A 72,089-nucleotide genomic window follows, 5' to 3' on the forward strand; every position below is an offset into this window, starting at 1 on the left:
AAATCAAAAGGTGTAGCTAAATGCAAGGCAACATCAGTATCCTGAGAGTCTATGTAGAAGGCTGAATATGAAGTGAGGCATTACAAGGTTAGGATTTTCAATATCATGTGAATAATTTGTATCAGAAGAGGGGAAAGAGGCAAAGCATGACTCAGGAGCAGGCTCCATGTACAGGAAAGCATGACCAAGAAGAGATGAGACCAAGTTCAGTACAATAATAGCAGCAAATATGTAACTGCAACAATGAAAGGACCACAATTTCATAAAATTTGTTATGCTGAGGTTAACGTGGTTGTCCACATCTGTATGAAAAACATAAAACATTTCACCCAAAAGCATTCATGCTGTTGTTGTTACGTTCTCCCTGACACTAGAGTTACAGGAATTCCTCTGTAATAACTCGAAGATCTCAGGAAACTGGGAATGGATGTGGAGGAAACTTGAAAGCATGACAGAGAAAATCAATCAGCACATGGACAAAGAATGCTCAATCTTCTGTAAGAAGTTCCTCGGGGGAATTGTTCTTCGGTTAACTAGAAGCATAATGTACCTATCATGTTTGTTTCCAAATTCATTTGTTTGGTCCTCAGCATTACAGTTGAGTGACTCTTCCTTCCTTTCTATAGAAACATGACACCTGTTTAGCTCTTCTCCCTCTATCATGAGTTTTAGGTACCAACACAGAAGGATGGCCTGTTACCAAAAGCTCGACTCCACCATATGCTATATGGAGTGTCACAGAATTCCTTACATATCTTTCTTTAATGAAACTTAGGAAAATTTGATGATAAACTTGGGTTAGGACTTGGAATAAAAAGAACAAGGTAGTTTAGAACGATAATAAAATATATTGACTATGTGCTGGGGAGTGGCAACATGTAGTGCTATAAGGCCAGGAGTAGCTTGGGGCAGGGTAAAGATGCACAGGGGATGGAGGATAGATTCCTCTTTCCTGCAGGCCACAAGAATCATGAAAACATTGAATCCACAGATAATAGAAGAGGGGAAGGGACATTTCAGGATGAAAATAACAACTGCATAAAAACTTGAAGTATAAAAAAAATAGAGGTCTTATTCCTGAATAGTTTAAGGTAGTTATATGTTTATGTGAATAGAGCTCTTTCCAAAACTGACCCTTAGACTAAAGAATTTGATGGCATGGCTAGCGACACATCAATATTTGCTTATCTCATGGGCCCAGTACAATGTCTTATATATAAGGTGTTCAGTAAATTTTTGTTGAAATGGCATCCATGTGGAAATAAAACAGTAAACTTGCTCAGCCCTACAAGAAATAATGTAAAATGCTACTAGTATTTTGACTTGGGCCAAAAAAATGTGAGTTAGTACATTAATTTCTATTGTCCCTCTTGTGACAATCAAAAGTACATTAAACCATTTGGTAACATATTAATGGACATTTAGTTTCAAAATAGTAATAGCCTCCATATAATGAGCACTAAAATGTGCCAAGCATTTATGGCATTAAATTTTCAATATACATTATCTCCTTTATTTTTCAGAAGAATCCTATAAAATAGGCACTATTTCTATAACAAGCCAAAGAATACAAAGCTGAGGTAAGTAATATTCATTATTTTACTGAGGAACCAATATTTCTACTCAAGCACTCATCAGGGCTTTCATTTCTTAACCAAAATTCTACACCAATTTAGGACACACTTCCATACTAGTCACATAGCTATCCCAGATACATTTTAATAAAATTCAGCAATTTATTCAAATCACATAGCTAGTAGTGGCAGAAATAAACACTGATTTTGACATAATATGTGGAGTATTACAACTATAAAATAACTTGCAAAAGGATTAACAACTAGAACAACGGCCCTCTCTTCATAAACTAGAAAACTGAACAAATACTTTCATTATTTTCAGACATTGTCAACAGGCAGCACAGGATTGAAGTCCATCTGATAAAGGAAACAGATGAGTCCCCATGATTACTCCAGCTTATCGCTTGGAGTCAGTTTCTAGGCCACAGTGTAGGGAGGGTGGCGATCTTAATGATGAAGGACTGAACGCTTTCTTCCTAAGATCATGACTTAGGCAAGAATGTCCTTTCTGACTACTTCCAGTCAACATTGCTCTGGAAGTTCTAGGCAGTGACATAAAGCAAGAAGACAAATATTAAAGGCATACAAACTGAAAGGAGAGAAGTAAAACTGTGTTTAATCATAGTGAACATGATGGTCTATGCAGAAAATTCTAAAGGAATCTAGAAAATACTGCTAGAATTAGTAATGATTTTAGAAGGTCACAGGTCAAATTCAATATACAATAATTAAGTAGCATTTCTATGTACTAGAACACCACCACTGGACACTGAATATTTTTAAAATGCCATTTACACTAGCATCCAAAATATGATATATCTGTGGATAAATTGAATAAAGCATATGTAGGAACTGTAAACTGAAAGCTACAAAACACTGCAAAAGGAAATATAAAAAGACCTAAAATAGAGATACACCATGTTTATGTATTAGACAATTTAATGCTGTTATAAGCAATTCTCCACATATCAATCTACATATTAAATGCAATTCCAATCAAAATTCTACAGAAGTTTTTTTGGGTAGAAATTGACAAGCAAACTGAAAAATTTATATAGAAATACAATGGACCTGAACAATTCAAATTCTTTTTAAAGGCGGAACAAAGTTGGTGGACTACCTGCTTTCAAGATGTATTATAAAGCTATAGTAATCAAGATTGTGTTAATGACATTTAGAAGAACTGCACAGAATAGAAGTTCTAGAAACTGACCTCACATATATGAAGAATTTATTTTTGACAAAGATGTCCATTAATTTAGTGGGAAAAGTATAGTCTACTCAACAATTTTTGCCATAATTATGAGATATTTTACAGAACAATATACACTGCAACCCTTACCTCTCCCCATACACAAACTTGGAATTGTCATATACCTAAATGTAAAAGTGAAAACTATAAACTTCTAGAAGAAAAAATTTGTGACCTGGGTTGGGCAGCAATTTCTTAAGAAGGCACAGACAAATGAACCATAAAAGGACAAAAACTATAAGGTTTGCTCTCCAAAAAGCATTGGTAAGAAAACAAAAAAGGCAAGCCACAGACTGGGAGAAAATACTCGAAAAGATCTCTCTCTTAAAGGATTTGTGTCTAGAATATTTAAAAGAGCCTTTATATTGCAGTAATAAAAAGACAGTCAAACCAGTTAAGAATGGGTAAAAGATTTGAACGAACATTGTAACAAGGAAGCTATATGAAATACCAATAAGCACATGAAAAGATACTCAACAACATTAGGTATTCTGAAATTGCAAATTAAAACCGTAATGAGATACCACTGCCACCCATTACTTAGCAACCACCCATAGATATTTACCCAAGAGAACTGAAAACCCATGTGTATTATAAAAAACCTTACATGTGAATATTCACAGCAGCTTTCATGGAAGCCAAAACCTTGTAACAATTCAAATATCACTATAGTGAAAAAAAGAAAATAAGTGGCTGCCAAAGACCAAGAGTAGGGCAAGAGATACACTACCAAGGGGCACACAGGAACTTTTTGGGATGATGGAAATGTTCTACATCTTCACTGTGCTGGTGGTTACATCACTGTATTACATTTGTCAAAACTCACTTATTTGTACATTTAAAATTGGTGAAATTGTATTGTATGTAAACTGGAATAGTCAGGTTGTTTTAAAGAAATCATATCCCCTTCCCCCCAAAAAACAAGATGTAAAATTAAACAACAAATGATTTGGAATCAAACCATCTGGGTTTCAATCCTGGCTTTGTGTAACCTTGGAGAAGTTGCACACACTCTCTGTGCTTTAGCTTTCTTTTCTGTACTAGGTAGATGAAGACATCTGCCTCATAGGGTTGTTGACATCTAACCATGCAAAGCACATAGAAGAGTGTCCAGCACAAAGTAAGTGCTCAGTGAACGCTTGCTGTTCTTAGCTATTGCTCTTGACTTTGCCCCGACTAATTGTGATATTGATGAGATCATTTAAATTCTACTTAATTTTTTTCAACTTTAAAATGGGTGTGATGACATCAATCCCATGGTCTTTCAAACTTTTTGATGTCCTAAAGTCTATAAAGACATGGGGAGGTTTTTCATTTTGCAGTATTGATTCAAGGAAGGTTCCTAAAAGAAGCAAATGCACCCTGAAAATGCGTGTGTGTGTCCAACAGAGGAATTTCATTTTTTCTTATTTGGCCAAAGTCTTAAGATGGTTTGCAGCCTTTTACCTTAAATGAACCAAGTTTGCTTTAAATAAACCGAGTTTTTCCATGGAGGTAGATTAAAAAATGATATTAATTTGATCAAAATCTATTGTTTTAACAGTTTGCCCTTAGCACACTCTTTTTTTAGTGCTTTGTTTTCATTTATGGTGAATCATCTAAAATTGTCTTTCAAAATTCATAAAAGACTCTCAGTTTGTTTGAGTGTAATTTACTAGAATTACAAATTTCCCTTGATGTATCAAACCCAGCAGCTTGTAGCTGATCAGAACTTTTGCCCTACATACATCACGTCCCCCTTCACTTAATGATGCTGCTCCTGACGATGTGATGCTCAACAAGCTGGAGGCTCAGGCATCAGGTAGTAAAGTCCGACAGATATTTGAAAGGTTTATTGTTTTTCCTATTCAGGGTGTCACGCTTATAGCAATTTATGGTGCAACAAATTAGAATCTAATAGTGAAATGCCTGAGTACCCAAGAGTTATAGTGACCAGTTACTGTATGGAATTGTCCTAGAAGGTCCATTATATTTGAAAATTTTATCAAAAGATCTTTCACTTCCTATAGGGAGAAAGGGACCTGCTTCAAGAGTTCAGCCGACTTGAAGTCCAGGCACACAAATCATACATTTTCTTGCCATAATAAAACACAATCTCTGCTTGCAAATCTCCTTGTCATATAATGAGTTGTAAGAAATACATCCTTGGTCATTGGTATGACCAAGGATGTATTTCCCAGATATGTTTGGTCTTCATCCCCAGTTCCTGAAAACACTGCAGAGCCTTAAAGGTGAAATGGGCATTTTGTCATGTTATTGAGAGAGTTTTGGACCCCCACCCAATGGCAGGGGCTGAAGGCTGAATCAGGCAATGGCTAATAATTTTGTCAATCATGACGATGCGATGAAGCCCCCACAAAAAAACCCAAAGAAGAGTTTATGCTCTGTCTCTGCTCTGCTCGGTTAGATCCTGCTTCTTGGTCAGAAACAGCTTCTATGCTTGGGGAACCAGAACACCTCTACGTGCCACTAAGCCAGGCCCCAAGCTCCACAAGGATAGAAGCTCCTTTATTTGGGACCTTGCCCTATGTCTCTCTTCATCTGGCTGTTAACTTGTATCCTTTACGGTATTAAACTGGTAAACATGTTATTCCTGAGATCTGTGAGCTGCTCTAGCAAATTAATGGAACCTAAGGGGGACTGTTGAAACCTCCAATCTGTAGCCAGTGGGTCAGAAGCACAGGGAACTGCCTGGGGTTTGAGACTGGCATGTGGAGTCGGGTGTGGAGGGCAGTCTTGTAGGGTGGAGCCCTGAACCTGAGGAATCTGGTGCTGTCTAGAGGCAGACGGCATTTAGTTGAGTTCTCGGACACCCTGATGGTGTTTGAGAATTGCTTGGCCTTAGTATGTGTGGGAAGGCCCCCTCCTACACACTCACACACATTGGAATCAGGTCCAAGAATCCAAAAGGAATTATACTGCTATTACTGCTATGTATTGTATTGTTATTGTTATACATATATGTAGGAAAAAAAGACACCATGGTATTTGGTGTCAAAGTGGGAATCACACTCCTAGAAAGATACTTCATTATTAATCTCAATTAATGAAATTTTCCAGCATATTCTTGGATGCTCTCTATGAAAATTCCTTATGATTGATTGCATGTTTAATAAACAATATACATTACAGCTGTCATGTTCTTGCTAAAACTTGATTTCTCCTCTGGTAACTGTGTGAGAGGAGAGGAGTGTGATTACACTTCTTGTCAGCATTTCCTTGAAAGGTGTTTTGCAAAGACAGCCAAGCTCTTCAGCCTAATTCATTCAAGGGCCTGCAGCCAATATGTGTTTGGTGTACTGCTGGATATACTTGCACACGTTCCCCAACTGAAGATGAAAACTCCACATGATTGCTCACTCTCACAACTCCAGGAAGCTGTCTGAGTGTGAAATCAAGGCTCTTTGATGACTGAGCTTGTATGTTTTATCTTCTCTAAGTTGTTGCCATCTTTCCTGTGATATGAGGGACTATCCTTCACCTTGAGGCAATGCTCTTTCATAGTGGAGTCATGCAGAAAAGTAGAGACTTTCTTTCCCTCCAAAGGCTTCCATTATTCATCTTATAAAAGGGAGAACATAGAGGTAGTTCAACCATGTTTGACTATGTGACAGTAAAACTGCAGTTCGAACTTAGTTTTCTCTTCTTCAAAAAGTAGAGAATTCATCTTAATTAGTAAATCATTCAGAAATTAATTGCTGAGTACCCATTGTGTACATCTGATTTTTCCAGAAACTAAAACTTCCAGCAATATTTCAGTCAAGAAGGGGATACGACTAAAGGCACTTGAAAGCAATTGTGTGTGTGTGTGTGTGTGTGTGTGTGTGTGTGTGTGTGTGCGCGTGTAATATGGTTTAAACTTATCTGATTGAACTAGCTGTAAAACAGTCTTTTTATGTACTCTCATCTGGTGAAACTCAGTCTCTCAGCTCCTCCTGCCCTCCTGCCCCTGGCTCTTTTAAGACTGAACTCTAACAAAGCAGGGACGACAAGGTCCTTGTGCTTGTTGCCCTTGTGCTTGTTGCCCGCTCTCTCCTCTGATATCTGGGCCGTTACAGCTAGTGTGGCTCACAGTTGGTCTTTCTTGCCTTGGTCAGGGATTGTTGGTTCTCCCTGGCTGAAGTGAACTCATCAGAGTTCCTATGGCTACATGCCCATAGAGTTCAGCTATAATAGCTGTACAGCTGCTGTACTGATTTTGGAGTCCAGCCTCTGCCTTTGCTGAGAGGTCACCTCTCTTTGCCTTCATGAATGACACATGAGGCCAACTAGCCCTCAATTAAATGTCCTGACCGTAAAAGGAATGAAGGTGGCTTGGAGAAGATAAACTTCACAGCCATGTTCTCATTTGGTGAAATGTGTATCATGCATCAGGCATTACACAACATCTCTGCCCATTGAACTATACATGAGATATATCTACAGTCCCAAACTGGCAACAGCATCTTAAAGCAAAGATCAGAGAAGACACTTAAATAAGATGAAAGTATAATTTCATGAACTACGTCTCCAAAGGGGATGAATTGAGAAACACATTTTTAAAGTAGAACAAGAGAGATGACCTTACGATGGTATAAACCTAATTTCAGGATTCCTGGCTGCAGTAACTATAATAATATGTCTCTGCTTCCCTACTACAAGGAAACCAAATCCTAAACCAAGCATATCCCTCTCCTTTCTCTCCTTCTTTCATCTGTTGCCTATTCTGGACTTAATCAAAATGGTACACTAGAAAAAAGTCAGTTAAGGTGATGTCAGCAAGATGGAGGCCTAGGAGGTCCTAATGCTTGTCTCTGCCACAAAAACAATAAAAACAGTAAGTAAACAACTACAAACTGATGAAACTAGTGCTGAGAAAGCTCTCGACTATAAGAAGCAGCAGTTAAAACATCACAGAGCTAAAATTCAAGGATGGTCACAGAGAAGAGCACAGGAAGCATTTAACTGTATCACCACATTCCCCAGTCCAGAGCAGCTCAAGAAGGTGCCAAGAAGGACTTCACTTCCCAGGGAAAAGGAGAGTAGGACAAGCAAGCCTTAACCGCTAAGGACATTTGCAGCTTTTGCTACTGAGGACCCCCAGTCTTCACCAGTGCTGAACCCTGTTGGCAGAGCTTCCCAGAGTCCTCACTACTGCATCTCCTCCACAATGATCTTGTTCCTAGGAGTCCCAGTTGCTTCTGTGCCACCACTTTCTGGGACCAGGATGCTGCAATATCATTGCCATTTATGGGTCCAGAGCTGCCACTGCTCTGTGTGCCACCCCTGGATCCCAAGTTGTGGACTTGATCTGCTATTACCAGGTCCCTGTTCTTCTGATCTACACCTCAGCCCCGGGTCTTAAACTGTGACATTGATTCCTCATCACTGGGGCTTCACTGCTACTATTCTGCACCCTGCATCTAGATCCTAAGTCAAACATTTGAGCCACCATCACTGGGGTCAGTCAGTACCCTGTCCCTGAGTTTCTAACCTGTGATTTTTGTCCCAATGTGGATTGAATTTCTGCTGTCCTGTAAATGTCTTCTGAGGCCAGAATTGGGACTTAGACCCACCTTCCCTAGGGAATGCTCTTACTGCATCCTGCCTGTGGGCCCAAGCAATTGCTGCACTGTGTTATCCCACGGCCTGTGCCAATGCCACCCCCGACCCTGAGGCCTGATTCACTGCACTGAGTCCCAGCGACCCAGGCCCTTGTTCAAGGGGAAACCTGCACAGGCTTTCATCTCAGACACCAGTGCCACTGCCACAGCAAGAGCACCTGTGCTCCAAAATCCTTGAGCTGTGGTAGTTTGCATGTGCTTGAACCCAAACCCCAACTCCACTACTGGTCTGATTACCAGCATACCACTGCTACCAGCAGGACCTCTGCAATCTTGGCCATAGAAGACCCCACAGTCTTTGCCAATATAGACCCCAGCTCATGGAGCTGTGTGGATACTACACCACTGTGCCCTCCCAGGAATCAGAGATGTTGCACCCCACCTAGAAGGTGCTCTTACAACCACCTTCAGCAGTTAAATCTTTCCCAACTGAAACCAATCCAGAAAGGCTGGAAGAGGTGACTGCTCTGTCAAATAAACAGGCAGAAACATAAAAAAACAAAGACACATGACACCACCAAAGGAACACAGTGATTTTCCAGAAATATACACCAAAGAAATGGACAGTTGTGAGTTATCTGAAAAATAATTCAAAGTGATTATTTTAAGGAAGCTCACTGAGATTCAAGAGAATACAGATAGACAACTCATGAACTCAGAAAAACAATGCATGAACAAAACAAGAGTTCAACAAAAAGATGGAAATCATAAAAAAAGAAACCAAATAGAAATTCTAGGCTTAAGAAGAAAATGAATGAAATGAGAAATAAGGCTCAGCAACAGGCTCAGTCAAGTAGAAGAAAGTATATGCAAAATTAAGGCAGATCTCTTGATATTATCCAGTTAGAGGAGAAAAAAGAAATAAGAATGAAAAAGACTGAAGAAAGCCTATGCAATTTATTGGACACCATCAGCAAAACAATATTTGCATTAGAGAAGTCTCAGATGCAGAAGAGAAAGAGAAAGGAATGGAAAATTTACATACAAAAATAATGGCTGAGAAACTTCTCAAATCTGGGGATAGTTATGGTCATCCATGAATTTGAAGCTCAAAAGTCCCCAAATAGATTCAACCCAAAGAGATCTTCACCCAGATGTATTATAATCAAAATCTCACAAATAAGAGAAAGAAAATTTTGAAAGCAGCCAGAGAGAAAAGATTCGTCACATACAGAGGAACACCAGTAAAGGTATCAGCAGATTTCTCAGCAGAAACCTTGCAGACCAGGAGAGAGTGGGAAGACATAAAGTGCCTAAGGAAAAAAATCTGCCAACCAAGAATACTTTACCAAGTCCTTCAGAAATGAAGGAGAGAGAAATATTTCCCTAGGAAAACAAAAGCTGAGGGACTTTATCACCATGTGACATGCCTTACAAGAAATGCTAAAAGGAGTTGTTCAAGCTGAAATGAAGGGATGCTAATTAGTAATATGAAAGCATATGAAAGTATAAACTTCACTGGAAAAGGTAAATGCATATATAGTCGAGTTCAAAATACTATAATATTGCAATGGCAGTGCTTAAATTACTTGGAATTATAGCATATAGGTTGAAAGAAAAAAGTGTTACAAATAATTCTAGTTATAATATTTTGTTAATGGATGCAGAATTTTAAAAGATCTAAAGTATAACAACACAGCATAAAATGTTTGTGGGAAGGTGCATATGTAGAACTGTTTCATACAACTGAAGTTAGGTTGTCAGATTAAAACAGACTGTTATAACTATAAGATGTATTATAAAAGCCTCATGGTAATCACAAAGCAAAATCCTATAATAAATGCACAAAGGATGAAGAAAAAATAATAAATTCTCAAAGAAAGAGGAGGAGAGAAAGTAATGAAAAAAAGAACCACAAAACAATCAGAAAACAGTTACCAAAATGGCAACAGTAATGCCTGACTTATCAATGATTACTCTAAATGTAAATGGTTTAAATTCTCCTTTAAAAGACAGAGAGTGACCTCCTGGACAACAAAAAGGAAGATGCCACTACACACTGCCTACAAGAGAGTCACTTAAACTTTAAAGATACCCATAGGCTGAAAGTGAAGGTATGGAAATGATATTTCATACAAATAAAAACCAAAGGAGAGCAAGAGTAGCTATACTATATCAGACAAAATAGACTAATAAGAGATACAAAAGTGATGAAGGAAGATAAAAAAGAGATTAAAGAGATAATGGAAAGTGGGTCAATTCATCAGGAGGATATAACAAATATAAATATAAATATATAAGCACAGAATATCAGAGCATCTAAATATATTAAAAGATTATTATCAGATATCAAGGCAGAAATAGAAAGCAGTGCAATAGTAGTAGATGACTTCATACCTCACTTTCAATAGTGGATAGATTATCCAGACAGAATATCAGTGAGGAAATAATGGACTTCAACTACACTTTAGACCAAATAGACCTAACAGACACATACAGAATATTCAATCTACAGCAGCAGAATAGACATTCTTCTCAAGTGCACACAGAACATTCTCAGGATACATGATATGTCAGGTCACAAAGCAAGTCTTAACAGATTTAAGATTTGGAAATAATATCAATTACCTATTCCTACCACAATGATATGAAACTAGATCACTAAGAGCAGGAAAACAGGAAAATCCAGACATATGTATAAATTGAGCAACACACTTCTAAACAACCAATGAGTTAGAGAAAAAAAATCAAAAAGGAAAAAATACTTTGAGACAAGGGAATTTAAAACAAAAGCTGTTATAAGAGTCAAAGAAGTACCTTTTATAGATTCAATTCATCAAAAACTATAACAATTCTAAATATATACACACCTAACAACAGAACCCCAAAACATATGAAAGAAAACCTAAAAGAACTGAAGGGAGAAATAAAGTTTTATGATAATCATTGGACACCTCAACATCCCAATTTCAGTAATGTATAAAACACTTAGAAGACCAGTAAGAAAATAGAGGATTTGAACAACACTGTATAACAATTAGACCTAATCAACTTATATAGAACATTCCATTCAACAGTTTCTTCTCAAGTGCAATTCTATAGGATAGAGCACATGCTAGGCCACAAAACAAATCTTAATAAATTTAAAAAATTGAAATCAAAGAAAGTATCTTCTCTGGCCACAATGGAATGAAACTAGCAATTGATAACAAAAGGACAACTGGAAAATTCACAGATGTGTGGAAATTAAACATACTTAAGCAATCAGTGGATCAAAAAAATTACAAGTGAAATGAGAAAATTGTTCAAGATAAATAAAAATAAACACAAAAGCAGTCTTCAGAGGAAATCAATAACTGTAAAGAGCTGCATTAAAAAAGAAGAAAGATCTAAAATCAGTAATCTAAATTTACTTTTTAAGGACGGACCTATTCTCAATTATTCAGAAATTATACATCCTAACATGCAATTCAGAGCAAATTATAAAATAACTAGAAGTGTCATTTGCATCTAAATACATTTGGTTGCTTAAGGAGAAGCATTGTAAATAAGAAAAGATACAGGGAAAGTTCTGGGAGTAGTACATGCTACAGAATGTCATATTTCAAACACTTCACATTTCAAAAAAGATTTGCAAATTACATCTGCATCACTTGCTGATGTGAGGAACTTGAAATTCAGTGCAAGAGAAGATCCAGCTTCTCTCATGCATAATCTCACTGTCTGATTTCTCTCACTAAATTTCCCACTTCTGGACATTTCACACTGACCCAGGTGGCATGCATCTCAACTTGATCTTCAAGGTCCCAGTAATTGAAATTGCTCAAGTGTGGAATCAGTGAACCAAAGCTTTTCAAGGTTAAGAAAACAAAACAAAATAAAAACAAATATAAAACCAACACAATGAATCTGATACAAAAGATACTGCACCTAAAGGAAAAAGAAACAATATGTAGAAATTTTTGGATAACAGTATACCTCTGAAGATGTTTTTCAATAAGGAACCAAAAAGTAATTAAGGATTTTGACTTTTTGTTCTAAAATATATGTAGGAAGAAATAGTTTCTATGACACAGAATGGACAGGTGCATTAATGAAGAACGAAATAATGCAAAAAGCCAGAATTAAAATGCTGTGTAATATATTTTTCCACTTATAGGATATACTGGAAAAGGAAAAGCTATAGAGACTAAAGACAGCTGAGTAATTGCCAGTTTTGTCGGGTGGGGAGAGAGTTTGACTACAAAGTAGCGGAACAAGTGCAATTTTCAGGTGATAGAAGTGTTGTTTTGTGAATACCCAAGTCTAATCATATGTCCATACCCACAGAACTATATGGTGGACTTTCACATGTAAATTAAAAATAACTACGATATTATGAGAAACCAAAATGGAGGGCAGCCTATGATGACTTAATCTCTGTATTGTGAATGAGTGATGAAGGAGATGGTGAGGAAATAAGCTGCACCATGTAACTTTAAAAAACATTGTTTTGACTGGGTACTATAAGACTAAAGACAAAACAAATTGGTATATAAATTCTGTACAACCATACAGTATAAAATACACTCTAGTTTATAAATTCACATATGTAGGTTAGCAATTCTGAAATGACTCCATATGTTTACCAGGTTTGAACAAACAAATAATATATTACAATTACAGGCAATTTCTCAGTCAGAAAAAGGGAGATCATGCTAGAATGAACCATGTGTTGCTGGATTAAAGGTGCCATTTTGAACTCAGGTATAGAGTAGATAAATAAACAGAGAGAGATGGAAAGACATGGAAATAAACACAGATATGCATGTATATATGGGTTTCTATGCAAACACATATGACCCAGCTTTATCCAATGAGAGAGCATAGAAGCAGTTGACACCTTAGAAGCAATGAGCACACCTAGTACCGAGGTCTTTGTTTCTAAATGCCCTTCTTTAATAACAGGAGTGAAAGCTCCTTGGAAAAATGACTGGTCTAGGGCTGGAGGAAAGAAAATACAAGTCAAGCATAGAGCTCCATGGGGTATGGTTAGTGTCATATGTCAAGGTCATAAAAGACAGAGAAAGACTAAAGAACTATCACAGATTGGATGAAGCCTGGGAAACATCATAACTAAATGTAACCAACATAGGATCCTACATTAGATACTGAAACAGAAAAAGGTACCTTAGTGGAAAGACTGGTGAAATACAAGCAAGGTGCATAGTTCATTTGGTTGTATTATACCAATGTTACTTTCTTACTTTTGACAATCACATTATGGTTGGGTGAGATGTTATCATTGGAGAAAATGAGTGAAGTGTGTCTGAGAGCTCTCTCTACTATTTTTGCAACTGTTCTGTAAGCCTAAACTTATTTGAAAATAAAAACTTAAAAAGTAACTCATGCGATCTATGAAGATTTCAAGACATCCTTTGAAGAATCCTATTTGAAGGAAAGCATATCTTAGAATTGATTTCAGACTCTCTTCTTCAGGGTAAATCATTTTAATTTCTTTAAACTTTCTTCACTTTAGAAATATCTTTGTTTTTCTGGTCTGTATTCTCTTCAGATACTCTTCATTGCTCTTAAGCTGTGGTGAGGTAGTTCCTGATTGACACAGGCCAAAGTATGAAATATTAGCATCAATATTCACTTCACTTTGACCCAGGCTGGTGCTCTGCAAGCTTGTCTTGAAATACTAATGAGAAAAATGTTGAAGGAAGAAACCTCAGAGTTCTAAAGTTCACAAAAACATAGACGACACTAGAAAGGTTATAAGAAAATTATGTTAAGCCTGGAAGGAGTAGACAAAAAGGTTGAAAGTATGAATTCTAACTAAAGTTGTAGTTTATTATTAATTATTATAATTTTTCACAATTTAATAGGATATTTTAGAATTTCAAGTAGAAAATAAACTTTCTAAAACATCTAAAATTTTACATTCAATGAACTATATCAGTAAAGATATTACTCATTTTAAATCAATTGAGTTTATATAACAGGTACTGAAGGAATCACTTTGCATTGACTAACCCAACATCTGAAACTGTAGGAAAATTTCATATTAGAATATATTGTAAGTAGAAAGAGTTCTAGCTTCTAGGGATTAGCTATGCACCTGACTTTAGCCAAGTCACTTCACCATTCTGAGATAGCTCTAGGATGGTCATGTAGAAGCATACCATTTGACATTGCAAAATTCCAGCAGGGGTTCTTCACATATTCGCTTCATAGTCTATTGAAGAGCACCCTTGGATTTGTATAAAAGAGTGGCCCTTCCTTTAGGGCAAATATTTGTCCTATTAGATCAATAAGCCAAGTTTCTGGGAGTTTCAAAATGAGTGGAAAATGAAAAAGGGCAGCCTGGATTCTAGAATTTGGTTGAAAAGAAGGACAATTTCTGGACAAGGTTCACAGTTCTGAATAGGTAGGACAATTCCTGGCTTGTCATGGATATGCTGATCATCTTAATACCTTTCTCATGGCTACTTGTTTTTATTGGTAAAGGGCTCTAAATATGAAATGTACATCTCAACATAACGTTTTTGACATTAACCCTCATTGTTGCGTATAGCAATATTCTTATGTTGCTGAATAGAATTTCATTAATGAAATATGCCATCCTTTATTTATTCATTCCACTTATGATTAACTTTTAACTCAATCTTTGTAAGGAGCAATTGCAACTGAGGTAAGGCAACTTTGATTATACTCAAGTATTAGGTTATCTTAGTAGATATTGGTAATTGCCAACAGAGATAGAAAAAGGTCTCTAGGTCTCTATTCTCAAGACCTCACCATAACGGCGTGTTGCAAGTTTAGATAGCATTCTGCTACACATACCATTTCTACATGAAACTAATCGTGACTTTGTCACTTTAGGCATGTCAGTAAACATTTTGCTTCATGGCAGATATGACACTCTTCAGAAGCCGCCAAAAGTGGCTACACAAGACCCAGACACACCAGGGCACCACACTTAATGGTCCTTGCCTCCCTACACCTCTTATCCCAGTTCATGCAATGGCAGAAATGCAGAGAATACTTCTAACCAACGCACAAATGTTGAAACCACCTAAGTCAGCAATTAAAACAATTCTTTACATTATACTAATTAACAAACTATCTGGTGCTGATCAGAGATAAAGATACTTGAAGAGCTCTGGTGGAGCCTGAATTTCTGAATGTAGACTCTGAAATTCTACCTAGGCCCAGGAGTGTATGCTTTTGATTTAGGGGCCTCAAATGTTCACTCATGAGCCCCAGGCTGTAGACTGAAAGCCAACACACACATACACATTACAAAAACCACATATTATAAATATTTAAAAGTAAATTGCAGACAATATTAGAAATTTTCTTATGAAAATCCAAATCTACCTTGCTAAAACAGAACTAATCTCTACATTAAGGAGTTAGCCCAGAAAGGTTAGTCTTGTTGACAGATTGGGAAATGTCTCTGGTTCTTCAACTGGTTGGCTCTGTCCTAGCTTCTCTGCTCCGGGACATTTCTGAGGTTAGGCTCTCTACAAAATTAAAGGGTAGGAGCTAGGGGGCAAATCCTTATCTGTTATTATGGCCTATTTGTTGAGTTAGAGCCCCGGCAGTTACCTCTGGAGACAATGGGAACATCTGCTGCAGTTATTTAGCTATGCCACAACACTCTGGGCTTTAACAGAAGCTTATGGCACTGGATCTGCAGTTGGATAGGATGACTGTAACAACTCAGAGTCAGACGTCTAGGCTGGGCTGACTCAGCTCTGCTCCTCTACCTGTTTCACTGGGGGTCCAGGTGGAAGGTACCGCACCTGGTGAAGGCTCTACTCATGCTGATGCTTGAGGTGCAAGAGGGCAAGAAGAAATACAAGAGGCCTTGTGGGGTCTAGTGGTTCTTGCTCACTTCATCCACACACTGTAGGTCAGAGGAAGTAGTCAGGCCAAGCAGAAAGTCAAGGGGGAGGGAGGCGCACTGTGTGAGCCCATGAGGAGGCCAGAGCCAGGTGGTAGATGCAGGGAGGGCTGCACAATTGGAGCCTGTCATTCAGCCTCACATTCTCCCCAGCAAACGAAATGTTACAAAACAAGATCATACAAAGATGGAGGATTAAAAATAGGTAATTTATACTTGGCACCTATAAGTGTTCAAATAGTAGCTTGCATAGGACATCAAGTTACTTTTATGGGATTGGACACCACCTCCCTACTAGGGAGCTCTAAATGCATTTCCTCCTCCATTCTGTTGTCTCAACACCCCTGTACTAATTTCTGTCCAACAGCTGGCTTTGGTGACAACCTCTGTAATAAGAGGCTATAAAACCCAAACCATAGGAAGTTAAGTCTTTTCCAGGAACTGGATCTGTAATGAAACCAATTACAAACAACTTTCAATCACTTTCCCTACAGAAATGGTGAGGTAAATCCTGGCTGAAATAGAACCAGAAAACCTGGATGGAACACTTATGTCACCATCCTAACTCCATGCCATGTGACTCACGGTGCAGTCCAGTTGGCTGTCAGACCATAGAAACATTGTGTCCCATTGTTGGTCCAAGAGTTGATTTTCTGACAAGTGGTGGCTTTTCTAGAATTGCACCGACTGAGAAAAGACATTCGCAGTATCAATCAATGAGGAGATATGACAGCTCCATAGTGAAAGACGAGAAATAAGCAAATGCCTCACGTCATTTTAGGGTGAGTTTTCATAAGCATTACTCCCTCTCTGAGCTAGAGTTTGGTCCCCAGTGAACTCCTTGGGGGCCAGTGCTACTGCCTGCTCCACCCTGGTAAGGAAGCAGGAGACTGGAGCAGTGAAACAGTGACGTATCAGGATGTTTACATCATTGGGGAGGATGGAGGAAACGACCAGATGGAATAGGATGAGGAGGAGAGTGGATGATGCGAGTAGTAGGTCATGTCACAGATGACTGGTATGAGGTTCGAAGGAGGAGAGGTTTTATTGTTGTTGACTATTTAAATCTAAGACTTTTTTCTCCAAGGATAGCCAAATCGTTTAAAAAATGGGTGACTGAGAAACAGTTTGACAACTTGATTTCCTCTAGAGATCTAATGTACAGCAGTGATGAGGATAGGTAACAATACTGTTCTGTATACTTGTAATTTGCTAAGAGGATAGCTCTTAAATCTTCACACACACACAAAAATAGTAACTATGTGGAGGTAATGGATGTGTTAATGAGCTTGATTGTGCTGATCATTTTACAATGTATATGTATATCAAAACATCAAATGTATACCTTCAATATGCACAATTTTTATATGTCAATGATATCTCAATAAATCTGTTAAAAAAAGTAACTACGGCCTATAGGACAACGGCTTTCAGAGGAAATGTCAAACAATGGATCTGAAAAGGTGGACTGAGACTGGAGAGCTTTGTGTGATGTGCTCAGTGACATATATGATCACAAATACATGAATGTGGCCAAGACTAAAAGGGGGAGAAGTGCCATATGAGAATGTCATGTGTTAGGATCTCATGCTCTGGAAAGAGTGAAGCCTGCCTCTGAAACTAAGGGTATTTGACCTGAAGGAAATTATTCTCCAAGTGTCTGTGTACATATCTGCAAGAAATTAATAAATTTTTATAGCAAGGGCTTTACAGTTTTCTCTTGGAAATATAAAATGAAAATGTCTGTATAATCCCATAAAAGTTATTTACATAAGGGACTCCAATTCAAAAGGTCTAGGTAGAGACACACCTTTCTTTCAACTAAGATTCAAGAGCAGGGCTGCTTACTGCCATAGTGAAGAGTTCCACAGAAGTTAGTCTCCTACCCTGGTATTTGACCTGAATGTATATGTATACCCTGGTGTAAACGTGGACCAAAGTGAACAGGAAAAGGGCTTTCACTGCTATGTAGGAGTACGGTATTTCTCTTTTAATTTTTTTTTAAATGGACAAAAAGAGCATTCTTGTGATTTCTACCCCGTAAACCTTTTGATTGTTACTATTAAATTGTATGACAAATATGCATGAAGCAAGCTGAGGACTGGAAAACAAACATGAAGAAGGTCCACTGTTGCAAGTTGGGCTTTATGAGAGGCAACCAACTTCATATTCTTTTATTGGTTCCCCCAAAGTCACAGAGCCTCCCTGAGCACTGCATTTGTAGACTTCTCAGGAGCTGGCCTGGACACATTCCACTGGACAAACACCTCTCACTTCCACACTACTCAAGGCTTTTCCAGAGTTAAAGAAGAGATGTCCAATTCCCTGATAAAGACAATTTCTACTCAGAGTCACCCACTATTTTTGCTTTTATTTTTAAGCCTGATTGTTTATATCAATTGATTAGTTGGACCAATAGGCAGGAATTATTAATTTAAAAAGACAATAGCATTTCAGGAAATGCCTTAGACACAGTTGGAAAGCACAAATTCAGAAAGTTGTAGATTCAGTTCTTTCTTCATTTCCTTTCTTGCCTTGTCTTCTCAACTCTGAAGTCCCAAGACCTGAGGCTCCCAACAGCCTTTAGAATAATTCTATGCTCTCAACCCCTAGTTTTTCCCTACGTCCTCCTCAGCCATCCAGACTCAGTGCATTTGTGCTTATTTCCTATAACTGACCATTAGAGCGAAACCTTCCTCATGCACTAAATGACAAGAAAGTGCTTATTAAGTATCAAAAAAGGTTTTCAAACTAGAGGTTGAATGTGGGGTAAGTGGATAGGAGGGAAACACTGTGAGATTGTATCCTTTAAATCCGAGTTTCTCAAACAATAGCGTGCATCAGAACCACCTGCAGGACTGGTTACAACAGATTTCTGGGCTTCACTCCCTGACTCTACCTAAGCCACATTCTAGGGCAGGACCATGAGCTAGCCCCAACATGGGCTGTTTTTTGTCAGTACTTGGCTGGCTATGCATGCAGCTTGGGTTTTGAACTTCTGCTCATGCTCATTATGGTTGAGTTGCCCATATGGGTTGAGCGCCTCTAGCGGAGGGTCATATAGCACTCAGATTCTGCCATCTTCCTGTTCTCTGCACATCTGGCCGCGGTGGGGTGGCGTACAGTACAGGATGTACGACCACAGGATTTAAATGTGTGTATCACAAAGACCGGATGTTTATTGCTGAGGGCCTGGGTGGCTTTAGCTAGGGCCCCTTTTGTGCTTTCTCCCAAGTGTCCTCCTCCGCCTGCTTTTGGTTCATGTTTGTCTATCCCAACAATTTCATTTTTAACAGCTGGAGAAACCACTTACTTTAGACCAGTTATACCACTTAGAGAACACTTGGTAATTTACCAGGTATTTTCACATATGTTTTGAGACCCACAGAGAACTATAAACACTAGATGCATTATTCTACTTTTTATAATACAAAGGTGAGACTCAGAAATTTTAAAAAAATTTCCACCAAGAGGCAAAGCAGACAGCAAATAAAAAGCTTATTCCAAATCCTATACTTCTCCTCCAATAGCTGCTTTTGACTCTCACAATGAATGAGGAATAAAATTCCAAATTTGGAGCAAGAGGTTTGGACAGAATGTGCTGAAGTCTTGCTCGTGCTGGCATTTGATTTAAATCAAACAACTTGAGTGACTGCTTAATTTGTCTAGGCATCCAAATGCCTAAATAAACGAGATCGACCTGTATTCCCTGTGTCACCAACAAAGCTAGTTTCCTCAAACCTCTTCTGTCATAGGTAAAAATAAACGCTGTACTAAGCTTTGACATAGGGCTTTTTATGCCCTGGAAAGCCTCACACACAGTGCAGATCTTTGTAGAACAAAGGGAAACTTTCTGGCATCCTACCTATTCCAAAAGCAATCCTAATAATCCCTGTCATGGAAAATCCGTAAGACCAACACCTGTGCGATCTTTCTTAGAGTCAATACATTCAGAAAGCATCAGAAGAGAACTACATGAACATGATTCATGGGATATATCCCATTCCATTTTTTAGCTTTCATCCTTTTCATGGTACTTAAGAATTAGGGGGAAAATATCTCTTGTGATTACAGTACACACTGCTATATATATTGCATTTGTTAGACCCAAATCTCATTCTTAAAATGCCTCTCTGCCCCCAACTCCTGAAAATACGCAACTCTCAAAGGATACAATCCCAGAACCAGCAACAGCTGGGAGGTGCCATTATTGTGTCCCCGTAACAATTCTCACGCCCAGAGCTAAAGCAGGAACAGATGGTGTCTCTGCAGGGGGCAATTCTAATCCTTTGGAGCCATTCTTTGCTGGCAGCAATCCTTGCAGAGCTGCATACCACAAGCCGCCTTTTTTTTTCCTCAGTTGGTGAGGTCACTAACACTTAGGGTTTCCTTTTCCCTGACACAGAAGCAAGTGAAAACCCAGATGCTGAATAAAGAAACACAGGATTCCATGCAAGGCTGAAAAGAACTGAGGGAGGCAGTGAGCCCAGCTCTTTTGATACCATGGCCCCACCCACCTGTTGACCAAATGAGATTATACATCCCAACACACACCCGCAAAGCTCAGAAAATAAAGGAGGGAGGGGAGGAGAAAGCTACAATCTTGCTTCATTTATATTTCCAATAGCATCTCACCTCCCCCTCTGGGATTCCTTCTCTCATCAGAGGGGGCAACTTAACTCCCCCAGGGCCAGTGATGGGTGTCTAAGAGTACAATCACCCTGGATAGCTCTATTAGGTCAGCAGAGTTGCGGGGGAGAGGTGGGGGTAGTAGTGGTCTATCCCTCCCGGCTTTTCATCATTGACCCTTTCTTCTCCCTCCTGAAGTTCAAATGTGCTTTAGTTTTCTTCTTTACTCCGGCCACCACACTCCTGCTTTCTGTTTGCAAATTCATTTGTGAATTCCTTCTGGTTAAAACGTGGCGTAGAAGATATGGGAGGAATGCAAAATTAAGAGACATGATGTCTTTACATCTTGACTTCATTAAGTCAACAAATAGTTTTTGTGCATCCACTATGTAAAAGCCACTCTTCCAGGTGCTGGGCAGACATCACTGAACAAAACAGAAAAAAAAATATGTTCCTGTCCTCTCACAGTTTGTATTCTAATGGATGTATAATCTGGAATTAAGTCCAATTCTCAAATACTTCTTTCACACCAAAGTATAAGGGTAGAATGTGTTTATTTTCAAGAGAAATACATCCTAATTAAGCCAATATTTCTCAGAGGGCTTTCCAAGGATCACCTTTATCAGAATCTCTTAACATGCCAGTCAAAACACAGATTAAGGGCTCCACAGAAGACCCACTCGAGTTCTACAGGGGTTAAGTGCAGGAATCTTAACATCCTTAGCATGAATATCCCTGACGTTTGAGAAGGTCTTTCAGACTAAGGGACTCAAGCTCAAACAGTGGGGAATAGGTTTTTATGCGCAAGCTGAAGTTTGACATCTGCTGCTCAACCAAGGAGATAAGCAAGTGGTGGAGTTTTGGGAACCCGCCGCAGCAAAGTTTCCAAAACTTCCGGATAAAACCACCCAGGGCCACCTGTTAATATTTCAGTTGCCCAAACCATTCCATAGATTCTGATCTAGTGGGTCTGGAATAGGGCCACAAGTGATTCTTGGGTTAGCAGCAAAGTTTAGGAAATACACAGAGCTTTAGGATAAAATCGCAAATCAGGGACATCAGATCAATTCCATGCTCAGGGATAACTGCCCAGGAGAGACATACCAGTCACTTTTATTTTTTCCCCACATTTAGTGACTTTTTTCGTAAGAGGGATTTGCCCTTTCTGTGTTTCCATTTCTTTATCTGTAGGATATGTCTTTAAAAGTCAGCCTTGGACTTAAAGGTACAAGCTTTCATCACAGGACTTGTCAATGCTTATGCCCATTCCCTGGGCCAGTCCCCCACCGTATCATTAGCTCTTCAAGGGAGGGTCTACTCTTGTTAACCCAGTACCCACCTAGGGCCTCTCCCCAATGGGTGCTCAATTAAGTGTTTAATACTAGCCTGGTCAATAGTAGACTGAAGGGTTAGAAGGTGTTTGGATCTCATTTAGACCCACCCATCTTGCTATCCTCCTCTATACCTGCAGTCAATTTTTCACCCTTCAGGAAATGAGGTACCAAGTGGCAGTTCCCTTACAGAACATCCTGTAACCCCTTGTGATTCTCTCTAATGTCTCCTCTGCTCCTCCAACTCAGCAGACAAGCACAGAGCAGAGCAAGGTGGGCTGGTGATCGGCGATTAGAGATGTACTGGCAAAGGACTGCATCTTTAGATTTTTTTCGGAGGGGCCTGCTGAGCTAACGATGTGTTAATGCCACCATCACTGTAGCATTTTAATATTAAATAAAAGTGCACTATTTAATGTCACTGCATTTACTTTGAATTTTTTGACATTTGAATGAAATCCAATAACCATCTTTTCTCATTTTATCAGTATAGCACACTGAAATTTTAAAACAGATAATTTGTGGAAAAGGTATATGATTTAAGATGGATTAAAGTATGTTTAGTAAGTTTAAAGAAAGGAAACCCAAAAGAGATGTGGTTTGAATATACTCTTTTTGAAAATCTATATCTTTTCTGAGCAGAAACCATGGCTGAGCATAGTGAGCCAAGAAGCAGCTCAGATAATAAGACAGGAGCAGAGTTTAGAAGACGGGAAACAGAAAGAGAACAGGTTTTAGAGGCAACTAAGTCAAGGAGAGCATCCAAATTCTTACATGGAATGACTATGTGACCTGGTTTGTAAGTCACCAAACTCTTGAAGAACAGCAAAATGTCTCTACAGGGTTTTTTGAAAAGATTCACTTGGACAAATATGCATTAAACTCAGTACCCTAAGTTTCTTCCCCTTTAAGTGAAGTGACGTCAGATGAATTTTAGGAAAGAAATAATGTAGGCTAGATATCCTGAGTTGTAAACTTATCAATTGGCATAGGACGTATAACTAATGTGGGCCATTACCACTGAGTTCAGCTAAGCAAAGTAAACAAATCCCTATCTCAGTTGAAACTAGTTCATCTATTAAAGTTTTGTTGAAGCAAAAAACGGAGGACTGGACGAAATAAGCAAAAAAAGTTGTTTATCACAGAAGAGATTTTTAAATACATTCTTTGCCATTTCACTTTTAATTGAAATTTAATGGGCATTTATCACACTATTATGTCACTTGGAAAGTCAGGAACCACTTTAACAAACTCTGAGTAGCCATAAAGTAGGATTTCTTACAGAGACTTTGAGGAATCCATTAATAGCTACTGTGTGCCTTTGTGGTAAAGATTTCCTTGTCCTTTCACACAAAAACTCATCAATATTCTCAACTAAACCAGTGTATTTAGATCTAGGGTAGGCAACAAAATAGAACTAAATCCCAGCCTTATGCCCCAAATCCAATTTGATAGCTTGGTTTATGCTGGTATATGGGGGCAATAAACAGGCAAGGAGTTGCCCCAAACCACACAGGAAATCCGTTTCAGTCCAATAATCTGTTTATCAACTTGTTATTTGGCAAAAAAAAGAAAACATAATTCATACCCAGTTTTCTCCATTTCTTCCCCTATATAGTGATAACATGAAGCATGGGCAGGGTTGAGTACTTATTTGCAAAGATGAATACTTTCAGATGCTGTGGGATGTAGGCTTCAAAGAATCCACATAAATCCAGGGTGTTCATAACTTGAAGTTCAATGAATGTTAGGCTCTACTCTCTCATTGGTAACAGAGATACATATTCCACCTTCATGTCTAAAATAGATTTAGAACAAGATGAACTGTTTTATTATGAAGATCATTCATCTTTTGAAAAGAGATCTTGACCTTCTGAAAGCAGCATGTACAAATAAGTCAAAGCATGCATCAGCTAAGAAAAAAAACTTAAATCATCCTACTTGCCATTTCAATGTAAAATCTTCCAGAAATTGGCCATATTAGAAATTACCTACTTTCTATCTAAAACATAAGAGCTAATTTAAATGAAAGACTGACACCAACAGATGCAAAAGTATCTATTCAGAATGTGATTTCTGACTTGAGAATGAAACAGAATCCCTGTCTGCCTTTTATGCTTCAAGGAAAATTTTAAGCAAGTCCTCGCTGAGTATAGTGACAAAGGAAAGGTGGCAGAGAATTTTCAGCTAAATCCTTGTTTGATGTTATATTCTGTTGAAATGGAAAAATAAAAGTGTTTTATTTGTTCATATTTTATAATGATAAACACAAAGCCTTTAAGAACTAAAAGTACTATGAGGAACCAAGTGATCTTCTTTGGCCACATTTTTGTATGTGAATCCTCTATAACTAAGTAGTAAAGTGACAGGGTCTTAAACATACTAATTGCACCTTAGGCAGAGAACAAACAATTAAGAATTTTAACCCTTGAACCAGGAATTGGATAATAGGTTGGAGACTTGTTTCTAAAGGACTGTTTAGAAACCAGGTGAGACTTGTTTATTGTCTTAAGGATGGTAGACTTATTTCCAACTCTGCATTTTCCTCCAATTCTGAATTTACTGTAGTCTCACCAAGGCAGATCTGGCTGTTGGCCAATGAGGGGGCCCCTCCCCTCCCAGCTACTTGGGGGAGGCTCTCTGCTCATCATGCTGCTGCCTCTATGACCTCCTTGCAGAGGAGGAAGCAGCAGAAAGCTCTATCTGTGTAAAGCCCATGGTCCAGGCCAGTAGAAAGAGACAGTGGCTGACATGATGGTTATTTGACCCCGTGGTCTCAGACCCTGCCGCCCAGACCCCTCCTGCAGAGAAGTGGGCTGCTCTCCCTCTCTCCTCCAGGAACTTGCCCAATGTGTGACCCCTCACATGGCACACCCCAGCTTTAGCTTTGAAGCCAGAAAAAGTCCTGGAAGGGAGTCCATAAAACCACCGGACAATGAAATGACTAGATGGTAAACATCTCCCTTTTTCCTCCTTTTCTGGTCCTCAGCCGTGCAGAAGGAGGAATTTGTAGAAATGTGGAGCATGGGCATTTCAAGTTTTGTGAGGCATCTGTGAGGGCCTGTGAAGCCGATTTCCCACGTTCAGGGGCGCGCTCTTGAAAAAGTGTCAGCTGTCCCGTCCCCTTCTCCAGCCCAGCACAGCTTAAAGGTATCCAATTGCAGGAAGTCCATTTGGAGCAATCTGTGCACAACCGTGAATGATGGATGGCACAGCCACCTGCTGGGAAACAATCTTCCATGAATCACTCACATTTCTGCAAGCCTTCTGAGTAGAGGCACTGAGAGCCATTGCTCTGGATCTTGTTTCAAGGATGTATAAACAAGCAGCTTGGGATGACAGAGACAGTGTCAGCCCCCTTGGTCAGAAGACAGATTTGTTAGCTCCATAAAGATAATGTCTCCCCCTGGGGCAAAGGTTAGGCAGGCTAGCTGGCAGTCCTCTGTCCAGGATTCTGGCTCCTCAGCTGTGACACAGACCTACTGTGTGTGCAGCATCCAGGGGGTCACTCCAGATCCAGCCAACGGGACTTGGGGAAGGAAGGGAACCAACGCAGCCATGAAGTCCAGGCTGCCAGCTGTGCTGTGGGTAATAAAGTCTTTGTCTCTGACCCAGAAGTCGTTATCTTCTGCCGGCATCCATGCAAATGTGACACACTAACTTGTCAGCTTGCAAGTGGAGCAAAATCTCAGACCATTCACAGTTCTTGACACTGCTATGCCTCCAAATATCTTGCCTGTGGGTTGCTCTTGAAACCATCCTGCAATCTGTCTTTCTAAAACTATTTCAAGGATATGCAGCGCTGGTGAATGCACAGTGGTGACTATTTCTCAATCCTCCAGGCTGAGACAGGTTCACTAATTTTTAGCTTTTCCTGCTCAGTCAAGTGTTTGCATTAACTGAATGTGTTCTTCTTCCTGCCAGCATCTTTTCCCCATTGTCCATGATGTATACATACGATTTCATCAGAATTTCTGATGAAATGAAGGTATACTATAAGATTAAGTTGCGCTAACCCCACTGATCTGTCAGTCTTTAACAACAACCTTACAGTTTGGGAATGGTTACATTTTATAATCTATTGTCGTCTGCTATTAACACCGTCTTCTTTTATACATGAACTCAATGTGCACATGCTTACACACACACAGAGGACTAATTACAATTGTATTATTTTAAATAGATGGTTCCAATTATATAGACATGTGTTTGTTTTCCTAGTTTCTTTATTTTTGATTTGTGTGTGTGTGTGTGTGTGTGTGTGTGTGTGTGTGTTCACTTGTGCATGTGCTTGTGTATAAAGGAGCTTGAAACATCTTAGACAGGAAACTAATGTACTGTAAACATTAAGTTAATCAGACAAGCAGTAGAGTCTCCTACTAACTTTGATACAGGAAGTTTGGATGACCCTGGTCAAGTCATTTAATCTCTGAGGGCTTCCATCTGCTCATGTGAACAGGTTGGATGAAATTATTTTGAAAACAATGCCGAAAGTGTATGACACCATAATATTTACCTTCAATGCTAAATATAATCAGTAATATATTAAAAATTCTTTAGAAACAGGATTTTAGATTAACATCCGGTAGTTAAAATCTTCCCATAGACACTGAGTAGACAATGAAGATGATAACCCAAAAGGTTTTGGAAGTAGCCATGGACTCATATATAAGATTTCCCCATCTTCATCATGGATATTAGACTCTGAACTTGAAGTATTTCCCTGCATTATCTGATTACCTCTAATAGATGATGCAAGATATTTCTTTGATTATGAGGTATTTCCTTGGAGAGTGAACACTATATTCCTCTATATCATTGATTAAAATAAATGATAACATTAAGTTTACATCAGGAGCTAAGTATTTATCTTTTTCCCTACTGATCAAAATGTATCATCTTTTCCAAGAGTTCTTATTGTTCAAGATTCACTGATGGTTAAAGTTGAGATGGAATTAAGATTCCTAATCAGCTGACTGCAAAATAGGAAGATTACGTTGGTGAGCCCAATGCAATCACAAGTGTCTTTAAAAGTGGAAGAAGGAAGCAGAAGAAAAGGTCACAATTATGAGAAACACATAAGCTGGGCTATTCTGGCCTTGAAGTGGGAGGAAGGAGATGATGAGCCAAGAAAAGTGAACAGCCTCTAGAAACTGGAAAAGGCAAGCAAATAGGTTCTTCCCCAGATTCTCCAGAAGGGATTGCTCCCATGCCAACACCTTTATTTCAGTCCAGTGAGATCCCTGTTGGACTTTCAATCTACAGAACTGTAAGATAATAGATCTCATTGTTTTGAGCCACCAAGTTGGCAAAACTTGATTACAGGAGCAACAGAAAACTGTAACAGCATTCATTCTCACTACATCTGGTTAAAGCTTGTCTATATTAATGTAAATGTTATCCTGGACTGCCTCCCATCCTTACTGCATGCAATCATGATTCCTTGACTTTCTCTGGTCAAGGGAGAACATGTGACCAAAGAAAGGCCAATCAGAACCTTTCTCCCTATAATTTGAAACTTGAGCAGACGAACAGAAGGCTGGAAAGTAGAGAAGTTATATTTATCCTTAAAGACATCTTTCCTGTTCCCTGGCTCTCCCCTGCTGCCTAGTTTTGTTCTTCTGAGTCCGAGTTCAGTACAATTTCTTCAATATTTTTACCTATATCACATTCTTCCAATAAATATCTTGCACTAAAGCTAGCCAGTGTCATATTCCTTTGGTTGAATCTGTAACACTTGAACTGACAGTCTCAAGTAATTTATTTATGTTTTCATTCATTTACTCATTCGTTCATTTTCTTTTGACTTCTATTATATATATAACAAGGTAGTTCCTTCCTGAAAAATGCCTAGTAGCCTAGAGGGTGGCATACTGATGTGAAGATTACAAATGTAATTTTTCCAAATATGATTTAACTTGCTTTGAATAATATTTATAAATCAGTTTACTGCTTAAGTTTTTTTACAGGGTATCTGGTTTTGTTAAGGATATGTTTCATCCAGGCAAATTAATTCTATAGCTGAAATGAAGGAGTAAATGAAGTAAAAGTTTTGAAGTAAGTGAAAAAAAGTAAAAAATGAAGTAAAAAAAGACAATTCCAATGCAAAAATACCAATAGAAAAAAAGGACATGAGTTTTTTGAGAAATACTTAAAGGCAGAGAACATTCTCTATGTGATACTTGAAGAAAAAATTGAAAATGACTAATTGCTTTTTTATTTTATAAATTATTATGTAGTGGGAAAATGTTATCTCAACAAGGACTTAAGAAATTTGAATTCTAGTCCCAATAATCACTGTCCTACAAGATTGCCTTGATGAGATCATTAATCTTTGTACTTTAATTTCTACTTTCACACATAAAAAATGTTACAAAACCAATATTAGCAAGGACCTGCAAAAGATCAAGGATCCAAACTGAGAATTCAATTCAAACTAAAGCATACAACAAATACAGCACTGAAAAGAACTGAAGCGTTGCTATGTACCAGCTACAAAGATGAATCTCACCAAATAATTTTGAAAGAAAAAAACCAAGTACACATTGATGCCTACAATATTATTGAAATCATATAAAGGTTAAAAGCAAACAAAATTAATACATGATGCTATAAATGATAGTGTTTACCTTTGGGCTGAAGAGATTAGGTACTGGGAAAGTGGCAAAATGAAGCTTCTAGGGTCGTAGCAGTGTTCTATACCTTAATCTCTGGGATGATTTTAAAAACTAGTGAGCTCTTTAATTTTGCTTTATTTAATGTTTCCCTGTGAATTTTTATTTCAATAAAAAGTGATTTAAAAGGTAAAATAGATAATTTTGGGAAGGGTCAGTATAACTACAGAACGCCAAACATATACTCTAAAATGGTAAAGAAAAAGTGGCATAAGGAAAATCACACACATCTTTTGTGCCTGACATAACCAAAAGGTGTAGAATGCTCAAGCTTGAAATTAACTTCAAAGAGAAACTAAACACCAAATGTCAGTGAGCTAACTCCCTTACATCTGCTATAAGTCTTGTCAGAGAACAAGGGCAAATGGGGAAGCTATGGGAAAAAATAAGGATGGAAGTAAAGCCACCTCCAGAAAGAGAAAGTTCACCTTACTTAGAAAAAACAAACAAACAAAACTAGGGGGAAAAAAGCATATGCTAAGTCAGAACACTAAAGAAGTGTGAGTATGATTCAAGCAGGCAACCCTGGAAAGATAATGTTTTGATAGGGGGAAAAAAGAGGATTAAAAGAAAGAGAGAGTTGCCCAATGAAAATTGCATAGCAAAAGGGGAAATTCATGATATCTAAAGACCAAAAAAAAAAAAAAGGAAAGAAAAGAAAGAATTAAGGACACTTAAATCATATGTTTACCTCTCTCACCCTTAAAAGAGAAAAAGAATATCACCCAGTAAGGAAACTATGTTTTACTACACTATAGAGAAGTGTATGCTTGAGCTAGGAATCTTATAAAACACATTCAATCATCAGCATGGTCCATATGGATTCACAGTCTTCATCTAATCAAAACTACTATAAAAATAAAACAGAATCCAATTCAGCTGAGGAAAATTTCCTCAAATACTTGATGAAAAAACAGAACTCATAATGTAGCATTCCAAAATGAATTAAGCATCCTCAAACAAGCCTTTGAATATATGTACAAATATATATATATATATATATATATACAAACTTAAAAAGCAAAAGCAGAAGTATACAAAAAAAGACATGAAATAAGCTTGATGAAAACTGTTAATAGAGGAAAAGATAAAATCATATCCGCAATGAAGTTTAAATTACAAGCTGCACAAGGAAGAGTAGATTTGAATGAAACATAAAAGGACAATCAAAAAGAATCAAAATGCAACCAAAAGATGAAAATAATATAAAGAAAATTATTGAAAAGAAAAGTAGTCAGAGAGAAAGTGGTTGATATGGGAAACAGGCAAAGATGTTTGAAATAGTGTATAACTGGAGTCCCTGAAGGAGATAAAGAAGCTGAGAGAATGAACTTAATACTTAAAATTCAATACAAGAAAAGCTTCAGGGAAAAAATATCAAAAGACCTGAATTTGCATGTTAAAAGGACTCATCAGGTACCAGAAAAAGAAATGACCTCTAATAATGAACTTCAATATAATAGTTAAGATATTAGACTTTTAAAACAAAGATCATCAGAATATTTAGGCAAAAAAATCAACCAATTTTCCACGGCAAGAAAATTAGAATGGCATCACACTTCTCAGGAAGAGCATACAAAGCAAAGTAACAATAGAGCAGCACTTTCAAATACTCAAGGAGTAAAAAACATGAACCAAAAATTTTCTATCCAGCCAAGATTTCCTCTTAGTATCAAGGCTTCAGGAAAACATTTTTTAAACAGCAAAGTGCTCAGGGAATTCTGTTTTCATGATGAGTCTACAAGATGAACTTCATCCAAGCAAGAGATAATTAGGACCAAATCCTTAATATAGAACACTTCATAATTTACTTGATGATGTAAAAATGAAGCAAACATGGGGACAATGGTAGAATAATAATATTTTATATAATATAGAGATTTTAATTATGGTTCATATAATATACATACATGTGTGATCTGACAAAGTAAAAACAGTAAAAATAGTGCAGATAAAATGGGAGATTTCAGTGGGAATGAAAGAATAAGATCTCATTGCTTGCTTTATAATACTAGCTGGAAGGTTAAAGGATGTAATTTAAAAGTTACAAATGAGATAGTAAAAGATTCAATAAGGGAATAGGTGACTAAAGGCATTAAAAAGGTATAAGTGCAAAAGTAACCACAAAACATTTCAATGCCAAGAGATATTTAAAAACTAAAGGGACAAAGAAACACATAATGTAGAGTAAGAGCCACAGCCAGTGTTACATAATACACATAACAGTTATAACATAAATAACAATAGAATTGAGACCAAATAGAGCAGTCTTATGAATAAACATGAATGAGCTTATACCACCTAACAAAAGAAGATTTTTAACTTGGCTTTCAAATAAGACAAATCTATATGCTGTATACAGGGACACTCAGAAAATAAAATGATTTAGAAAGACTACAAATAAAGGGATGGGTAAAGAAAATATTCCAGGAAAATGGAAAATAAACAAGAAAATATGGGTAGGTATACTGATATCAAAGTAGAATTCAAAGCAAAATTCACTACATGTGAAAAATAAGTCTAATTTTATTGCCAAAAGGCACAAATCATAATTAAAATGAAATAATCATAAATATCTATCACCAATTAATAGAGAGACCACCATATTAAGCAACAAAGTAAAAAGATACAAAAAACAAGACAAAAATAATAAATGGAAAATAAACAGAATCTTTAACACACCACTCTCAGTACAAGATAGATCAAGTATATAAAAATAAGCAAGGACAATCTATAGACATTATCAAGATGGCACTGTAGAAGATCCCAGCCGCCATCTCCCAATGATCAACAATAAGATAGCAATCTACAAACAAAAAAGCTCTGGAAGAGCTCTGGAATCCACTTAGGAAACTTCAGTAACACAGTGGAACAAAAAATCATGAGAATAACTACATAAAATGAGAAGGAAGACAACTTCATTTGCCCACATCATCCCATTCCCCAAGCTCGCACTGGTCAACACAAAGAGGAAACTTCCCAGTTAGAAATAAATCCCCTCACCAAAAAAGGGAAGAGTCGGGTGAACAACTAGCTTCTCTAGCCTTTGGGTCACTGAACCCAGAGTGGCAAAGCTGAAACATATAGAGATAGCTAGGAATAAGAAAGAAAAACAGGGGTGACAACTAGCAGCCACATAACAGGAGAAATTGTGGTTCCATGTGACCTGCTCTGCAGATTTTGCCAGTGAAGAAACTAACAGCCAGCAAAGCCATCACAGACCCCCTACAGATTTCACCAGCTTTTGCCTCATAAGTATTCATGTTAAAGATTACAAGCAAAACAACTTGTAATGCTTGACATCAGATGCCCAAGTCCCTCCCTACTCCCCCTTGTCCCCCATCACAAACCTAAGAACAGCATGGCAGCCAGCCTAGGCCTCTGCAGCTGCACAAGTGCAAAACATCAGCCTACACACCAGCAACTAACCCCCACTGCCATGCACACTCAGGGCTAACCCCCCCAATTGTGCAGTTGCACACCACCAGCCTGATACCCACCACCAATGCACATGCCCAAGGGGAGACTGTGTAGCCACACAAGAGCACACTGACAGCCAGGGCCACCAGAGGTGACAATGAGCTCCCAGTTGGCCCCAGCCCTTAACACTACACAGGCACCTGCTGCTGATTCCCTTACTGCATGTGTGGACACTATCAGCTGCAGCTACCATTGCTGCCTGCACTGGCCCCAGCTACTGGACCTGGGGTGCTCCTGAGGACCCAACAGCCCTTGCAGATACAGAAAACAACTTGTAATGCTTGACAAGGACCACAATTGTTAATGCTGTGGACCCAGCAGCCTGAGCTGAAATATAGCAGCCCCCGCCACCCCAGACGTGGTGCTTCCACACACCCCACAGTTAGTGCTCTGCACCACTAGAACCAAGGTCAGAGCATGTATCCATGTGCCCCCACCCACAGGTGAAAATCATCCTTTACCCAAGTCATTCTGTAAAGTCTGGAAGAGGTGACTATTTTCAAATGTGCAGACACCTACACAAGGCTACAGGGAACATAAAGACACAAGGAAACATACGTCAACCAAAAGAGTATAGGAAATCTCCAGTAACTGACCCCAAAGAAATGGAGATCAGAAATTGCCTGACAAAGAATTCAAAATAAGTATTTTAAGATGTTCAAAAAGATAAAATGGAACATAGATAGACAATTTAACATCAGAAAAACAATAAAGGAACAAAAGGGGAAGGTCAACAAAGAGACAGAAAACATGAAAAAGAACCAACCAAATTTGGAGCTGAGGAATACAATGACTAAACTAAATAACTCAATAGACAGCGTCAGTATCAGATTTGACCAAATAGAAGAAAAAATCAGTAAGGTAAAAGAAAGAACTATTGAAATTATCCAATTAGAGAAGTAAAAAGAAAATGGAATAAAAAGGAAGAAGAAAGCCTGCAGGAATTAAGAGACACCATTAAGGAAAACAATGCAAGTATCATTGGAGTTCCAGAAAGAGAAGATAGGCAGTAAGAGGTAGGAGGCTTATTTAAAGAAATAATGGCTGAGAACCTCCCAAACCTGGGAAGAGATTTAGACATCCAAGTTCATGAAGCTAATATGTCATCCAAAAATTTCAATCCAAAATTGATATCCAAGACATAATATAATAAAACTGTCTAAAATCAAAGACAGAGAAATTTTTTTTTTTTTTTTTTTTTTACAATAGGTCACAGTTTTTTTATTCTTAATGACGTAATCAAGGAGAAAAACGTCACATTCATACTAAAAATTCCAACTAGACTCACAGAAATTAAGTTTTTAATGGAAAGTCCCAGCCTCCTGTTCCTGTCCAGTGCACACACATGTACACACACACTCATACTCACTCTCAGGCTGGGCCAGAACACCTTTCCTGGCAGCTCCTGGACCAGCCAACCTACTGATGCTGGGGTTCTTGTTCATGAAGCCGAAGAATGAGCTTCACAGTCAAGGTAGGAGAGCAAGGAACCGGCTTTTATTTAGAGATAAAGTGAAAGGACAGAGCTCCCGGCTCACGCCAGGAGAGGACAAGAGAGTCTGTAGTGGTGCATTGTCTAGGGGGATATTTGGGAACGTGAAAGGGTTTAGGGTGTGGACTTGTTAAGTGGTCCCTGAATATTAAAAATTAACATAAGGAATTTCCTGCCTTGATTTCTCTGGGACACCAGCACCTTGGTCTGGGAGCACATCAAAAGGCTGCTTGCCCAGCCCCCAAGGTGGGCTGAGGTATTGTCTATTTGCTAACGAATCTTGCCTCTTGAACTTCCTAGGTGTTAAAATGTAATCTTATCTTTTTTTTTTTTTTTTTGAGAGGGCATCTCTCATATTTATTGATCAAATGGTTGTTAACAACAGTAAAATTCAGTATAGGGGGGTCAACGCTCAATGTACAATCATTAATCCATCTCAAGCCTAATTCTCGTCAGTCTCCAATCTTCTGAAGCATAACGAACAAGTTCTTACATGGTGAACGAATTCTTACATAGTGAATAAATTCTTACATGGTGAACAGTACAAGGGCAGTCATCACAGAAACTTTCGGTTTTGATCATGCAATATGACCTATAAACAATCAGGTCAAATATGAATATTCGTTTGATTTTTGTACTTGATCTATATGTTGATCCCCCATTTCTCCTACTATTATTATTATTTTTATTTTTAATAAAATGCTGAAGTGGTAGGTAGATGCAAGATAAAGGTAGAAAACATAGTTTAGTGCTGTAAGAAGGCAAATGTAGATGATCAGATGATCAGGTGTGTGCCTATGGACTAAGTATTAATCCAGGCTAGACAAGGGCATCAAGACATGCACGGATGCAGAAGATTTCTCTCAAAGCAGGGGGGGTGAGGTTCTGAGCCTCACCTCTGTTGATCCCCAAATTCTCACCTGATGGCCCCCCTGCGACTGTGCCTGAAAGACAGAGAATTTTAAAAGCAGCAAAGGGGGAAAAAATTCACTCATAAAGGAAACACTCATAAAGCTATCAATAGATTTCTCAGCAGGGACTTTGTGGGCCAGGAGAGAATAGGATGATATATTCAAAATGCTGAAAGAAAGAGTCAACCAAGAATACTTTATCCAACATATTGTACTTCAGAAATAGTGGTGAGGTAAAGACTTTCCCTAACAAACAAAAGATGAGGGAGTTCATCACCACTAGACTTATTTTACATTAAATGCTCAAAGGAATTCTTCAGCCTATTCTTCATCCCGAAAGGATGCTAATTAGCAACATGAAGATATACAACACACCAGTAAAGTAAGCATAGAGTCAAATTCAGAATACTCTAATACTATAAAATGGTGGTGTGTTAATTTGCTTAATTCTAATATGAAAATTAAAGGACAGAAGTATTACAAATAGCTAGAGCTATAAATAATTTCTTAATGGATACACAATATAAAAAGATGTAAATTGTGACATCAAAAACATAAAAGGGGACAATAAAATGGCAGTTTTGCATGCAATTGAAGTTAAATTGTTATCGGTGTAAAATAGACGGTTTTGTCTAGAAGATGTTTCATGTAAGACTATGAGAAGCAAAAACAAAAATCTATAGTATATTCACATAAGAAAATGAGAAGGAAATCAAAACATACACTATAGAAAATCATCCATTTGCAAAGGAAGGCAGCAAGAAAGGAAGAAAGGAACAAAGAAATCATAAACAGACAGGAAACAGTAAACCTGAGCTAGTGCTCACAGAAGGAAGGCCTGCATGAGGTATTGTCCAACTCTCTGGAAGATGAGGAGCCATATGGACACTGAGAAACCCAGAAAGAGATCAGTTGGGAGCATCTCGCATAGAGCCTGCCTCCCAATTTTGCCTAGCCCTGGCCTTTCTGTCCACCTCACTAACAAAATAATTTCCAGTCACTTTTGTCCTCTTTTCTTAATACCCAGCAGAGGTCTCAGATTTGGACTCAGATAGAAACCAATAGGTAATGGGAAATTCTTTTTAAAATATCACTCTAAACTAGTTTGGAGTTATTCCTTACACCACAGTTCAGCTTAACACCAATTGGCTGTCAGGTACTAAAGCTGAGGAGGCTATTTATTCTTTGAAATTGAGGTCTCTTTATTTGGCCTTAGCAACCGTCGTCTTTCTTTGAAGTACCTTTGATTATTCAATACAAATATCTCTTACTTGAGGAAGGATAAGTAACCCAATAGAAAATATAAAGACATGGACAGGCCTTTCACAGAAGAGGAAACATAAACAGGGGAAAAACGTGTGAAAAGTTGTTCAGCCACATTAGTGACCAAAAGCAATACAAATCAATGCCAGAATGGGGTGTTATTTTATACCCATTTTGGTTAATATCAAGTGTTGGAGAAGATCTGATTTGCCATGATCTCTTAGACATTGTGAGAGGAAGTATAAATTAGTACAGCACTTTGAAAAACAGTTGGCAGTATCTTGTGGAGATAAACATTTACATATCCTATGACCTGGCAATTTTCCTATTAGTCATGTACCCAGAAGAAACTCTTATACTGCAGGAGATATACAGGAATTTTCGTCATTGCTCTTTTGTAACAGCAAAAATGTAAAACCAACTATTAAAAGGAGAATGAAAACTAAAGTGACATATTCATACAACGGAATTTTATACAGTAGTTGGCATAATAGAATATTATACAGAAATGCCAGGACAGCAGCTACTAGCAAGAATATTAATGAATCTTAGCAATGCAATTTGGAATGAAAAAGTAAACCATGAGATTACATAAGCTTTATATGTCTTTTTATGGTTACAACTAAAGCTGATAGTATGTGTTTTGGAGAAGTGCTATATTTGGTTATGATAGAGTTATAAAAAAGAAAGGAGTATTATGAGCACCAAGATAAAGGACTGTTAATGTTTCAAGCTGAGAGAGTACTGTAGTTATGAATTACTTTGTGACAAATTACCCCAAAACTAAGTGGCCTTACAAAACAACTGTTTTGATTAACCAAATTTCTGGTCCAACCAAGATGGCTTAAATTCATATTTCCTTGCTTCTCTCCACTAAGTACAACTGTAACCTGTGATACTAATGCAAGAGAAAAGCCAAAACAGAACTCTGAGAGGTGATAAGAGAACAGCAAACTTGTCTGGGACTCCAGCAATGGAGGAAAACCTTAACTTCAGAGTGTTTTACAGCTCTCCCACCAACAGAAAAAGTCTCTTCAGGCCCAAGTGTTCCCCCTAACCTAAGCCAGCAACTGAAGGCATCCCAGGTTAGCACAGTGCCCATTCCCACACCCCCACTCAATGAACAAAAGTCCCACCAAAAACACCTTGTGAAAATGGCAGCACTGGCAAGGGGTGCAGTGAAGGGCTCCTGTAACAAGTGGCAAGAGGATGGTTTCTTCTTTATTTGACCTGTGATTCCTCTTTCACTCAGAAATATTGCATGGTCAAGATGCACCAGCAAAGAGGACTCTGCTACAATAAGCAACATGGCTTAAGAAGCCTTCTTGTCCTTTTGGTCCTGAAACTCCCTTCCACCATCCAGAAACATCAAAAGGGTGGCCAGGGGGAAACAAGGGCTTATTTACGATCATCAATTCGTCAGCTCCCCACTGTCCAGGCCATAGGGTTATTCCTTTAGATCACCCCAACTATCAGTGCAAAGGGTTGATGGCCAGGGCTTTTGAGTGATCAATCAGTAGCCAAAGGGCTTTGAATTCAGCCTGCTGGCTGCTGTTTCCTTCCAGATGACATCCACATTGGGCTGAATAGTGATTGCAGTCCCCATGGACAGACTGCGCTGATTAGAACCTTCTGTACACCAATGGGAATTTCCCCTGGTCCCTCTCTGTCTCAGATCTGTCCCTTAGCCTGTAGCTGTTTCCAGGATTTGTCAGTCTCCCTCACATCAGCAGTGGATTGCCCAACATCATAAATGTCTTGTCCCACCACAGCGCTTAGCATGGATATCAGTGTCCCATACCAGGTGCTGGAGGCAGACTGGAAAATCGTACCTTTCATCCTGCAGTGAATGTGACCCGACCAGGGCCTTGCAAGACAGGGTTGTAGATGGCGTGTTTTATTCTCAACCCCCTAAGAATTTAAGAAATTTTCTCTATAGATTTCTAGAGTCCCACATGCCCAGGGAGAATCCCCTCCATGGGCCATGTCTCCCTACATGCTAAAATAATCCCATTTGTAAGGGAGTGAAGACCTTGGATTCGCCCACCCCCAGAACCACACAGGTGCTGATAGGGCAGGGTGTGTAGTGATGTTCATTTTCTCAACCTCCTGCCCACTCAGAGAAATGGCATTGCCTCCTGTATCCCATAGCCACACTAACCATGCCTGGATACTTTCCCTGGCCTTGTGCTGGCACTTGGCACCTATATCAGAGTAAGCTCAGTGGGAGTGTATTTTCTCATTGTGCGTGTATCCTGAAATGGGGGCTGGCCTGCTGGCTGGAGGGCTGTTGTTGCTGTGCTTTAATTCTTCTTTGCATTAGGGGATGGACACTGTCAGTCACACCTCTTTGCTCCCTTCACTTTCCAGGGATTCCACTTCTGTGTCCCAATCAGATTTTGTCATGGGTGCTCAGACCTTCTTCCATGGCTGTTTGTGCCCTCTTAGCATTGCAAAAGGGCATGCTAAGTTCTCCAAGTTATCATCCTACTCTCCCACCTTGTTGGCCAGCCCCAAAGCTAGCATAGTGGACACCCACATGTCCTTCTCTAACCTCAGCTCTTCTTCCACCTCTCTAACCCAAGCCTCAGCCTCCAGTTGGGCATCTATGGCCAGCCGCCCTGCCACGGAAGAGGCCAGCCCACTGCCCTGCACTTCCCTGCTCTGCTGCAGTGTGCTCTGCAGTTCCTCAAACAAGCTCATCAGAGCAGTGGCGTTTTTGGACATCCCCATACTCAAAGGAGGTCCATGAGCAACTGACTTACGGGCCACCCCTTCCACATAGAGGTCCTTGGCCAACTTGGGATACCCTCACAGATCCTTCTTTCCCAAAGCCCATTTCTTCAGTCTCTTTGCCAACTGTTGGCTTGCAAACTGGGCTCTGCACCTGGAGGGCCCCACAGGAGAGACTGAAGAGAATGGTAGGGCCACTCCAGATTGGTATGTGGCAGGTTTTATAAGTAAGGGAACTTACTTATGAGGCTTGTCTTGAGTGGCCATAAGATGAGTAGATATCTGCACCTACCCACCAAATCTTAAAAGTTTATATAGAGGCCTTAACTGGCTCAGTCTTATACACAGTCCACATGGTCTCAACACCACATCACTATCTCAGCGCTATGTCCTTGAGGCAGCTTCTAATGCAAAGAAGGCAAGAAGACCCACATTCCAAGAACAGGGGCGGGGGTGAGGAGCCTCTGACTCCTCAGGGTCCAGGTCACAGGTCAACTGGCAGTCATGTCTTCTAGATGACCTCGCCCAATAGCATATCATCTTTTAAGAAAATAACTGTCAGCCCTGAATTCTAGAGCAGGTGCAACTCTCTTCTAGGAGTAAAGGGAAAAGAAAGACTTTCTCAGCCTAAGGCAAACTAAAGAAATGCATTGCTATTAGACCAATTCTTAAAGAATACCTAAAAGAAACATTTAAGCAGAAGGGAAATAATAAAATAGGGAATCCTGGAGCTCTGGTACGATGGAAATAAAATAAGACAATGAAAAGAGAGGAAATATGAGTCCATCCAATAGATTATACTTCTACTCATGGGATTTATAAACCGTATTTGACGACTGAAACAAAATTATAACAACATCTGATACTCAAAATAATGACAGTTAAAAGTAAGGAAGGTAAAGAGATCCAAATGGAAGTGAGGTTTGTACACTTCACACAAAATGATAAAGTGTTCATACCAACAGACTGTTATGTCACACAGATAGTTTAATAACCAGAATAATTAAGAAAAATATGCAAAGAAATACATTCAAAAACATTATAATAAATTAAGATGAAATCCCAAAAAGCATGCAAGTAACCCACCAGAAAGTAAAACATAAGAATCCTAAATGTGTGTGTACCAGAGAGCCTACAAATAGATGAAGCAAAAATGAGACATCTAAAAAAGAATAAATCCACATTCACAGTTAAGAATTCAACACCTCACTCTCAACACCTGATAGAACTAGACAGAAAACCAGCAAATCCCAAAACCACTAGAGTTTGAATTTGTCATTTAAGCCTCCTAAAAAAATAAAATTCCATGTTCAGATGGCTTCACTGAAGAATTTTTCCAAACATTTAAAAAATAATTAACACAAACTTTATATTATCTCTTCCAGATAACAGAAGAATGGGGACACTTCTCAACATAGAATATCATCACACTGATGACAAAAGCTGAAAAAGACAACGACAGACTAATATCTCTCATGATCTTAGATGCCAAAATCCTCAATGAAATATTATTACACTGAATCAAAAAATGTATAAAAAGAATTACTTACCATGGCCCTGTGGGGCTTATTTCAGGTATGCAAGACTGGCTTATCATTTGAACATCAACAAAAATATAATTATATGAGCTTCTCAATTGATGCAGAAAAAACATTTGACAGTAAAAAAAAAAAGAAAAAAGAAATAAGGCATTTGTATTTGTGATTTTAAAAAGTATCAGGAAGTTAGGAATAGAGTGAAATTATGTCAACTTAAGAAAGAACAATTATAAGAAACATACTTAAGGGTGAAAGACTGAATTCTTTCTACTCCCAAGACTGGGAAAACTACAAGAATTTCTGCTCTTAGCACCAGTATTAAACATGATACTGAAAGTTCTAGCCACCTCAATAAGGCAAGCAAAAGGTTTAAAGGTCGTACATGTTGGAAGGGAAAAAATAAAATTATGCCTAACTGCAAATAACATGATTTTATATGAAGAACATCTTAAAGGAATATACAAATTAACTGCTAGAACTAATAAGCATGTCCATCAAGGTCACAGAATGCAAGATCAACATACAGAAATCAACTGCTTTTCTATATATTAACAAGGAACTTGCATACACAAAAATAAAAAAATACAACACCATTCACAAACACTCCAAAGAAAATGAAATGTTGGATATGAAGTTAACAAAACATGTACAGGGTCTGAATGGTGAAAATTAAAAAATGCTGGTGAAAAAAATCAAATAAAAACTAAATAAATGGAGAGATACCATGTCCGTGGATTGGAAAACTCACATAGTAAATACGTTAATTCTCCCTAAATTGATATGTAAGTTTAATGCAATTCCTATCAAAATCCTAGCAAGGTTGCAGACATAGCAAGCTTATTCTAAAGAAAGGCTTAGCAATTTCTTAAAAACATAACAGCACTATCACTATTGAGCATCATTACTATTGAGTCTGTTGGCAGTCTCTATACCAGCACAATAGAAGAGCCCATTTATCTCATCTCTTCCATTTCCTTTTACCATTACCAGATGTCACCCTGTAGCCATCACTCTGGGCTAATCCAAGGGTATGATAAAGTCTGAACCTATGAGAAAGAAGATGGGAAGTTGCCTCAGTAAAGAAAGGACTGGGGTGGATAAGAAGGGTACAGCAGAATGAAAACTTATAACCAGATATACATTAAAAAAAAAAGAAGTCCTTAGGAAGACAGCCTGTGAGTATCTGGCTGTTTCTGTGTGATCATTTATTCAAAGCCCATCAACCAATCAAAGATGGTCTGTTTATTACCAGCATAGTGCATTTGGGAGACGGTGACTTGCAGTGGGCCATTCAGAGGCCAGAGTTAATTTTCCAGCAAGGATCCTAAAACATCGGTAGTTGCTCTCAGAGTGAATTTACATGTACTACAGATTACCATCATTAAAACACACACACACACACACACACACACACACACACACACACACACACACTAGGAACACAAGCACAATCTAGGTCAGCTCCTTTTAGATTTAGTTTGGAAAATATTTGTTTGTACATTTAATAAGAAGTATAGACAAAATAGTTCAGATAGGGTCACTAAATGGTTGGCTTTTGGTTTTTTAATTTCCAGGTTTAGTCCACAGTTCAAAAAAATTTCCAGAGTTCAGCAAATTATTGTGGTCTATTCCAGTTTTTGACTCATGTTTCAGTACAATTACAGTTTCTATTCAATACCCAAGGGTGGTGGTATATTGTAGAGCATGGTTTATTTTTGTTATTGTGGTTTGGCATACAATCTAATCCAGAACACGACACCATTTTTTTCCCCTCTCACTAGCTTCCTGGTTAAACCAAAGTATCTAAACAAAAAGTCTGAGGTATTTTCTTTTTCAGTTTTTAAACCTAACTTGCCCTTGAGTTGACCAGTTTCTTCTTTTGAAACCAAGGGGAAGGCTGTACCAATAATTTCCAGTGGTAACAGTAACACCTTAAGGGGGTGTTTAGGAAATGATGAATGACATTTTTTGTTGCCAGAATGATCAGAAGGCACAATTGGCATAAAGTTGAAGGAATGACCCATGTTGTACACTGGGCAGCCCCACACAACAAAAGCTTCCTACATATTCTGCACAAATTTCAATGATTTCTCTGGATATTCTTGCAGATAAAAAACTAATCTCTCACTCTCTGAGCCTAGAACCTAATGTAGCCTTCTTCATTAGGTTTATTGTGCACAGTGGTTCACCAATTTTGAAGAACGATGTTATCTGAGAATAAACCAATCATAATTAACTCACCCAAACAGCACTACTATATCAGGCAACATTAGTACACACTGCCATTCTCAGTCTAAGAACAAACACCTGACTACAGTTATTAGGTCTTCCAGTCTGGTTGTGCTGAGGAAAAAACACATACTATTTTTATTATGAATCTATTTTTATTTTTACATTACACTTAGGGTATAAACACACATACACAATTATGTTGTGAGTTAGATTGTATTATCTAAGAATTTTATTTTAGGGTGATAAGAGATGTTTTAGAATTGAGGCATTCATTCTGATGAGGCTGAAAATCTATCTCTAAGATACTCTGATGAAAATCATTGCATCCAGCAAATGTCTCTATATAATTGTGACTGTTCAATCATAATTTTAAACAAATTTACAAGGAAAAAAGTAACTCTCCAAAAGACAAAGGACATTCTATACAGAGAGATAAAATTATACCATGTAGTATTTGTTGGTCAAAAATCCACTTTAGAATTGAGGTTTGTATTTTTGAGGATAAAAATTATTTTCTCTACATTTCAAATTCAGTTCATGGATACTTTGTTAATAAATGAAGAAAATTTTAATCCAGCAATCCACTGGTAACTAAGACTAAGAGCTTTATGTGAAGTATATCCATTTATATTCTCAGAATTCTCATGTACGTGCTTCCAAAACACAGAGGTTTGGATTTTTCTGCAGTCCTCCATTTTGCAAACTGAAATCAAAGCAATCTTTTTATGGTAAAAGAAATTATAATATGTAAGGAAGAACTCCATTCTTTAGATCTTTAAATTCTTAAACTGGAGGCTCAGGGATAATTCTCTGATGGACCTTGACAGGATAGCCTCTTCTCCGGCATCAGAAGCAAAAGGGATTTATTGAACATTGAGGAGTCTTAAAGAAAATGACTTAGTTTCTTTCTATGTGCATATTTATTACTCTTCAAATCACTGCTTTGTAGTGCCAACATGTGATTCCGCCACAGGATGAAGCCCAGGAAATTCTTGTTCCAAAACAGATGATTAGGAAAAAATCAGACAGTATTTTTAACCAGAACATGAAGATGAACAAGACCTGAAATGACACAGCACAGAAAGAAGAGCAAAAAAGCAGCAACACTGCTGACTGATGAGTGAGGGAATAATGTCAGGTAAGCACATCCATGAGAAAGTAAGAGGGTGAAATAGAGCGAAACATTTCTGGAAAGTTTTGAAAGTCTGGGTTCTCGAACTGGGCTGCACAGTAGTCACCTGGGGACCTTGATCACTACCAAAATCTGGCCCCCAATCCCAGAATTCTGATATAAATAGTACGGCATAAGTTATAAGTATAAGCTTCTTGAATACCCCTAAAGATCAGTCAGGTTTAAGAACCACTGACCACCCAATTCATCAGTTCTGCCAGAAAGCACCTATGGGAGATTAGCATTAATTTGAGCATTTACCTTGATCCAGTTATAAATTTGCTGCATACCTAGGGGCTATGTGGACATTTTTTTTCAATAGTGATAGTATTCTCTCTCTCTCTCCCTCCCTCCCTTTTTTTCCCTTTCAAATACTAGTATTTATTAAGTGTTTTGCTGTTGTTGGTAATATGCCATCACTGTGCTAGGCACTGGATAAATAAAATCTAACAAGCCCGCTCTATGTCCTTGAGGTGCTCACACCTGAAAGCTCTTAGGAATGGACAGAGATGGACCTGGCTATATTGTTCAAAATTATATATTAAATCACTACACATACTGGAGCACTCCATCAAAAATAACAAACCTATATGCTCATCACATTTCATCAGGAAAACTCTAAGTTTCTGTACCCTGTCTCTTATCTTCATAATATATCTTGATTGGCATTCCTTTTGATGTTAACCTAAATTTGTGATAATTCTTGACAAAGAAGGAAAGGTCTTATATCTAACAAAAGGAAAATGTAGTTTCTGTAATTTTAGGAGGAAATTCAGTGGTATCTCCAAGACTTTCACAGGTAGATGCAGACTCCTCCCCATAAATTTGAAATTGAAAGTTTTGCCATGTGCTATTAAAAGAGAAATCAGCCTTAGATCTTCCCTGAGGCTTTATTCCATATATTAGTTAAATGTCTAGATCATTTAAGAATAGTTGCTTTAGTTCATAAATGGACACCTGTGCTTTTCTCAGTCAGTGCTTTCAAATATTATTATTTATTAATTTTTGCCCACCCTTCTCTCTAATTTGCATTTCTACAAATATGGAACTTCTATGAAATTAAAAACAGAAGACATTTTATTACTTTGATTGTTGTAATTGTATCATGTTTACATGTCCAAACCTATCAAATTGTATACATTAAATATGTGCAGTTCTTTGTATATTGATTATACCCAATAAAGCTGCTTAAAAAAAGCAAACAAAATAGAATACAATAAAAATGATATATAAAGACTGTGATAGCAATGGGAATATTAGAAAAAATGAATCTGGGAATGGTGTAAAAACAGAGGTGTATTGGGGAGGAAGAAATTTCCTACCTCTCAGGTTCTTCTAGCTGGTTTAAGAATCAAATTGATATGATACAGATTAACAGGAGAAAAAAACAAAGTTTAATTGCACACATACAGGGAATACATAGACATAGATTCCAAAGACAGCCAGGGAGAATGAGGTATATATGTATGTGATTCTGAGCCAAGAAGTGGGTACAGGTCTGAGACTTCAAACGAAAATGGAAGCAATTCACAGGAATATGAGAAGAGTACATGTTTGATAAACACATGTTTGCTGGGTCACACAGAAACAATGGGGGGGCACAGAGGTGAATTTTAGCAGATTTAGCCACATCCCTGCCTGTCTACTAGACCTGACTTATATTACAATATAGCTATCTATGGTGATAGCTCTACTCCTGGTATAGTTCCTGTATCTAAATTCTTTTTATGCAGTTGGGTTTTGGGCGAGGTCAAAGTTTCTTTCTGAGTCTTTGGGCCTTCGTTGTTTTCAGCTCAAACTAATTTGCATGTCACAATGGCACATCTTGAGGGGGCACACTCTTGACCCCTATAGGCATAACATAGATAAGATGATGGCAGTAGATTTCTACAGAACCATTTTTAAAGCAATAGGAAAGCTGAGTTCTATTAGGCCTTGAAACTATACTCTCTTACATTTGCTACAGGGATTAAGACAAATGTTTTTACCTGGGACCATCTGATACATTCTCATGGGCTAGAGGAGAGCTAAGGTCATTGGGCAGGGGAATTTTAATTACTGACCCAACTGTACCCAGCCATCCCCTAAATGAAATTTGGCAATAATAAGAATATAAGCACCCTGCTAAGTGCCCTGCAAACTTTAAAAATTATGTATGTCATCAGTTAAAAATGTTTGAACATTCTCCTTGATATATTTTTATTTATATGTACATTTGCACACACATACAAACACACTCACACAAAATAAGGCATATAGAGCATACAAATTCATATAGAAATGTAAAAGAATAAGCTAAAAACTTAACATAGGTAGTTTTATTATTTTCCATCTTTTGCAATCTCTAAATTAGTCTATTGCTCTAAGTTAGTGTATTTCTGAGGCCACAATGGTGAGGCTCAGATGGAAGGCGCTAACAAACACTAACTACTTTCTTTGTAGACAAACTACATTTTTGACTTTAAGGAAACTATTTTATACATTTTCCAAGGAAAACAAAAATATTAGGACAAACCTAAGTTTCTACCACCAATACTTACTATAGTCTAGTCCTGTTTTACCTCTGCATTTTAATTATAACTGCTTTATATTACTCTTATTTAATATTCTTCTTATGAAAACAAAATGGCATTTGTTTGATCTTGGTAAAGAGAGCTTTTTTTATTGATAGATAAGGAAAGAGCTTGTTTTTTTTTTTTTGAAGTATAGTTAATATACAATACTATATTGGCTTCAGGTGCACAACATAGTGATTTGACAAATTTTTGACAATGATATTGATGCTGGGGCTCGTTTGTGGAGTCGAAGAATGAATTTAGCAAACACCCAAGGTAGGAGAGCTAGGGCAGAGGCTTTTATTGAGAGATACAGTGGGAGAATAGAGCTCCTGGCTCATGCCAGGAGGGGACAAGAGAGCCCTGGGTGGTGCATTGACTAGGGGATTTATAGGCAGTAGAGGATTTGGGGGAACTGAGGGCTTAGGGTGTGGACTTGTACCACATGTCCCACCCTCAAGGTGGGCTGGGTTGTTGTCTGTCTGCTAGGGCTGTTTACACTGAAGTCACGGGTTATGCTAAGATACCCTTGTGGAACACTCAAACATTCCAGGCCAAGTTGCTCCTGGCCTTTTGACCTGTAACTGATCTCACTGGAGATGTCTATATTCTTAGTCTGGTATCTTTACCCTAGAGAATTAGTGTCACCTTGACTTTGCATAATGCTTAACACAGAGTTTCAATAGGGACTTTACATTGTTACATTGCTCTGACTGTAAATATCCTGTTTGCTTTTTCCAGAGTCCCTCACCCTATTCTGACTATACCCAAGGTCCCTGTCTCAATATCAAGTAAAATATAAGTCCTTGAATAGAACTTTAACCATCAGATTGGTGGGAAATTGAGAGGGCTGAGTGGGTTTTTCATGTGTATGTGAATCACTGCCTAAATAACCTTCAGGTCATAAATATTTAGCTATAAATGTTTAAACATCTTTATTTATGTGACATTTTCAAGAGCCAGATTCATAACTTTTACACCAGAGTCTTGTCTTCTAACACTCTCTTACATTTGCTACAAAGGAAGTTAAAACCACATTATTCAAAAGAGCAAGAACAAGATTTCTTTACTTTTTTTTTTTATTTCAGCTTCAGTTGCAGAAAGTAGAATTAAGACAGGGACCACGGGCTTAGACAGAATAGGGGGAGGGCCTCCAGAAAAAGCAAGGCAGGATATTTACAGTCAGAGCAATGTAACTACATGCAGGGAAACCTCCCACCAAAACTCTGTGTTAAACATTAAGCTCTAGAGTCATTCTTCAGTGAGATCAGTTGATACTCCCCAGATAAGGAAAGTAGCCCATGTTTTTATTATGCTAATTATCTGTAATCACGTGTAAGATTCACCTTAGCATGCTCAAAGGGACTTAATATTTCATGAAGGACTAACATCCTAAGGCCACTTTTAACAAGTCCACATCCTAAGCCCTTTATCAGTTCCCCCAAATCCTCAACTGCCTATAAATCCCCTAGACAATGCACCACCCTGGGCTCTCTTGTCCCCTCCTGGCCTGAGCCAGGAGCTCTGTCCTCTCATTGTATCCCTCAATAAAAGCCTCTACCCTGGCTCTCCTACCTTGGGTGTTTGCTAAGTTCTTTCTTCAACTCTGCAAACAAGAATCCCAGCATCAGAATTACTAATCACTTAAGTTATGGCACACTACATGATCATTTGTCCACTTATGCAGCATATTCCTCTTATTTTCCTGCTCTAAGCCCCAAGCCCCTGTTCCGTTTTCCTTCCATAAACAAATATTCACTCCACTGTGTTCAATTATCTGGAACATATTTATAAAATACATAGTAGGGATTTGTGCACATATGTGTTTTTTTGTAAATTACAGAGTCTACCTGTATTTCTTCTTAAACACTGAACCACTTCTCCCCAAATTAAGTAATCTGTCACTTAACTAGCGGTTCTCAATAATTTTGGTCTTAGCAAGCCCTTAAACTTTTTAAGTGAGAATACTAAAAATCATTTGTCTATGTGGGTGATATCTATCAAAATTTAGAGTATTAGGATGTAAAACTGATGAAAAGTATTTACTTATAAATTCATTTAGAAATATTTCTGACCTTACAGACCTCCTGAAGGAGTATCAGAGACCCCATGTTTCTGTGGACCAACCTTAAGAATTGCTGAACTAAGCAATCAATTCTATCTCCACTTATGTGTTTTAACACACACAGTTATTGTTCTAAGCTCTCCTTTCTGTTGCACTGGTTGATTTATTTCTTGATGTTTGGCTGTATAAATAAAATGAGAGAAACTACAAATTATGCAAAATTACACAATGTACCAGAATTAAGCCCTGTATTTCAGACATTGCATGTGACCATTTGCGATTAACCTGACACCTCTGGGTATTAGTTCATTCACCTGTAAATTAGGAGATGAAGAAGATGTTTCTTAAATACTGCCCTGCTCTTTCATTCATTGTATAAACAAAACCTAGCACCAACCAACATCATAACTCACTGAACACTGAGCAAAATATTCATCTTGCCTTCTACCCACTGGTGGCCATTTCCTCATAAACACTATTTTCAACATTAATGTTAATTTGCATAGATAAGCGGTCTTACACAAATTAAGGTATATGAAACACCACAGTAGCTGGCAAAATAAGCAAGACACTGAAAGTCAAACGCTAGACGATAATACTTATAAGTGGAATCTGCAGAAGCCACAGGCAGGCCCCTCCAAGATGTGCCACTTTGGCATGCAGATTATGTCAAGATGAAAACAACTGAGGCCCAAAGACTCAGAAAGAAATTTTGACCTTCCCTCTATCCTCATAAAAAGAATTATATAGATGACCAGCTCCAGGAAGAGAGCTATCATCACAGATAGCTGCATATAATATGAACGAGGGGAGGTAGATAAGTAGGAATTTAGCAGTCTATTGAAATTCCTCTCTATGTCTCATCGTTTCTGTGCAACCCAGCAAATATTTGTTTATCCAACATTTGCTCTTTCATCTTCCTGTGAATTGCTTACTTTTCCATTTGATATTCCAGACCTCTACCGCCTCCTCATTAGTTCAAGATGACATACATACCTCATTGTCCCTGTCTTTGGAATCTCATGTCTATGGATTCCCCATATATATGTAATTAAACTTTGTTTTTTTTTCTTCTGTTAATTTGTCTTATGTCAATTTGATTTTTAGAACCAGCTAGAAGAACCTGGAAGGGTAGAGGAAAATTCTTCTTCCCCAACATAAGGATATGGTTGACTTACTATACCAATGGGTCCCTCAGATAAAAGGAATATCTGATAATAACTCTTATTCTGGAAAAAACACCCAGTTTAGATTCTTCTAGGTAGTTAATGGAGGGGAAAAACTTTCTGTAGAACTTTTGGCAGGTTCTTGATTGCCTTAAGCTCAAAATAGTCCATATTGCATAGTGGTATATTTTGGGGACATTTGCTCAGAACCTCTTCATATACATGTGGGGACAAACTGCAATATTTCCAGAATCTCTCGCATGGCCTTAGCCCATTTACATATACCACTTCAGCTTCTTGCAGCCTCAGGGCAAAGGGTGGAGAGAGGCTGTTCCCTCCGCCCATCTGTTGCATAATTTGTCTGGTGCCTGAAGGGAGCACGCACCTTGACTGTGGAGACAGAGAAGAGAGTGGCAGCCAGAAGGGATGAATGGGGCCTGGCCTCACTGTGAGCAATTGTGAATCCATAGTGAACTTACCCAGGGCTGAAACCTCAGGTGAGACAGATGATTTATAGCCAGTACCTTTCTAGACATATAGAATATGATTGTATCCATCATATACTGAAGAGGAGCAGAATTTACCACCCCAAAATAAGTCTTTTTGCATAAAGATTATTTGAACTGATTATTTTTAAGAACTGCAGACAAAGAAACGATGAAAACCAAGAAAAAGTAACCCTTTCGTAAGAGACATTTACATTTATAAGGGAACTCTCCTTTTCCATTTGTAAGAGTGTCTCCCTCTCTGTACCAGGAAGAGAAGGATGACTCTAAATCTCTAGAAATTCTTATCAATGGAGAAGACAAAGACCTAAATCTGCATAACAACCACAAACTTGTTTACTGTCAATTGCCGGATAACTTCCCAGAAATGGACCCTCACCCCTAACACTTTTGTCTTCAGCTGGAGATGGTATTTCAGGTGGTGGCTCAGGGTCTTTTGAGGAATTATGCAGCTTCTGATTCTCTCCCCTGTATGCAGGAAGTATACATGTTATTAAACTTCTGTTTGTTTTTCTCCTATTGTTCTGTCTTTTTATGATAAGGAGATCTCAGGCATTGTTGGAGAGGAAGAAATTTCCTCTACCTGTGAAGGTTCTTATGGGTAAAATTGCAATATTTCCAGAATCTCTCCCATGGCCTTAGTGCATCTCCATATCAATAGGTGTTCCCAAGGGGTGGAGAGAGGTAGTCCACCTTCAAATCAATAGGTAATTACAAGGGGAAGCTAGGGTATGCATAGACCAGAGAGGTTGGGTGGGGTCCCTTTTTGCAGCTAGGTTGCAGAAGACATAGGTGAGCCGAAGTGGACAACTGCTTGCAAGAAATATGCAGCTTTCTCCCACTTTATTTCTCCCTTTGACTGATTTTGGTTTCAAAGGCATTTTGCTCCAGGATTTTCCACCTGAGGTTACATCAGGCAGTAGTTGGCAGGACCTCTGAACCTGAAATCTATCTTCATGGGTGTGACTGTTGGGCAGACTGCCCTAGAGATGGGGGGGAGATACTTGGGACTGCCCCTGTGGATAGTGGGGAGGCCCCAGTGGCTGTGGCAGTAGAGGGTGCAGCTTTACCAGGGAGACCACTATCTGTGGGGTTTCCAACTGGGAGCCCATAGTGGGGAATTGGTTTAGGGTAAAGCACCTCCTAGAGGGACCTTCCCCAGAATTGGGGAAAGGTGGAGACACCAGAAACTGTGGAATTAGTCCTCTGTGAGACAAAAGACTGCTCAGAGGTCCTCAGTAGCCATGTATCAGCTGGGATTGCGGGATGTCTGTTTCTTGGAATAGTGGAAAGGGTTATTGAAGAGAGAGACACACTTCAGCACCACTTGGAGGAGCTGGGCAATGACCTATTGAATGCCCTTAAGAAAGAGAGACAGTTATTGAGAAGACAGGTTGAGCTTCTGGAAGATACAGTTGGCCAGTTGGCAGCGAGAGAGGAGGCAGCAGGAGAATCCACATTTCAGGAGGCCATGAGGGAGGAGGAGGAAGGAGAGGTGCCTTCAGCCTCAGAGATGGTAGAGGAGATGTAGGAAGAGGATGAGGGGGTGGGGCTGAGGGCCAATCTGTTGCAGAGGCCACCACCTGAGGCACCTGCCTCTCCCAAATTAAAGGTCTGCCCGGTTGTAATTAAGAAAATAAAAATGCAATAACAGTGGGCTACTCCATGCTCTGCCCCTATACCCAAGATGAGCTGGTGGACATGAGCATGGTTTTGGCAGAAGCCACTGAAACCTCTGCTTACATGGCTTTTGTGTCTTTGGGATATGGGGGTGGAAAATATTGTTATGTCAGGTTCTGAAATGGGCAGAATGGCATCCCTGAAGATTCACCCTTCCCTCTGGCAGCGGTTGCAAAATGTCCATCACATCTTGGAGTCAGGCACTTCTGGATTGGCTGACAGCAGCCATCAGGGCAGTTTGGCCTAATCAGGGTGATTTACCATACTTACCCACTAGCTGGAAAACATATGCAGAGATCCAGCAGGTGTTACGGGAGCTGGGCATGAAAAATATCATCTATAATACAGACTCCAGGGTCGTGATGAGGAGGTGTTCACCACAAGAATGAGAAATCTGGTGCTCCATACAGCTCCCCCATCTCTCTTTGGGTCCCTAGTGACTCTTCTTGCCCCTCACATAGGGCAACCCATAAGTGAGGCTACTCGTACTTTAGCAGATCTGGGGGAGGTTGAAACAATAAGAGCATGGGAAGAAGTATGGGCTACAATTGAAAGGAGAGGTGCAAAGGGCTCCCTGAAGGTCTCAAGGACCCAGATGTGGGTTGACTGATAAAGGCCAGGGTAGTGAAAGAAAAACTTGATGGGCAACCCAATAGGATCTTGTTAGAACTCTGGCACAAATTAAAACCAGAGCAGCAATTCCAGCTACTGAGGTCCAGGACACGGAACCCGGAGGTAAAGTCCCACGTCCAGCCTGTGTCACTGCAAGACTTCTTGGGGGACAGTACTCAGGCTCCACCTGGGCCCTCACCCCTAAAGGATGATGATTGGGTATTGTGGTTTGACTGAGGGGGGTCTAGGCCCCCACACTGGGGTATGTGGTGGAGACTGGAGGCCACATGTAGAATGAACAATTCATTGGTCCCCCATGAATGCACAACATGTCCTGGCACTGGTGGACAGAGGAGCTGAATGTTCTCTGATTTATGGCAACCTTGAGAGTTTTCTGGGAATCCCTGCTGTGATAGATGGCTATGGGGGTAAGGCAATCAGAATGAAGAAAGCCCAAATATCACTGGGGATATATTGGGCATTTACCCCCAAGAAAGTATACTGTGAACAATTCTCCCATCCCTGAATATATTTTGGGTGTCGATATCCTGCAGGGCCTGTGGTTACAGACCATGGCAGATGAGTTCAGACTGAGGGTACATGTGGTAAAGGCAGTTCTGCAGGGACATACTCAGCACCCACCTGTATCTCTGCCTGTACCTCGGCAGGTGACAAATACTAAGCAGTATAAATTGCCTGGGGTGGGGGCACAAGGAAACTGGAGAAACTCTACAGGAGTTGGAGAAGGTGGGTATCATAAAGCCCACTCATAGTCTTTTTAATTCCATAGTGCGGGCAGTGAAAAAGCCAGATGGCTCCTAGCATGTGACTTGGAATCACAGGGAACTGAATAGAGTCACACCCCCTTTACATGCTGCTGTCCCCTCTATAGAAGCCCTTATGGACACCCTCAGTCATGAACTAGGGATGTATCATTATGTTGTGGATCTTGCTAATGCTTTCTTCTCTATTGACATAACACAGGAAAGTCAGGAACAGTTTGCCTTCACATGGGAAGTCTGGCAGAAGACATTCACTGTCCTTCCACAGGGGTACCTTCACAATCCCACCATTTGTCATGGACTTGTAGCCCAGGACTTGGTCACATGGAAGAAACCACAAACAGTGCAGCTGTATCACTACATTGATGATATTCTCACGTCTGATTCCCTTGCAAATTTACAAGGGGCAGTTCCTAGACTGCTGCAACATCTACAAGAGAAAAGATGGGCTGTGAACAGTACCAAGGTTCAGGGACCTGGTTTATCTGTAAAGTTCTTGGGGGTTGTCTGGTCAAGTAAACCTAAAATTATCCCAGAAGCAGTAATAGACATGGACCAGGCTTTCCCTACCCCTACCACTAAGAAGTATTACAAGAGTTTTGTGTCTTTTGGGCTACTGGAGAGTGTTTATTCTGCACTTGGCACAAATTCTGAAGCCCTTATACTGGTTGGTATGAAAGGGCATCAGGTGGGACTGGGATGAGACATGTACAGCTGCTTTTTACTGCTGCTAAGCAAGCAGTCAAGGCCATACAGACCTTCAATGTAATGGACTCATCAAGGTCCTGTGAACTAGATGTTCATGTAACTGAAGATGGTTATGGATGGGGCCTTTGGCAGTGACTTGAATGGATGTGCCTAACTATTGGATTCTGGTTACAACTATGGAAAGGAGCAGAGGTACAGTACACTTTGATAGAGAAGCAACTGGCTGCTGTGTACCACACCTTGCTGGCGACAGAGCCCATCACTGGAACAACTCTGACTAAGGTAATAACCACCTATCCCATCGCAGGGTGGATGCAAGACTGGACCCAAAGGTCACAGGGTAGTATGGTACAGACACCTACACTGGCCAAATGGGGCACATATTTAGTGCAGTGTAGTGCCCTTTCCAATAGCCCCTTCAGTGGAGAAGTCCAACAGTTACTGGGGCCAGTGATGTATACCAGTGGAAAGCAGGAAGAACTTGCTTTTGTAGCATTGGTAGCTGAGAGTCCTTATCAGGAAGGAAAAGCCCCTATATCTGAAGATGCTTGGTGTACAGGCAGCTCCAGTTATGGGCAGCCTCCGAAATGGAGGGCTGTGGCTTTCCATCCTACTGAAACAACTGGAGAATGGAGAGGGGAAGAGCAGTTAATGGGCTGAGTTGTGGGCAGTATCACTTGTGATCATCCAGGAGCCCTCCCCTATTCCCCTATAGTTGTCTACACTGGCAGATGGACCATCTATCACGGCTTGAACCTGTGGCTACTGATATGGTACCATGCCAACTGGATGGCTGGTCACCAGCCCCTTTGGGGGCAAGAGTTGTGGCAAGACCTATGGGCCTCTGATCAGACTGTTACTATATATCATGTGACTGACCATTTGCCTTTGGCATCCCCAGGGAATGATGAAGCAAACACACTGGACCAGGTACATTGGCTAGAAGGAATGCCTGCCTCTGATGCAGCCCAATGGCTACATCAGCATTTGTTGCATGCAGGGCAAAGACAATGTGGGCTGTAGCCTCTCAGTGGGGCTTGCCGTTGACCTTTGAAGAAGTCATCAGAGCCAATAAGGAGTGCCTTCTTTGCTCTAAGAGGAACTTATGCCGAGTCCTGCAGCAACAGTAGTAAAGGGGCTGATGCCTCTTGTCAGATTTTAGATAGACTATATTGGGCCTCTACCCATATCAGAAGGATATAGGTATGCTGTGTGGACACAGTTACTGGACTGTTGGTTGCTTTACTTGCACATCGTGCAGATCAGCAAACCACCAAGAGGGGCCTAGAGCATCTCTTTGCAGCCTATGGCTGGCTCCAGGTGATTGACAGCAATCAAGGCACCCACTTGACTGGACATGCGTTACAAGAATGGGTACAGCATTTAGGAATAAAGTGGAAATTTCATGTACCATATAACCCTACTGGGGCAGGAATGATAGAGAGGTACAACAGTTTTTTGAAATCTGGCCTGAAGTCAGACACCAATAGTCTGCGGGGCTGATCAGTTTGCTTATGGACAGTGCTATGGCATTTGAACAAGAAGCCCTGAAAAGCCGCCTTCAGCCCTGTGGACATGCTAACACACATTAATGCCTCTCCTATACAACTGTATGTGCAAACCAAAGAGGAGTTATTGAAGCCAGGATATGGTCAGCAGAGCAAAATCCTGCTGGCAGTGCCAACTGCGTTAAACCCTGGAGACTCTGTTGAGTAGATGTGCCCCTGGACATTTTGACACATGGACAAACAATAGCTGGCCATTCTTGTACCTTAAAGAAAAGGCTTGGAAGCTGGCCTCTTGTGTGTCCCTGGAGTAATAGCAGAGTGGCCCCCAAAGATCATGGTATTGTACCCAAAATGTCTGGGAGGTAACAGCATCTTACAGGGAAGTTTTGTTTTATCTTTATGGCCAGTGCATATAACTCCTGTAGCCCTATATATTGACTCATCGGTAACTCCACAGGGAAGGAGGTGAAGGTCTGGTGTACTAGACCAGGACAAGATCCCATTCCTGCACTGTCTATCATAGGGCCACTCTCTTGCATGCAACCTACCTAATGGATAAGATTTGCCTATGCTGGTGTCATTAAAACGTGCATATTATTGCCCTTGAGATTATTTTTTTCTACAGTTCCTGTGGCCTGGACACACCCCCTGGCTGCAGCTGCTTTGTGATGCTTGCTCTGACCTCCCTACCCATTCAGTTACTGACTGCTTGTGGAATGGGCAAGCTATGAACTTAATCTGCATAGGACTTTGAACCCAGCTTAATCCTCCGGCTTGAGGATTATCATGATTTTATTGCTGTTTTTATTGTATGTTATTAGTTTGGTTACTGTGCTCCTGTTTTCTCGCACAGTCACCATTGCAGAAGATGGGGAACAAGTCAATTGTGAGGCAAGATTTCTGGAGGGGTGGGCTGTGGGTAAAATTGCAATAGTTCCAGAATCTCTCTCCTGGCCTTATTGCATCTCCATATCAATAGGTGATTATAAGGGGGAACAAGAGCATACTTGGACTGGAGATGTTGGGTGGTATCCCTTTTTTGCATCTGGATCACAAGAGACATGGGCAAGCAGAAGTGGATAACTGCTTGTTAGCAATAAATGGATTTCTCCCTTTGACTGATTTTGGCTTCAAAGGTAATTTTCCCCAGTCTGGGAACATACTCCCTCCACCCCCTGGAGTCATGGTTGGTCTCCCTTTCCTTATTTGATTCTCTAAAATTTATTTTTTGACCACTTGGTATATAATAAGTTCCTTGATAAAAGTGGTTAATTACTCAGACATATTTAGAAACACTACATACCACATCTCTCCTTGGAGAGTGATGAAGGAATTGAGCATAAATAAGTGACCTAAGAAATCCAAAAATAAACCTGTTTACCTCCATTTCACCTAGAGAACTTATTTTTCATGACGCTTGTGTGTGTGTATTAAGCCCATGATTTCTGACCTGTGAATCAGAGCTGAGAGTCAAAAAGCAGTCATCTTTGGACTAAAACATCAATATGGGCATTTGCTTTGTAGTGTTTTTAAACTTTGGCAGATGATTTTAGACCCAGAGAATGTATGAATTCATGCCAAGAGAAAATAATATAGGTCCATGCTATATAACAACAAATACAATATTTATCTTACATAAACTGCCTATTTTCTATAAGAAACTATTTTCTATTTTCCACTCAAATGTGATGAACAAATACATATTTATCTTACGTATTTTCTATATATATGGGCTTTAATTTTTTGAGCAATTTTAGATTCATAGAAAAACTGTGTAGAAAGTACATAGAGTTCCTATATTTTTCCTCCCTATTCTCCACACGCAGCCTCCTGTACCAACAACACCCTATACTAGTATGGTACATATGTTATAATCAAAGATCCAAGATTGATTCATCATTATCAACCAAAGTCCACAGTTTACATTAAGGTTCACTTTTAGTGTTGGACATATGGGTTTGGACAGATTCTATGGGTTTGGCCAATGCATAATGACATGTACCCAGCATTATGGTATCATACAGGGTATTTCCACTGCCCAAAAATATCCTCTGTGCTCACCTATTTATCCCTCCCTTCCTTCAAAACTCTGGCAGTCATTGATCTTTTTTACTGTTTTCCATAGTTTTGCCTTTTCCAGAATGTTATCTAGGTGGAATTATACACTATGTATCCACTTTAAATTGGCTTCTGTCATTTAGTAATATTCATTTAAAGTTCCTCTGTATCTTTCCATGGCTTAAGAGCTCATTTCTTTTTAGTAATGAAAAATATTCCCTTGTCTGGATGTACCACAGTTTACTGTAGTATGAATCTACTGAAAGACATCTTGTTTGTTCTAAAGTTTTGGCAATTATGAATGAAGCTGCTATAAACATCCATGTGCAGATTTTTGGGTGGACATGTTTTCAACTCATTTGGGTAAATACCAAGGAGTGTAATTGTTGATCATATGGTAAAAAATATGTTTCATTCTGTAAGAAACTGCCAAGTTGTGTTCCAAAGTGGCTGTACCATTTTGCATTCCCACCAGCAGTGAATGAGTTCCTATTGCTTCACATCTTCACTGGCATTTGGTCTTGTCAGGGTTTTGGATTTTAGCCATTCTGATAGGTAGATAGTGGTATCTGATTGTTTTAACTTGCAATTCTCTAATGAAGTACAATATTGAGCATTTTTTCATTGGCTTGTTTGCCATCTGTATGTCTTCTTTGGTAAGGTGGTGTTATCTTCTGTATTTTAAAAATGAAAACTAAAAGTAATTAAAGTAACAGCAAAATACTGGAAAGAAAAATTCTGAAGATAAAGGTGCTTCCTCACAAAATAAAGACTTAAAATCAACAAACAACTGTCAAATGTCTATTTCTTGCAACACTACATTTAGTGTTATGAGAAAGAGCAAAAATAAACAAATAAATAAAATAGCTGCTGTGGATTCCCTGAAGATTACAGCTAATGGAAATTCATTATAAATTAACCAAAGTAGAGTTCTACAGAGCTGCTGGTGAGCAAAGACCTGGTCCTAGGAAAGCCAGTGCCAGTCTATTTATGTAAACCATCTTGTCTTAAGCTATTGACTTAATTCAAGTGAATCAGTCAAAAATAAAATTTAAAAAAATCCTTATACTTTTAAACTGCCTCTCTATTTTCTATAAGAAACTATTTTCTATTTTCCACTCAAATGTGATGAACTCTCTCTACATTACAGTGAGATTCAATGTATGCAGCCATGTCTAATTTAACCAAAGTCTAACACAGGGAAATTGCATGAGAATCTGTGATGATTCTAGAAGCAGTAGTTAAAATAACTTCATCCCACTTAGTTCACATGTGGCCCTTGAGAATGGTAGTGAGGAGGATAGGATTGGAAGGGGAGAAGTGAGGGCCCTTAATTCCAAAATGAAATACATATATACATATACAAAATAAAATGAAATGAAATGAGGCCCTACCCATATAGAAAATATGAGCTTGGCAGGTTGTCTCTCTCAAGACCTGGAATATGGGCCAATGTCATCCCATGATTTTCTCCTTGCTCTCACCACATTGGCTACTGTGGTCACAGGACCTTCAGGTACTTTCCACATTTAATCATTCAGTCCTATTTGGTGGTTCCCAGTGGGTGAAGTCTGTAAACAGGGTGTTGACAGTTCCCTATGAGTAGTGACTGGCTCAGGAAACCTGCAGGAGTCCTCAGGATGAGTCAGCCAGAAGGTGGGGTGGTGAGTGGTTATGACAAAGCCCATGAGTGAATGAGCCTCCACTTAACATCAGTGCACTGGTTTGGAAGAAATAATCTGATATCAACACTTTCCTCAGAGGAAGAAGGTATGAGAATACCACACCAAAAAGCCAACAATGCATAACAGCTTTGAGAAATGTTTTCACGAACAATATGCTGTTCCAGGGAATTACATGTTTTATGGCTCTGAATTGAATTGTACCTGGAGGTGGATGTTGACTGATGAGTGAAAGCCTCCAAAAGGACGTTTGTATGGCTCCTTTGTCACTGCTTGTATTGTTCTCGCCTGTGTCTCAAGATGCAGCACAGCTTAGTCATCCTTCGAAGACGAGACAGCTTCATGAAAACAATCTATTGAACAGTCTGAATCACCTCTTGTCGTTCCTGGGGAATATCAGAGAAGGAATATATCTAAGAACTGTTCCTCAAGACATGCTTACTATATAAATTAAGTTTGATTAAGCGATGAGCATTTGGGGGAAGAATAATCCATTTATTTGTCAGCTTCCTTGATTCCCGGAATGGCAGTGACATCCAGAATTGGTGCTGAACAGGAAGATGAGGGAGGGAGTGGAGGAAGAAAAACATGGCTACTTTTTCTGAAACCCTCCTGATAGAGGAGAAGCCTTTGGCTTGGCAAGACCCAATGGATGCCCCTCATGGATCCTTGACATCATTCCAGGGCACCGCCTTCAAGGATGTTACTAGAAATTCCCTATCATTCAGTTTTGGGTTGCTTGAGAGTCAAGAAGATGAAACCTAGAGGCTGGATCAAAAACCTGTCAGACAACAACTATGGACAGCTTGTTTCCCCAGCTACTTTCTGAGGAGTTGAGTGGTGCTGTGGGAAGCGTGTGGCCCTTGGAGCGGGAGGTGTGGAATGAGAATGTGGTTCACTGTGCACTAGACCCATAAACTTGGACAAGCTCCTCGCCCTTGCTGAGACTGCGAATGCTCATGTCTCTCTATCTCACAGAATTATTGTGAGAAACACAAGAGAAAGCATGAGAGAAAGCCATTTGTACAAGGTAAGGAATTACACAAATATTTATTAGAATTTATTTTCAAATTTGCTGTAAAGCAGGATGAAGCTTTGAGAAAGATACAGACCTAATCCTCTCAGAAAAAATTAGAAAATTGTATTTAGACAATTGTGTTGCTTGTTTTGTAATTTTTGTATTATCTCCTTTCTTCAAGGACAAACTGATTACTTTTTTGCATACTATACTCATTCTCTTTGTTAACCTTTAATTCACATTCTCCCAGGGAAGTGGCACCCTCACCTCTGTACCTCACTGTCTAGACATCTGAATGACTTTCTTTCGTCCTTGGCTTTCTAATACTATCAGTAAAATGCAATTGATACACAGGATCCCAAGAAATAGTCCATTAATTAATGATAAGCACTACAGATATTCACTGTCATTGTGTAGGGGCAAGGTGATTATTTGCCAAAATGCCTTGAAACAGAAGAATATACAAGGTTAGGAGGTACTACAAGGATCCTTCCTGCTGATGCTTTGGCCTACAGTCAAGAAAATATTTAAATCAGTCTCAAACACAGATGGTAATTTAATGTTTAAGGACCCATAGGAAAACAGACTACACACACACACACACACACACACACACACACACACAAACTTGTCTTCAATTAATAATTCTAAAAGTAAGAAAATTTAATGTTCATGCCTAAATGATATGAAAACTATGAGGCCATGTACACCGAAGAAATTACATAAATTTTTTAAAAGACTATTTTTTACATAAGTTTTATGCTCACTGCAAGGATGAATAAAAGGTACAGAGATGTCCCATATAACCTCTGCCCCCACATGTACATAGCCTCACCCCATTGTCAACATATGCATGAAATTTTTATGAACATACTGAGAGCAGAAAAACAGAAGAGATCGTTTTGAGAAGGAGAGAGATCACAGACAGACAATTTGGGGGGAGGAGAATGACTGAAGGGAAATACAAGGGGGAGAAGAATTTCATAGAATACCAGAATGAGAATTGAACAGGCAGAACTTTGTTTTCCCACCTTTATACATGCTGTCTTATGTTTTAATGGTTCTTAGTTGAGGATGCATGTTCCTCAAGATAACATGAGAAATTGAAGATTATAATAAACTCCAGTGTTCATGTCATGCAGGCTCAGCTCACCAGTGCTGGTGCTCTTGCTTCTACCTACACCTAGAACTTAGTTACTCCTGTCATCTATTTATTTGCTCATATATATGCACCCTTGGCCAAGCTCTGAACTTGTGGAGGCGCAACACTGTGTCTTACTCCTTTTATATCCTCCATTACACTAACTCAGCTTTCTGAATAAAGGATGCACCTAGAAATTTCCTGGACAAACAACCTTGAGACTAGACAGACCTATAAGGTATAGGAGCTTGGAGGTTGTCTTAGCAGAAGAAGTGAAGGAGCCCAGAATTCAGAGGAAGGCTGCGTAGAGCCCTGAGGAGGGCAGAGGGGATGCTGGCTCTTCTCAGTGCATCCTACAAGGAGGAGGGGCACGAAGTCACTGTGACTCAGTACTGTCAATGTCAACCTTGGTCTGTGATTAAAGTGGTGTCTGTCAGGTCCCTTTACAGTGAAATTAATAATTACTTTTGCCATACTCTGTCTTTTTAATTTTAGCATCCATAATTTTCATACCATTTAGGCATGAACATTACCTAATGGATATTTTGTTTCTCCATCATTCCTTAGCCAATTATCAATTAGAATTCTACTATTAGGAAGGATCTGTTCCCTCTTCACTCTTTATTTTATGGTTTGGTTTCAAAGAAGGTAAAACATTAGAATTTACCAAACATATTAGAAAGGCCAATTTATGAAAATACTATATCACATGCTTTCTAGTAACTCACTCCCTTTGATTTCCACATATGTGTCAGTATGTTTGTTGGGGGGAGGTATGGCATATACTTGAGCCCTGGACATATTTGCCCATTTTTTTTTAAAGTTTATATTTGTCTCTTCAATTTTTTTTTACTCCCCCCCCCCCACATTTTTTGAAACTTTCAAAAGAATGGAAAATGTTTAATAAACTAAGCAGAGTGGGTTTATTAAACTATAGTGTTATTTACAGCCATAATTCATCAACCACAAACACAATAATGTGTTTACAAGGCATGCTACACCAGAAGCTTTACTCAATATATTCAGAAAGCATTGATAAATTTCAGTTGCAAATTCACAGATATAAGCTTTAACATATAAAGTTGTGTATAACAAAATAATATCAGTAATATTGACAATATTAACTTACAGATACAAACTAATGATAAACTACAATTTCACAAAGGACTGTGAATGACTGACAAAGAAGAAATTAATGCCACCAATCTAACATAACCAAGGGGAAGTATACAACCCAGCAATGAGAACTCCTATTGGGTGACATTATATAACATGATGAGAGATACAAGCCCAGCATATTATATCCCAACACAACATGTAGGCAAATTTCAAAAAAAAAAAAAAAGAATAGTTCTTTGGAGGAAAAAAATGGAATAAAGTAAACTGTGCAGCCTCAGAAAACTGTTTTTTGAGTTCATTTTTACTTCATCTCTAAAATAATGAATGATATTTAATCTAGGCCTTTCTTCCTAAAGTACCTATATTCTGAAAGTGTGAATTCATTTCACAGAATTGTACTCTAATTGTCTAGGACAGATAGTCTTAAATGATCTATAAATTTCAAATGAACAATCTTTGCTCATTGAAAAAAGTGGCATATGGAACTTGCTCTACACCTTCAGATAGTTAAAAAAACAAAAATATACACTTTCTTAGGTACAAATTGCCTTAGTATAAAGCCTGACAGAAATTGGGCATTAAGCCAGACAATTTTCTGCCTCACAAGCATAGCAAAATACTATGAGAATATTTTCCTGGCCATGATCACATAGCACATTCTAAAGATTTTGCCCAAAGGCACTAGGCCTTCTCAAGGTATTTCTTCAGGTGCCAGAACAATTAATTGATTTGGTTCTTCACCTAAACCTGTATCATTTATGCAAATATTCAAGTTTGATTAGTTTTATCAATTCATTCAAAGTGTTTTGAACTTACTCTAACAGGTAAACTCGCCGCTGCAGATATCAAGGACTGCCTACTTATAAGCTATTTACATCCTCTTCCCTTCCCACCTCTCAGCCCTGGTGCCCAGATGAGAGGTGATTCTCGTGGTCAGCGAGTGGTATGTAAAGTCTTTCACAGAAAGGGAGAAAACAAACAACTTTGGGAGGAGAAAGTTTTCACTCCTTCCTGCTTCATGCCTGAAATATGAGCTAGTGGGGGTGGGAAGATGGAAAGAGCCAGGATTTCTTGAAGACATCCTATCGCACGCACTACCTCCTGGTAGGTCAGCTGGTAAAAATATGGTCCAATTGGGTATTGGAATTTCAACTACTGTAGTCAGGTTTTCTTTTTTCTTTTCTGTCTTTTTATTAAGCGCAATTACATTTTAAGGATACATATATCCTATTAATTCTTCTGAAATACATGATAAATAAATACATTCCACTGGAAATTCAGCAGTTCGTGATAACATTTGAGGCTTCAGAAAACCTTGATAATTTTCAGCAATAGAGATGAGTTGCTCATGCTTTTTAGATATGTTTTAGTTTCTCCAGTTGGAAGAAAAATAATGCTGAATATGTTTCAATGAAAATTATGGAAAATAACATTTTCCTTCTTCTGTATCCCCTAGGGAGTAATATCCACTTTGAAGACCTAAATGACTCGCAGAATTTCCTTTTCTTCCCTTTTACTTCTTTCATCTTGGGTATACTTGAATGGATAGATGGGAAATAATTAAAGTTACTTGGAAGCAGAAACAACTATAACATAAGACATGGAAAGATGTGAAGACTCTAGATACCCTCCTTCTAATGTTTTCAAAATTGCTCAGAAGTTATTATTATTATTTAAATTTCCAATGCAAAGATTGAAGCTTGGTACTTTTAAATGCTTTCACAATCTACATTGCAACATGGTGATTTATCTCATCACATGTGCAGACAAGCTAAAGTGACAACACAATAAAAAGTTCAAAGTACTTCCCTTTCAACATGAAAATACAAGCTCTGATAATTGATACCAAGTTTTAATGTACATTTTATCACCTCTGATAAATTTTATTTATAACATTTTGATAGTTAATATCTGTTTATATGCATTTTGCTATTTGAATTACTTAATTATAAATCAGCAACTAAATAAATTCCTGTTTACTATTAATTTCAGTTAAGATTTCTTACTAAAAACAGAAAAATACAACTTTGGTTCCCTTGGGCAGAAAAATATGTTTTTAGAAGAAAAGCAGAGACTCAGCTGGGAAGATAGAGAACCAGGCTCAGAAATTGGCAGGAACTGGCCAGGCACAATGAAAATCAGATAATGCTGTTACTATTTCTATTGACACACAGTTCTAACTTTTACCGGTTTTGCATTACCAAGCACTGAAAAGCAGATGTCATCACCTTTGGGCACTCCCATTTATCTTAAAATTGCCCCTCAACAAAAAGTAGTATTTTATTTGGCAGTTAAACAATTTTCAAAGTTAACCAAAATACAAGATTTGAATTTAGATTGTGGAGTGTATCACATATCACAAATCTTTCTGTGTAGATTTACATTAAAGAAAAGCATTATGTTACAGAAAAGTCACCAGATGGTTTCACTGGTGACTCCAACAAATACTAAAGAAGAATTAAGAGCAATCGTTCTCAAACTTTTTTAAAAAAATTGAAGAGAAGGGAATATTTCCATATTCATTTCATGAGGCCAACGTTACCATGCTATAAAAGCCAGACACAGACACCACAAGAAGAGAAAACTGCAAGCCAGTATCCCTGACTTGGTGATGAAAAAATAATCACCAAAATATTAGGAAACTTAATTCAACAGCACACTCAAAGGATCATATACCACGACCAAGTGGGATTTATTCCTGGGATGCACGAATGGCTAAGTATATGAAAATCAATTAGTGATACAGTAAAGCAACAGAGTAAAGGATAAAATACGTAATCATGTTAACAGATGCAGAAAAAGCATCTGACAAAATTCAATACATTTTCATGATAGAAACTCTGAACAAACTAAGAATGAAGGAAAATAGCTCTACATAATAAAGGCCATGTATGAAAAGTCCACAGCTAACATTATACTCATTGGTGAAAACCTGAAAGCTTTCTCTTTAAGATCAGGAACACATGGCTGTCCCCTCTTGCTATTTCTATTCAGCATAGTAATGCTAGTCATAGCCAGAGCAATTAGGCAAGGGGAAAAAAAGCACCCAAATCAGAAAAGGAGAAATAAAATTATCCTTTTTTGCAGATGACATGATCTTTCACATAGAAAACCCCAAAGGCTCCATTAAAAAAGCTGGTAGAACTAACGAAAGAATTCAGTAACACTGAAGGATACAAAATCAGCATACAAAAATCAATAGCATTTCTAGACACTAAAAATGAATGATCTGTAAAGGAAATTAGGAAAACAATCCCATTTGCAATAGCATCAAGGAGAATAAAATATTTAGGAATAAGTTTAACAAAGAAGGTGAGAGATTTGTATACTGAAGACTACAAAACATTGATGAAAGAACTATAATTTAAGACACAATGAAGTGGAAAGACATCTATGTTTGTGGATTGGAAGACTTAATACGTTAACAATACCACCCAAAGAGATCTACAGATTCAATGCAACCCCTATCAAAATCCCAAAGATACTTTTTACAGAAAAAAAATAAAATCAGATTTCTTATCAGAAACTACTGAGGCTAGAAAGAAGTAGCACAACATTTTCTCCAGTGCTGAAAGAGAACTATCAACCCCAAATCCTATACCCAGTGAAATATCTTAAAGAAATGAAGGAAAATAAAGACATTTTCAGATTGAGGAAAATGATTAGAATTTTTGGCCAGTAGAATACTCTAAAATAATGGCTAAGGAAGTTCTCGAAAAAGAAAGGAAACTAAAAGAGCTCTTGGAACATCAGGACAAAAGAATAATAGAAAGAAAAAAATTATAGGTAAGTACAATACGTTCCTTGTCTTTTTGAGTTTTAAAAATTATTACTGATGGTTCACTCAAAAGTTATAATAATGGCTTAGGTGGTTACTAATTAATCTAGAGCTAAAGCTGAAGACAAGCATATTATAAATGAGACAACATAAAATAAAGTAAAAGGAAGTGATATTTATACAGTTCACTTAAACTGTTAAAATGTTAACACCAAAAGATGGTGATGTTGTGTATATAGAATGTAATCTTTAACAGAAAACACTAAAATATCTATACAACGAAATATACTAAAAAAAACCCTGTTGATTAATTAAGCTAAATTCATAAAAGTGTTCAAGTATCCCACAGAGAGGCAAGAAAAAGTAATCTGAAAAAAAAGTAAAGAAAAACAAGCAAACAAAACTCACACAAACAAATAAAATGGCAGCCTTAAGCCTTAACATATTAATGCATACAGTAAGTAATTGGCCTAAATATATCAAATGTAAATTGTCTAAATACATTGAATAAAATACACCAACCAGCAGAATTATTAAAAAGAAAACATGATTCATCTATACAATGTGAGAAACCCACTTCAAATAAAACAATGTAGGTAGGTTGAAAATAAAAGAGTAGAAAAAGATATGCTAGGCACACAATCAAATAAAGGAGAAGTTCCTATATTAATATTCAAAAAATTAGACTTTGCAGCAAAGATTACCAAAGGGGAACATTAAATAACAATAATATCTTCAATGAAGAAGACAGAGAAGCCTAAACAGGTATGTGCCAACAATAACAGAACAAATGTTGCCAAATAGGTGAATCAAAACTGATAGGACTGAAAGGATGAAGAAACAAATCCACAATTTTGTTGGAAATTTTAATGTCCTTATTTTAACAATTGTCTGAATAAGCAGACAAAATCATAAAGGATATAGAATAACTCAAAAATATATTAATTCAACAATATATAAACTAGTAGGATCTAACTGACATTTATAGAAAACTTCACCCAGTAACAGTAAAATACACATTCTTTTCAAGCACTTATGGTACATATGCCAAGTTGGACTGTATCCTTAGAGATACACAGATTAATTGAGGAACAGAATGCGGAGTCCAGATATAGCCCATACATGTGTAAACGATTAATTTTTGACAAAGATGCAAAATTAAATCAATCAAAGGATACTCCTACCAATAAATGGTGTTTGCGCAACTGGATACACAGAGGTTAAAAAAAATGATCCTTGACCTAAATCTCACATTTTATTGAAATAATAACTCAAAAGGAGCACAGGCTTAAATGTAAAACACAAACTATAAGTTTTTTAGAAAACAAAAGCATATGAGAAAATCTTCAAGATCTATGACTAGGAAAAGAATTTTTAGACCTGACACCAAAACTATCATCTATAAAAGACAAAATCGATAAGTTGGACTTGATAAAAATGAAAAACTTCTGCTTTGTGAAAGATCCTGTCAGAAGATGAAAAGATAAGCCACATGCTGAAACAAAATATTTGCAAACCACGTGTGTGACAAAAGACACACACCTAGAGTGTATAAAAAATTCTAAAAACTCAATTTTAAAAGCAAAGCAACAATCCAATTGGAAAGTGGACCCAGAACATGAAAAGTCTTCACTGAAAAACATGTACAGATGGCAGATAAGCATATGAAAAGATGTTCAACATCAGCACACTTTGGGGTCCATGATTAGATATGAAGTCCATGATTAGACATTACAACACACCTATTAGAACACCTAAAATAAAGTATAATGACAATACCAAATGCTGGCAAGGATGTAGAGAAACAGAACTTTTCATATGTTGCTGGTGGAGATATAGACTGCTATAGTCACTCTGAAAAACTGTTTGACAGTGTCTTTAAAAATCTAAGCATACAACTCAAAGAACCCAGCAATTATACCTTTGGTCATTTATCACAAATAAATTAAAACATGTCTAAACAAAAACTTGTAATAAAAAATTCAAAACAACTATAATATCTCTCAGTAGGTGAGTGATTAAACAACTTGTGGTATATCCACACATGAAATACTACTCAACAATTAAATAAATGGACTTCTGATACACACAATAACTTGGATGGATCTCAAAGGTATCATGCTAAATAAAAAGTCTCTAAAGGTCACATACAGCATGATCCATATAACATTCTCAAAATGGCAAAAGTACAGAGATGGACAGCAGATTAGTGGTTATCAGTAGATAGGGATGTACAATTATAAAGGAGTAGCATGAGGAAGATCTTTGCCATGATGGAATACTTCAATATCTTGACTGTGGTGGTAGTTTCACAATTCTACACATGACATAAAATGACTTAGAATTACAAACAAATATTTTTACCAAGGTCAATTTCCTGTTTTTGATCCTGATTGTGATATTCTGATTTTGCAATATTTAACAATTTGGAAAAAACTGAGTGAAGGGTATGTGAGTCCTATTTTAAAACTTTCTATGAGTCTATAATTATTTCAAAAATGTTAAAACTGGAGAAATATAAATGGTATAAATACTTACATTGAAAACCAAAAATGTTAGTTTGTATAAAAAAAGGCAAGATGCAAGTATATGCTGTCTACCAGAAATGTACTTCAATTCTAAAGATACAGATGGGTTAATAGTAAAAGTTGAAGAAATTTATATGATGGTAACACTAGTCAAAAAAGGAAGTTTGAGTGGTGATATTTATATCAGACAAGATTTAAAGCAAAGAATATTACCAGCAAGAAAGAAGGAGCTTTCACAATGATAAGGGGGCCAATTTATCAAGATGACATGACAATTTTATATGTTCATGCATCTAATAACAGAGCTTCAAAATATGTGGTACAAAAGCTGATAGAACTTCCAGGAGAATTAGCTAATTCAAAATGATAGCAATTTCAATCCCCCTTTTTAATAACTGATAGAGCAAATTTGACAGGTAATGAGTAAAGATATAGAAAAAAACATTACCAAAGAATTTGACTTCACTGATATTTATAGAACACTCCACCCAATGACAGCAGAATACACATTTTTTTCAAGTGCATAGTGGACATTTATTCAGGTGATATTCTGGTCCATAAAACAAATCTTGATATATTCATAAGTATTTGGCTAATAGAAAATATGTTCTCTGACTACATTACCTGAATTCAAGATTTAAATAAAGCTATGGTAATCAATAGGGTGGGAGTAGCATGAAGGTAGGCAAGTAGATCAATGGAAGTGAATGGAAATTCCAGAAATATACTCACATATAAATATGGTTTATGACAAAAGTACAAAGGCAATGTGGTGGAGAAGAAAAATCTAATACATGGTATTGTAACAAATAGCTATTCACATTCCCCCCAAAAATGGAATGTGATCCATACATTGTGCTATACACACAACAAAATAACTCAAAATACATCATCAACCTAAATGAAAACCTAAAACTACAAAACTGCTGCATGAAAACCATTGTGACCATGGGTTAGGCAAGTATTTCTTAAATATCACACCAAAGGCATAATTCACAAAAGAAGAAATTGACAAACAGGATTTCATCAAAATAAAAAATTTCTGCTCTGTGAAATATCCCACTAAGAGACAAAAAAGCAAGCTACAAAATGGGAGAAATTACTTACAAATCATAACTCTGACAAAATACATAATTAATTCTTAAAAGTAGTTGATAAAAAATTAAGTAACCAAATAAAAATGGGCACAGATTTGCATATGTATGTGACTAAAGAAAATATACAAAGGGCAAACAAGCACAGGAAAAATACTCTTCAGTAGTCATTACAGAAATTCAAAATAAAGCCACAGCAGAGTAACATTGCACATCTATCAGAATACCTAAAATATTTATTTAAAAAATGATTACCTAATGCTGGTGAGTATGTGCAAGAACTACAACTCTAATGTACTATCAGTGGAGATGTAAAATTACACAATCACTTTGGAAAATGGTGGCAGTTAAAAGTTAAACAGATATCTATCAAATCTATTCCACTCCTAGATATTTACTCCACAGCAATAAATGTGCATATCCATATAAATAGCTGTGCATGAGTATTTATAGCAGCTTTATTTAGAATAGATCCCAAGCTGAAAGAATTTCATGGTCCATCAACAGATGAAGGAAGAAACAAATTATCATATTTTTTAACTGACTGGAATACATTGAGACAACAAAATGAATGGATTTAAAAAAAATTTCACAATAGTTTTAGATATATTTTTTAAAATTGCAAAGCTAGTTCTCATATATCCCAAAAGTCTCCTTTTCTATTTTTTTATTATTGAGATATAATTGGTATTTTAGAAAACTGGATATATTTAATGTAAACAATTAAATGAGTTTGGAGGTATGCATACTTCCATAAAACCATCACCATTATCAACATAAGGAACACATCCACTAATAGGTAAAGGAATGTTCTTGCATCCTGCCTCTTTGTTGGAGAGAGCTTCTGTACTTGAGGAACAAGAATGCATCCACATGCCACAGAGCCAGACCCCAAACTCCACAAGGTTAGAAGCTCCTTCATTTGGGACCTTGCCCTATGTATCTCTTCATCTGGATGTTAACTCGTGTCCTTTATAAAACTGGTAAATGTAAGTGTTTTTCTGATTTCTGTGAACTGCTCTAGCAAATTAGTCCAACCTAAAGGGGAGGTCACTGGAACCTCCAATCTGAAGGTGGTTGGTCAGAAGCACAGGGCATAGTTTACTGACCTTCTTTTGGGTAGCTGGACAAAAAAGAGGTAGGAGAAAAGCCTGCACATTCCTTTTTAAGAACATTTTGTTTTGGGATTCCAGTGAAAAAGATGGAGTAGGAAAACATCCTCCCCCACACACATACCAAAGAAGCAACTACAGCAAATACAACCAACCCTGAAAGTGACCTCAAGATGGCAGAACAGACCATCTACACCTGGTGGAAAAGAGAAGACCACACAGAGAAGGGTAAAGTGGCAGAGCCACAATTGAGCAGGACCCAAGTCCTTCCCCTACCCCAGCCAACAAATGGGATGGAGAGGAATGGAGCAGGAAAGGGACAGGTGATCAGGAGCTCTGCATATCTGGCCCTGGAGATCTTCTCTGGGAACAAAAATCCACATTGCATTGGGCTTTGATGATTAATGGGGCTGCACACCAGGGAGAGTAGGAGCACCCTGGGAGGCTGAGGCTCCTTTCACTTGTGGAGGACAGGCATGCTTGCTTCCCCAGACCTCCCTCAGCCCAACTGGCTCTGTGCACCTCCCTGACCTGCTTAGCCATCTCAGTCAAGCAGCAGTCAGACTTCTGCCTGGCAGGTGGAGGGAGGCTTTCCCAGCCCTCTATCAACTCAAATGAGGAGGCACCTGCAGGAACCAGCTCTAAGCACTCCTTCCTACTCCTTGGCAGCCCAGGCCTATGCCATACTCTCCCGCAGACCTGCCTTGCCCATCACATGGGCCCAGCAGCACTGCCATCTCAGCAGGGCAGGAAGTGGGTGGCCCTGCCCAGAAGGATCCCAGCAAGACTAAGACCAGCTACTGCTGGCAGAGGGGCAGCCCCATCCACAATGATCCCAGCAGAAGTGCTGCTACATGGCTCATAAAGGCCCTCTGTTGACAGAGATCAGCCACTGTCAGCAGACAGGGAGAAAGGCAGCCCCGTCCACAGCCAACAGCAACTATAGCTCCACCACAAAGGAGAACCAGGCGGTGGTGAGCAAAGAGTCTTGAGCTTCTGGGAACAACAGGACATCTTCTTCATAAAGCCATTATATTCTAGACCAGGAGGCATAGTGGATTTATCTAATACAAAGGAACAAACATAGAAACCCAGACAAATTAGTAGGCAGAGGAATATGTTCCAAACAAAAGAACAGGATGAAACACCAGAAAAAGAGCTAAATGAAATGTAAGTCACCATTCATCTTGATAAAGATTTCAAAGTATCAGTCATAAATGTACTCATTGATCTGTGGAAAGGTATTGATGATCTCAG

The sequence above is a fragment of the Manis javanica genome, chromosome X, assembly GCF_040802235.1.
Source record: "Manis javanica isolate MJ-LG chromosome X, MJ_LKY, whole genome shotgun sequence".
NCBI lineage: Eukaryota > Metazoa > Chordata > Mammalia > Pholidota > Manidae > Manis > Manis javanica.